Source organism: Hemibagrus wyckioides, unplaced genomic scaffold (assembly GCF_019097595.1).
Source record: "Hemibagrus wyckioides isolate EC202008001 unplaced genomic scaffold, SWU_Hwy_1.0 Contig2, whole genome shotgun sequence".
NCBI classification, from domain to species: Eukaryota; Metazoa; Chordata; class Actinopteri; order Siluriformes; family Bagridae; genus Hemibagrus; species Hemibagrus wyckioides.
Window position 1 is genome coordinate 631,498 of NW_026690780.1, and position 72,089 is coordinate 703,586.

General features: G+C 38.3%; 11 non-coding genes across 11 annotated transcripts; 8 read left to right on the plus strand and 3 right to left on the minus strand.

Moving 5' to 3' along the window:
- Positions 1-12,227: 12,227 nt before the first annotated feature.
- On the minus strand, positions 12,228-12,299 carry trnac-gca (transfer RNA cysteine (anticodon GCA)). Its single transcript has one exon. It is a non-coding gene; the product is annotated as a tRNA-Cys (tRNA).
- Positions 12,300-27,836: 15,537 nt separating this feature from the next.
- trnal-caa (transfer RNA leucine (anticodon CAA)) lies at positions 27,837-27,950 on the plus strand. The gene is made up of 2 exons: positions 27,837-27,874; positions 27,905-27,950. It is a non-coding gene; the product is annotated as a tRNA-Leu (tRNA).
- Positions 27,951-29,743: 1,793 nt separating this feature from the next.
- On the minus strand, positions 29,744-29,815 carry trnag-ucc (transfer RNA glycine (anticodon UCC)). Its single transcript has one exon. It is a non-coding gene; the product is annotated as a tRNA-Gly (tRNA).
- A 121-nt stretch (positions 29,816-29,936) lies between these two features.
- On the plus strand, positions 29,937-30,009 carry trnav-cac (transfer RNA valine (anticodon CAC)). Its single transcript has one exon. It is a non-coding gene; the product is annotated as a tRNA-Val (tRNA).
- Positions 30,010-30,263: 254 nt separating this feature from the next.
- Positions 30,264-30,336, plus strand: trnav-aac (transfer RNA valine (anticodon AAC)). The gene has a single exon. It is a non-coding gene; the product is annotated as a tRNA-Val (tRNA).
- Positions 30,337-31,471: 1,135 nt separating this feature from the next.
- On the plus strand, positions 31,472-31,544 carry trnav-aac (transfer RNA valine (anticodon AAC)). The gene has a single exon. It is a non-coding gene; the product is annotated as a tRNA-Val (tRNA).
- Positions 31,545-60,081: 28,537 nt separating this feature from the next.
- Positions 60,082-60,195, plus strand: trnal-caa (transfer RNA leucine (anticodon CAA)). The gene is made up of 2 exons: positions 60,082-60,119; positions 60,150-60,195. It is a non-coding gene; the product is annotated as a tRNA-Leu (tRNA).
- A 740-nt stretch (positions 60,196-60,935) lies between these two features.
- Positions 60,936-61,008, plus strand: trnav-aac (transfer RNA valine (anticodon AAC)). Its single transcript has one exon. It is a non-coding gene; the product is annotated as a tRNA-Val (tRNA).
- A 480-nt stretch (positions 61,009-61,488) lies between these two features.
- On the minus strand, positions 61,489-61,560 carry trnar-ucu (transfer RNA arginine (anticodon UCU)). Its single transcript has one exon. It is a non-coding gene; the product is annotated as a tRNA-Arg (tRNA).
- A 121-nt stretch (positions 61,561-61,681) lies between these two features.
- Positions 61,682-61,754, plus strand: trnav-cac (transfer RNA valine (anticodon CAC)). The gene has a single exon. It is a non-coding gene; the product is annotated as a tRNA-Val (tRNA).
- Positions 61,755-62,008: 254 nt separating this feature from the next.
- On the plus strand, positions 62,009-62,081 carry trnav-aac (transfer RNA valine (anticodon AAC)). The gene has a single exon. It is a non-coding gene; the product is annotated as a tRNA-Val (tRNA).
- The last annotated feature ends 10,008 nt before the right edge of the window (positions 62,082-72,089 follow it).

Genomic DNA, 72,089 nt, shown 5'->3' on the forward strand with positions numbered 1-72,089 from the left:
AGTCACATAAAGTTACCAGGTTACGTCTGCAACCTGATAGCAGGCAGTTGGCTAAGTTCTGAATCATCTACTTTTTTTGTTAAAATTTGCATTAGATAGTGCACACACTAGTGAGCTACGGCAGCTAAGTAGTCAAGTTGGTAAGTAGCACCTTGACATAGCTTCAGCATCCCTGCTTTGATTCTGAGCCACAAGGTTTTGCATGTTCTTTCCATGGCCACAAGACATGCCAGTAGCTGATAATTTAGCTGTTTGGCTAAATTGCTCCTAGGTGTGAATGTGTGTTCTAGCATGTTGTCCTGTAAGAGGCTTCAATCCAAGGACCCAATGTACGCCCAGTATTCCTGGGATAGGCTCAAGATTGGGGCTCTGATTTTCAGAGGTTATATGGTGAAATACACTGTGGGATTTTACCATCCTTGGAACTGTGGGATTTTACCATCCCAGGATTGTAGCTTCTTTGCTGCTGTGAAAACTCAAGTGGTTGCTATAGTATAGCTTGGTGAATGTTATGAGGTTCCAAGTGGTTTCTGTGATGTTTACTATAAGTTTCAAAATGATTCCAGGTAGTAAAAAAAAATGAATTAGCTGGTTGCTAAAGAAACTCAGGTGGCTGGTAGCTGTTATAAGGTCTCATTTATTTGGTTGGGTGACACTAGGAAGCTGTAATGGAGTCCCATGTGGTTGCTATGGTTTTTCAAAAAATATTTTAGTATGATTTAAGTTGTTTACAGGGTTGTAGTTTGTTGGCTGCTAATGGATCTAAGCTGGTTACTAGATATTGCTTGTTGGCTGTTATGGGGTTCCAGGCGGTTTCTATTGTGTTTTTAGGAGATTTAACATGATTCCTGTTGGTTACAAGGTGGTAACTAGTAGGAACTGCTAAGGAAACTCAGCTACTTAATCCTGGTATTAGAAACAGTATTTGGGTTCTATGTTTTTTTTTTTAATGAGGTTTTATTATGATTATTCCTGGTTGCAGGGGTTTCAGGCTTGTTAGTTGCTAGGGAACTCATATGGTTACTGGTATTGCATGATGGCCATTATTATGGGGGTTTTGTGGTGTGTATTGTTGTTGCTAATTGATTACTTAAGATTGTCCAGGAAACTATTTTGGTGTCCCAAATGATTGCTATTGCAAGGAGTTTCAGTATGGATTAAGATGCTTAAAGAATTGTATTTTGTTGGTTGCTAATGAAAATCAGGTGGTTGCTAGAGTCTGATTTGACTGGTCTATTTTAGTGTTTCTATGAGGTTTCAATATGACCTATGCTGGTAGGAAGGTTGGAGCATGTAGGTTAACAGTAAGGCTCAGCTGTTAGTTGCATGTTGTTAGGTGCTGTTTTGTGGTCCCAGGTGGTTGCTATGGTGTTTTTAAGCAGATTTGATTCCGATTCTTTCTGGTTGCAAAACTTTAGTTTAGCTAGTTGATAAAAGTTTAGCTGGTTGTTTGGATACTGATTGATGGCTTTTATGGGGTTCTAGGTGGTTGCTTTGGTGTTTTGTATGAGGTTTCAACATGATGTTCAAAGGTCCAAGATGGTTGTTATGGTGTTTATAGAAGGCTTTATTTTGATTCTTCCTTTCTGATTCTTCCTAGTTGCAGAATTTTAGTGTGCTAGTTGCTAACAGAACTCAGCTAGATTTTGTCACAAAGTTCCCCGTGGTTGGTATAGTGTTTATATGAGGTTTCAATGTGTGCCTAGTTGAAAACTTGGGCCTGGGCTCCACACTAGTAGTTAGCCAGTTACTCATGAAATTCAGCTGATTCCTTGGTTGTTTAAATGGTTGCTATCATGGTTCAGGTACTTGCTGGGGTGTTGTTAGGTGGCATTTATGGTGCACCAACTGGTCTCGCTGTATCACAGTGTTGTTAGGATGTTTCTATGTGACTCCAGTTGGCTGCTAGTTTATTGCAGGCAGGTTTCTATGATATTCCAGGTTGTTTCTAGCAGGTTGCTATAATAATCTGCATGTTGCTAGAGTTTGAATGACCTAAACCAGCCTCAATGCTTCCCTATGACCCAATTTTCAGCTTTGCTATTTTTTTAAAATAAAACAATAAGCATAACATAAAGAAATACAAAAAAACAAAGAAATATAAACCTAAAATGTTTTCAATAAAAAGTGGCATTTGAAATAGAGTTTAAATTAAAGAACTCAACATTAAATGAAACTAAACAAATTCGAATAAATTCAAAAAAGAAAAAAATAAATCAAGAAACTTAAATAAAATTTAAATTTAAATTGAAAATGAAAATGTGTCAATTTTAACTACAAAAGAAATGATCTGTCAATAAAAGAAGTCAAGTTTAAATAAAACAAATGTAAAGAAGCAGCTTCAGATCAAAAGTAAATTTTATAATAAAATAAACAGCTTAACAATACTGTGTATGAACTAAACTGTCTAAATGAAGACACAGCAGGACAAATAACATTTATCTGGGTTCTTAGAAATCTGTTGGGCTGGTTGTCAGCTACTGCATTGCTGATTTTACAGTTATTTAAATTAGTAATATTTAACATGTAGTAATATTATTTTCAAGGACAATCAGGATTTTATTAAATAATTTAACCATAAATAGGCAAGTAAGAACAATTATTTGTCAAAATATTGGACAATAAGTCCTTTACTAACTTTATCTGTCGAAAATGTTGATGTTCTTAATAGTTTTTAACTGTAGAATATAGAAAAAAATCAAATGATCCATGGGCAGTTTCTGGTAGGTCATCTTTGTATCTGAGAACAGTTGTTTCTTGTATCGAGTTTTTTTTTTTTAAATTTATTTAATTATGTGAAGGTTGGACATCTGATTTTAAGATACTTAAATCCCGAAAACTGTTCATCAGGGAAATAGTTGATCATCAGACTACTTTAAGTGCACCACTCTCATAACTTTTGCTATAATATTAAATTAACATTAAAATTTGCATTTAAGTTGTAAATCATTGATTATGCTACATTATACTGAAGCTTTATTAAAGCATTATTTATTCCTCTTGCTTTATAGATATATGATTAATTTACAAATAAAACTTGGAAACATTTTTTGTGATAAAGCAGCATTAATATAGTTGCTATTAAAGTAAATAAGCTTTCTATACTAGGCTATTACTAAAGAAAATATATAATTTCATCATAAATTTTATGTTTCAAATTAAGAATCAATGAAGGCATGGACTTTACAAGATGTTGCAAACATTCTGAGATTCTGTGTCATTCAAATGATGATTGGTATTAACAGGCCAAAGAAATACTGTAGGTCTGGCACCAACAATCATTCCACCTCCACTCTTGTAAGTCACTCTGTGCTCCTCCCTCTTCTGAAAATAAGTGGTAACCACAGCCATGTCCATCCTCTTAGCAAAGTCCACTACCATCTGCCCTTCAAGGTTCCTATCCTTAACTCCAAACTTGCCCATCACCTCCTTATCTTACCTTAACTTGTGTTCCCCTCACCAATTAAAATCTGCTCCTATCACCACTCTCTCACCTGTGGGAATACTCTCTGTCACCTCATCTAATTCACTCCAGAATCTCTCTTTCTCCTCTAACTCACAACCTACCTGTGGGGCATAACCACTAACAACATTCAACATCACCCCTTCAACCTCTAACTTCAGACTCATCACCCTGTCTGACACTCTCTTCACCTCCAGATCATTCCTCACAAACTCCTCCTTCAGGACCACACCTACCCCATTTCTCTTACTATCCACACCATAATAAAACAGCTTGAATCCTGCTCCTATACTACGAGCCTTGCTACCCTTCCACCTGGTCTCCTGTACACACAGTATATCCACCTTCCTTCTCTCCATCATATCAGCCAGCTCTCTACATTTCCCTGTCATAGTACCAACATTCAGAGTTCCTATTCTCAGTCCTACACTCTTACCTTTCCTCTTCTCTCTCTGTCTACACACTCTCCTCCCTCCTCTACTTCTTCGACCAACAGTAGCCCAATTTCCACCAGCGCCCTGTAGGTCAACGGCGCCGATGGCGGTCGTTGTTAACCCGGGCCTCAACCGAGCTGGTATGAAATTCAGAGTACTGACGATTCGCATGATTAAATTTGGCAATGTTTTACGCCGGATCCTTTTCAATGTTTTATCCTGGTCAGAGTTTCAGAGCATCTGGAGCTTCTCCAAGAAACCCTAGGTATGAAGCAGGAAGACAAATGAAAATTGATTACAGTGGGTTGTAGGCTGTTTATTAATGTGATTGCACATTGTATTCACCAGCAACATCTGACACCTGAAACATGTAAGTTTGTGAAATTACCACAAAATTGTGTAGTTGCTGTGTTAATCTCTCAGCATGCTTTTTTCTGTTATCTTTGCAAGATGCAAATGTTATTACAAATGTTTTTTTTTTTTTTCCTGTGGTTAACCACAATGTTGATAAAGTTGAGTCTCTCTGATCTTGTGGTTTCTGATACTTCATATGTACCATTTTACTGTTTTTGTAAAGCCTTTCAGTGACTCTGTGTCACTGTGCCACTCCTTCAAGAGCACAATGATAGAGTGCAGAATCTGAGAGCTTTAGACCTCTGATAGTAAGTTCAGTAGAGTTTCTGCTTGTTTGTGTCTATAATCGATCATCATCAGGAGTGCTCTGGCCAGTACTTGACCTTGCACCTTTAAACAGTAAAAACTGTGGTGCGCTGTTAGGATATTGTTTGTACCAGTAAAGCAAAACAAATTCAATGGTTGTCTCATAGGAACATTTCAGAGTAACTGTGTCTGTTTCTTCCCCAATAATGTTGACATCTTCATCCATTGGACCAATTTTATCTGCAAAACTACCTTTTATATATATAAAAGCAATGAAGTATTAGTGAAGTATTTTCTGTAAACCCAATATAAACTTAAGAAAACAATAAATTACTAGATTAACCCAACATAATTATTAATTAATGCAATTAATTAACTGTTTAAATATAATTGAAAATGAATTACCTGTAACTAGAGTGAGAATCAGTGGTATGTATCTCACTATGTACAGTAAGTTGTATAGTTGATCCATTTCTGAACACAGCTCTGTGAGGATTCTGTATAATAGTGCTGTATGTGCTGAACTTTACACGTCTCTAGAAGGACACACCCAGGAAGTGATGCTGTTGTAGTGTAACTTTGTACAGATCATTACATCACAGTATCAGTGACAGAAAACTATAGCCATTAATTTGGCTGGTGTTGTATTTCAAGATTTATCATCTATACAATACTATATAAGCCTTTACCTGTTTGTGTGGTGTTTTAATTATTTGTACATTTTTAAATAATTATGATATTTTGCAGTGGAACTGCATATGTGATGAATAAGGTCACTGGTCACTACATCAAGCTTTTATATGAAAAATGAATGCAAAATTTCCATAGTGATCATCATAGGAAACTGGATCCAGATTTAAACAAATTCCCTCATGAGTAAATTTGCCGTGTCTATTTCCAAAAGGAATTAAATTCAGTTCAGTTCAGTTTTTATTTTTGAGTTACATTGCTCAGACTCATTTTCTAATTATTCTTAACATCACACAGGCTAATTAATCATTAATGTAACACTTCCTTTCTGAGAAGGTCAATGATAACTTACCTAATGAAAGCCACAGACACATGAATATAACAGTGATCATGATGAATGGTGTTAGTAAAATGACAATATTCTGAGGTCTTTCTGTACTTTATTATATTAACATTTCAGAGGTTCATGAAGCTCCACCCCTCAGCATCATATGACAGTGTCACCAGTTTTACTGACAGATTCTTGACTTACTGCATCCTGACATTACATTCAGTCTCACATGTGGAACATGACATTTATCATTCATCTAATAATTAGGATTTAAATATTATACCAGGGGTCTCTAACTCCTTTTTGGACCATATTAGTCCAATGTCAAGTGGGCTAGACAATGAATCAATCAGTTAATCAAATAATTGTTTGTTTACTTATGTGACCAATAACACAACATTATCTGAAAGCTTTATCTTCAATGTAAAAATGATTTCATTAGGTAAAAAATAAAAATCTACATGATAGATACAAAATCTACAATGCTGAGTTTCTTGAACATTTCCTGAAAGAGACATGGTTACAGAGTGACAGCAGCACGTTTATTAGTGGCTGGGTTTATTGTTTTATTGATTCATTATCTTTTCTTTCTCATTTATGTGTGATTTTGTATCACATGACAGTGTTGATTGTTGATTATTTCAGTAGAATCCAGGATTTACATTCAGCTTCAGTTAAAGGAGCTATATTTATATTTTATGCAAACAAACATGAAGCAGGAAAAATTAATTAAAGGAAATAATTGTAATAATCATTAAATCTTTTAATTAATTCATTTAAATAATCATTTATTTATAAAAATTGAAACCAGTAATTTAACTACACAGTGTATATTTATAGTCAGAGGTGTCTGCATCTTTATCTGGAACCAATATTCCATTTAAATCCAAACTGGTTTCTAAAGTAACCAAACATAACACTAATCCATTCGACATAGTCATGTTGTTTTTCAGATTCTATTTCATCGGTCAGCCCAATTTAAGCTGCAAAAGTTCCTGTTCTAAAGAAGTATGTAAATAAGATAAGTTTCTGTTCTAAAGAAGTTTATAAATAAAAGAAATAAATCTGTCAAGTATTGTGAACAAACTACAGAATATGTTCACTCTATGGACCCTTTCTTACTCTTCAGGTCTAACCATAATAGTAACTGGGTTTTTTTGGCACCTTTCTATGAATATATTGCAGTATATTGAAAATACTTCTCAAACACTACAATTCCAATACAAATCTACAAAGCTCAGTGTGTCTATTTACTTCTGAGCCATTAACCACCACTGTGGAGTGTAACCTGACAAAGAAATTAATTACTGAGTATGGACACTCCAAACAGGTGGAAATCCCATTTCATGCTGGTGATTATTGTTTATTGACCAGTTAATTAACTAACAAAGATTAGCAGTCCAATTTCTCCTAACATCTTATATTTGAATGTTATCTAGAATGACTACAACACTTGATTTATCAGTATTAACAAATAAAACAGTTGAGTATTGGAATAGTGTAGTTTAGTTTCTGTGGTACTACAAAACCTATACAGAATCCTGCACTTCAACAGAGGACCTGTCAAGCTGATTAGATGTTTAATTGCTTTTAGTTCAGATAATTAGCTTGACAATCTATAAACTTTTAGTGTGTCAGGATGGCCAAGTGGTCTCCCCTAGAGAGGTAACTCTCATGAGGTAACTCAACCACATGTTCAGTCCCTGAGCAAGGCTTTTAAGACCCTCACTGCTCCAGGAGTGCTGTATCATTGTTGACTTGGTGCTCTGACCACAATCTCCAAAGTTGCAGTGTGTGCAGAAAGAATTTCACTTTGCTGTAATGTTTAAGTGACAAATAAAGGCTTCTTCTGTATATATGAATGAATACAGATGTGAGCAATGTGCTGTTTTATTTTAAAGTTCATGTGGTGAGGTAAGAAGGTAAAGGGTGCTGTTGTCGGCGGTGTGCTCTGTGGCTGTGAATTCCAGATGGTGCTGAGCAGAGACAAGGCCGGACGCAGGGAACTTGGGGAAATAGAAATAGCCTTTATTTGTCAGATATACATTACATCATAATGAAATTTTTTCTTCACATATCCCATCCTTGGAGGTTAGGGTTAAAGCACAGGGTCAGCCATGATACTGCACCCCTGGAGCAGAGGGGTTTAGCCAACAGTGGCAACTTGGCTTGATCCCCTGATCTTCTGGTCAATGAGCCAGAGCCTTAACCACTTGAACCACCACTGCCCTATATGTGGGGTACAGCAGGATTGGGGAACATCATCCTCACTTAGGTAGATGGAAGCAATCATTATCACAGTCCACCAAACTCCATTATCCTTCTCTGTCATAATCACACATATACACTATATTGCCAAAAGTATTCGCTCACCCATCCAAATAATCAGAATCAGGTGTTCCAATCACTTCCATGGCCAGAAGGTGTATAAAATCAAGCACCTAGGCATGCAGACTGTTTTTACAAACATTTGTGAAAGAATGGGTCGCTCTCAGGAGCTCAGTGAATTCCAGCGTGGAACTGTGATAAGATGCCACCTGTGCAACAAATCCAGTCGTGAAATTTCCTCGCTCCTAAATATTCCACAGTCAACTGTCAGCTGTATTATAAGAACGTGGAAGTGTTTGGGAATGACAGCAACTCAGCCATGAAGTGGTAGGCCACGTAAACTGACGGAGCGGGGTCAGCGGATGCTGAGGCGCATAGTGCGAAGAGGTCGCCAACTTTCTGCATAGTCAATCGCTACAGACCTCCAAACTTCATGTGGCCTTCAGATTAGCTCAAGAACAGTGCACAGAGAGCTTCATGGAATGGGTTTCCATGGCCGAGCAGCTGCATCCAAGCCATACATCACCAAGTGCAATGCAAAGCGTCGGATGCAGTGGTGTAAAGCACGCCGCCACTGGACTCTAGAGCAGTGGAGACGCGTTCTCTGGATTGACGAATCGCGCTTCTCCATCTGGCAATCTGATGGACGAGTCTGGGTTTGGCAGTTGCCAGGAGAACGGTACTTGTCTGACTGCATTGTGCCAAGTGTAAAGTTTGGTGGAGGGGGGATTATGGTGTGGGGTTGTTTTTCAGGAGCTGGGCTTGGCCCCTTAGTTCCAGTGAAAGGAACTCTGAATGCTTCAGCATACCAAGACATTTTGGACAATTCCATGCTCCCAGCTTTGTGGGAACAGTTTGGAGCTGGCCCCTTCCTCTTCCAACATGACTGTGCACCAGTGCACAAAGCAAGGTCCATAAAGACATGGATGGCAGAGTCTGGTGTGGTGAACTTGACTGGCCTGCACAGAGTCCTGACCTCAACCCGATAGAACACCTTTGGGATGAATTAGAGCGGAGACTGAGAGCCAGGCCTTCTCGTCCAACATCAGTGTGTGACCTCACAAATGTGCTTCTGGAAGAATGGTCAAAAATTCCCATATACACACTCCTAAACCTTGTGGACAGCCTTCCCAGAAGAGTTGAAGCTGTTATAGCTGCAAAGGGTGGACCGACGTCATATTGAGCCCTATGGATTAGGAATGGGATGTTTATATGAGTCAAGGCAGGTGAGCGAATACTTTTGGCAATATAGTGTAGGTGTTGTGATATATTTTTGTACATTATAGTATATTAAAGTTTATATTAGTTTAAAATTTAAAAAAATAATCTTAAGCTCTCTCTCAAACATTCAAGTCAGAGTCAATGTAAGATAAGGACTGTTGTGGCATTCTCTCACTTAAGCTCAAGGATTTCTGTTTTTCTCAACTTATTTATCCATTTTAACAAAGATATTTCCACTTTATTGACAGACTATGTTCCTCGTTTTTTTTTTTTTTCATTTTATTTACGTCAGAACCATGGATTGCAGATGTGTCAGAAAGTTCAGGAATAATTCTTAATGGCCTAACAATGCACCAACTAATTTATTATGACTGTAACAAATGTTTATTCATCTATTCAGACATTCATTATGCATGTACACACAACTGCATGTTACTTTGCTGCATGTGAGCTAAGGCAATGTCCTTTTATAAAACATTGAACTTTTATAAAACAATGAACCAACTGGTTCCTTACATGATTATACATTTAATAAACTACCCAAAATTTACCTGTTTCTATGTCTGCAGAAGTACCATACTACCTTTTGTACCATCGACCATACTGGTCCTCTCTCCTATAGCTAACACTAGTTAGCTATAGGAGTGTGTTAAGTGTGTAGTCTGTTTTGGAACATGTGATTGTGTTCACACTACAGTGTTATACGTACTATCAGCGTAAATTTTTACTGTGTGTATAAGCCTTTAAAAGGGTCTACAAATAGTCTATAGGGCTTGGACTCCATTCTCCCTAGTCATTTGCCAACAAGGCTTTTTATGTGTCTCTCTAGTGCCCCTCCATTACGCTGCTAACTTTACTAAATCCATTTCATCAATGGTATCATCCAATTCAGACTTCAGCTTAATCTCTTGTGTCATTTGTACATACTGTCCAAATAGCCAATGTGTCATACGTTGCACGAAGCAAAGGAATTAAGCAACATGACAAAAATATGAATATCAGTAGTACTATTCCTACAATGGTCCCTAGTCTAAACAAAACAGCCTTCCAGTTTGAAGAGAATAACTAAAAAAACCAATCATCTGATGGTTTATAAGTGTTTTCTATGTGCTCATCTCTGAGGTCTTTCAACTGTCTTAGTACCTTACTCAGATTACCTTCTGGGCCCGTATGCATAGGGATGTAGGTGAATGAACTCTCAGTAGCTTTTCAATTCCTTCAATCGGGTGGGGCCTTAGGAAAATGAAACTGAGTGTAGGAGACAAACAAATGGGCACAAGTGGTGTAGATTGTGCACAGCGCTGTCACAGTTCTCTGGTCCCCTCGTTGGCATGAGACTGGGAGCTCGAGATGTTCTATCGTGGCATTTTTCCTGTGTATGCTGTAGGTGTCGCCAGGATGACCTTTAATGATCCGACCTTCTGGGCTCGTTCCACTTTCGCTTGAAGACCTTGACCTACACCCAGTCCCCTGGTTGCACAGTTCTCAGCTCTTCATCGATTTCACTCATTCTTCCTTCAGTGGCACCTTTCACCTGTTGGAATATAGCTCGATGTATTTCAGTTAGATGCTTTACATAATTACCAAGTTCATTTTTGAGCTGCTCAAGCGGAGGACCTTTATAAGGTCCTCATAAGTATGTTACAGGCATTGGTCGTCCAGTAAGCTTTTCATGCGGGGTTAGATGCGTCATTCGGTTAGTTTGCATTCTCATACTCATCAATGCTAATGGCAAAGCTTGTACCCAATTCATCTTTCCAGCCTCACAAATCTTAGCTGGTTTAGCCTTCAATGTTCTATTAGCTCTATCCACCATTCTCTGTGACTGCGGATGATAGACACAACCCAATCTGTGCTTTATCCTTAAATACTGGAACACTTTTCGAATCACTTTGTTCACAAAATGAGTACCATTATCTGAGCTAATTTTGTCAGGGATCCCAAACCTTGGAATAAGCTCTCTGCACAGAACCTTAAGGCCTGGTCACACTACAAGACTTTAACCGTCGGCAGATCGCTTTGCTGTTCAGACTACATGACTTCACTCTATGTCTTTTTGTCCTTGTGGTGTTCACACTACGCAACGCTTTGTAAATGATCCACAAGAGGGGGTCGCACACCACATGATCTGACAACAACTCTTGTCACTCAACGCCGTCCCCAAACCACGTTTTGTCACGAAAACACATGCAACAGGTGGATCCGGAAATGACACGAGACTTTCGGTAATAAATGTTGTGTCCACACTATTTTTGAAGCCATGTTGCTGCTGTTGCTTTTCTTCCGGTGACCTCAACTCAGTTGACTTGCTCTCTTATTGGCTGGAGGTCGTAGCTACAATTGACACCATGTGATGTCGAGTCGGCTGACCGTCCCAGATATTTAACATGCCAGATATCTGGATTTTGTCTGAGAGGTGTCAGCGACGCGTCAGTGAGCCTCTTTGATGCGTCATTGAGGAGTCCTGGGGAAACCTGGTGTCACCTGAGCCAGGTGTCAATAGGTCTTACATATTCATGAATAGTCATTGATTATTCAGTGAAACAGAGGCTCTGTTGAAAAAAGTTAGGCACATCAGTCATTCATTCATTCATTTATTGTCTATACCCACTTATTCCTAGGACTCCTAGGGTCACCGGGGTCTGCTGAAGCCTATCCCAGCACACATAGGGCGAAAGGCAGGGGTACGCACATCAGTCACTTTACCCCAAATAAAAGGTCTTTCTGAGTTTTATAATTTAGCTGTTTTTCTATGGGCCCACACCCAAGACTTTCCTGAACTCAGTCCTGTGTTCAAAACAATCTGCAAGGTTTGTTTATTCTCCATTTTCACTGTTTTTCTGCTAGAGTTCAAAATTCTATTTTCGTGTATGTGTATTTTGACATAAGCTTAAAAGTCACACATGAATCTAACATACTTACATCAGCCATATTATGAAAGCCCAGTTTGTGCTCTATGTAAATAAGTTGAAATGTATTAGCTACTACACTGGTAAAGATTTGAAATTTACACAAATTTAAGAAGAGCCCAGATTCACTGCAGATCTTCAAAAAGGCCTCAGACCCCAGAGGGTTAAAGGTATCCCAAAGTAAGCACAGCAGGGGGCACCTGGATTTGAACCAGGGACCTCTTGATCTGCAGTCAAATGCTCTACCACTGAGCTATACCCCCACAGGTAAGGGCTATCAACTGACAACAGGTGTATTCTAAATGGATGCACTTTCAAAGTGTTTTAAACCTGTCATTTTAATATTGGACCAAGGGTTCATAGATTAAAAGTCAATCCGCAGTTTCCTCCTGCCATGGGATTATCTACACATGACATCATTTGTAGGTTTGGTCATTTCCAGACGACTTTTAATGTTGTAAACTGTTAACCAGTTAAGGATACCTGAACCAGCGGAGTCAGGCAGGGGTACGCGGATTCGTCCAGGGGGCCTTCTGATCCGCAATAAAATTCTCTAACACGCACTCTGCTTGGTCCCAATGAAAAGAGTGTCAACTGGTCTAGGTGGTCTACTGGTGTGGGAATTATTTGTTACAATGAAAACAGTCCCTGCTGGTAGACGTGGCATAATGATCAGGGCAATATATTACTGTGAAGACAGTCCTTGTTGGTGCAGGGTGTGTGGAATTTGTTCATAGCAGATGCTGGGCAACTTAACACAAATCAATCTCCACTTGAAAGCCAAAGCCTATTTGAGCATCTTTGCTATCCAAGAGCATCCCTTCAAGGCGACAATTTACCCATCTTTGTAAATTCACCATGTTGTGTAATCCATTCCATGGATAAGTTAGGGTGTCGGAGGACGAAGGTAGGTCTTACCCTGGATAAAATACCAGCCCAAAATTCATACTATGATAACTAATACATTAACAAACCGAAAACCCAAAACAAATGGGTTAGTGCAAAGGGCACTATTTACACACACACACACACACACACACACACACTGACAGACCCGCAGCACAGGCGATCTCACCCAGTGTCCAGCTCTTCAAGTCCTGCAGAAATCCGTGGAAGTTTTGATAATTTTATGATCATTCCTAAATATTATACATTACATTAGTAATATTGACTGTCAGATACTGAGCCAGGAAGTGGTCACGTGATGAACGAACGAACGAATCAGACCCAAAGACGGTACTGACTGCAGAGCCGTAGCCTATGAGGCTGTCACGCCAAGTTTCCCCGCACAGACCCAGATAGGATCTTGCGCATGCGCGGTCAATACAAAATGAACGAATCTCTCCCAAGTCATATTCAAAATGAACGAATCTTTCATGAACGACACATCACTATCAAACACAGTGATTCATAAAAGCATTGTTAAACATGTATAAACAAAAAGTGCGTGTGTGTGTTTATCATGAATTAAAGTTTAAACCTATTTTTCTCTACTAAGAAAAAAAGGCAGAAATCCCTTAGATTAACCTGAAGAAACCCGAAAACATTTGGTGAATTCCTCCAGAAAACATTTAAAAGCGTCGCCATATAGCACAAATCAAATCAAAAACTGAAACTATTATGCTATTCCAAGTAAACAAATGCACTAATATGTGTAAAATGGTGTTTGATCCTTTACAGTTAGAATTTCAGACTATGATCCTGACAGGTTGGGTCTTGAAGGCTATCTGTATTTTGTTATTTTGACATTTTCATTTCACACTGTAGTGAATGATTCAAAGTTTCTGATACTCTTTAAAAGGTATTTGTAAATAAGTGAGAAACAAAACTGTGTGAAAGTTTTTGTACAGTGCAGCTGGATTTCCTGTCACTGTGGGCCTCAGAGCACAGTAGTATTGTGCAGAGTCTGATACAGCAGCAGAGGAGATGATCAGATCCACTTTCTTATTCGTTTTATCTTGCTCTTTTTTAAGTTGTACAGACAATCGTGGATGAGGTGGTTGAGCCTTTGTGACAGTTTCACTGGCTTCATGAATCAGCAGCAGAAACTCAGGTATTGATCCAGGTTTTTGTCGATACCAGTGGAGACTGTTAACTGATCCAGTATATGTGCAGGACAGTGAGATGTTGCTGCCTTCCATTGAAAATACATTGGTTTGATCTGGTTTAATGTTATTGTCAGCAGCCTCTGCTATAAAAACATTACAACAATATTGTGATATTTTAATCATAAATGACACATTTCACATGGAATATTGTGTCTTCTTAATTAGAAAAAATAATATTTTGTGTGCAGTGTATATGACTTACCAACATCAGCAAGAGTGAAAAACACCACGAAGAGGAACAACATTGTTTTCCTGAGTGTTTAGTTCAAACCTCTAGCTTTAGAAATGAATGTCAGTGTTACTATTTGATGTACATCTCCACCTCTAGCTCCACCTACTTGTATTCATGCATATTCATGATAACTGTTCTATACTGTATACTGTTTATATAAATCTGTAGAAATGTTTTTGTATTAATAAACAATGTGGTCCTAAGCCATGGATTCACTCGTACCATTTACTCAATTTTCCTGTGATATTTTGACATTGTTAGTTACATCACTTCTTTTTGCGTCTCTCTCTCTCTCTCTCTCATTAATAAAATAAGAATCTTTTAATGGATGGACATTCAGGAATTGTTATAATATGTAATGAAGTCCTTTCTTTAGTAGTTGGTGTTTGTGACTGCACTGTGTGACACTGGTTTTGTTGGTGTGTAAACTAAACCCATCACTGGAGTCCCACGGTTATCACAGTGTCTTTTGCATAGTGCTACTTTCCATTTGTAATTTTACAGATTGTTCTATTGCCTAATTGTTCTGTGAAATTCTATCTAAGACAGTTTTACTGGATTAAATGTCCTTAGCAGTGGTATTTATTGGTTTTGTGTACAGAAATCTGTTTTGTTTATTTACCTTCCTCTGTGTGTCATTTGTGCAGCAGAAGGTGGCTTATTGTTAGAACCATTAAAAGAATAAGGTTTATTTGAGAATACAGAAGAAATATTCATACAAAAGTATGTCTTCATAACCCCATATATTTCTCTTTAAATACTGCTGAATTTGTCATTTTCATGTTTGAAAGCAGCTATAAAACTCAACTCCACTGAATTGGCCATTAAGAAAGTCCTGTCCTACATCTTGTCCTAACAGGGAAGTAAAGACACAAAATTACCTTAAATTTACTTAAATACTTGATTATTAATCACAAGATAATATTTGAAACCAAAATACAATTAAGAAATAATTCTTAGTTGTTTTTTTTTTTTATCTTTCCTACACTGAACACTGTGTAAAACAGTAGAAAAAAGCAGTTATTTATAAAGGATTTTTTCTCTGTAATACTGTAATACATTATGTGTTAGTTTTTGCCTCTTCAAGGCAGTGGTGGTGAACTTGCTGTTGTTCACTGCAACAAACTCAAAAGATTCAGTGCTGCCTTCCATGATATAGTGTTGGTATATTGTATATTGTAAAATTCTGCTGCGATGATATGTTCACTGTGTGGTGCTCTAGATCTTAACCCACAATAAGAGAAGTGACTGCGCCATCTTGTGTTCACTGAAGAGAAAAACCTTAACACACTAATAAATAAAGCCGTGCAAAAAGGTCATACAGCCACACATATATTGGATTTTTAATTTTTATTAGACCTTATATTTAAATTGTATTTACAGTTTGGGGTATCATCCATTTCTCTCTTAAATACTGCTGGGTTTGTCACTGTATCTTTGTTTTTTTTATTTTCTTTACGTTACTTAATACAAAGCAGAAAAAATAAATAATAAGGGAAAACTAAAAGGAAACAGATGTTGAACACGGTTGTAAAACTCAACAACTAAACTAAATTGGCCACTGAGAAATGCTTTATATTCACATGATATACTTTCTGTCCTATCAGGGGATTAAACACACACAACTGCCTTTAGATAAATTTACTTAGATGCTTGATTATGAATCTCAACATAATATTTTAAACCAACATACTTTTATGAAATGATTCTTAGTCTTTTCTTCAAATGTTCTCACACTGAATACAAAAACAAACCAATGCAGTAATGAATGATCCAGTTCTAGTCAACTGTAGTGTTTATAAAATCTGATGACACTGATAATGCATGATGACAGGATAATGCTAGGTGAAGTGCAGGCCAGTTGGTGGGTGCATGTGTAAAAGTTTAGGATTTAAAATAAACACCGTATAAAATAAATAACAAAACTTTACATCAGACGCACTTCAGCAGTTCATTATTTTCTGTGATTTTGTGCACCTTAGTTTATTAGCTTTTTTTATACCATGAATGGTCTTAGCTGAACGGAAATATTCTTTCTGTACTCTAATATGTTCATTTTATGAAGCTCCACCCACAGCATCACATGACAGTGTCACCAATGTTGCTGACAGATTGTTGATTCTTACAGATAAATCCAGGATTTACATTCAACTTTAGTTAAAGGACCTATATATATTTTAAGCAAACCCAAAGCTGGAACTATTTGTAATATACAGATAATAGCAACAATATAATTAAACAAATGTAATTATTCTAATGATAATTATACAATTGTTAAGCCATAATATAAAAATTAAACAAGTTTTAAATTAATTACACATTATATGTTTACAATCAGGCGGCTTAGTGGTTAGCACGTTCGCCTCACACTTCCACGCGTCCATCTCCATGTGTCCTGGGTTCAAGTCTTGCTCCTGCTCACTGTGTGTGTGTGTGTGTTTGTGTAGAGTTTGCATGTTGCTTGGTGGGTTTCCTGCGGGTGCTACAGTTTCCTCCCAAAGACATGCTTCTAGGCTGATTGGAGTTCTGTAGTGTGTAAATGAGTGTGTGTGTGCACCCTGCGATGAATTGGCACTCTGTCCAGGGTGTATCCTGCCTTGATGCCCGATGATGCCTGAGATAGGCACAGGCTCCCTTTGACCTGAGAATAGATCAGATAAGTGGTACAGAAATAAAATGTTAAAAAGTAATCAGTGGTGTCTGCATCTACATCTGGAATATTCCAATCCAAAATAGTTTCTAAAGTATCTAAACCAGTGGTGGGCCATCAGTGCCAGCAAGGCCTTCTCTGCTGGCCTAAACAGCAGTGATCTGAATCACTGATTTGCATTTTAATATATTTTTCCATGCGTGTGTATTAAATTATTCCCAATAGTCTATTCTCTACATTTCCTAGCTTTGCTCTTGGTTGCACTGCTTCCAGTAATGATAAGAATATTTATCTAATCATATTTCAGCCAGTGTCTGACATCATGTGTTGCCAGAGTGAAAGAAATCTGTCTTAAGGCCTTCAGAATGAATAGTGCAGGCGCCCGTAGCTTATTATAAGTGGCAATTAAAATTGTTACATTAACCAATCAGATTTCGAGTTGGCGTCATTGGCGCCATCTAGCAGGCATACGATTACGTCAGCAATTTCCCGTCCTTTGATTGGACAACTGGAGTAGTCAGAGGCAGAGAACCACACAAACTAAATAAAATTATTTTAACTCACAATGACTGACAGAGGAGAAGAAATCGATTTGGTGGCAGACATCCTTACACATGCATTTTCAAGGCAGACTGTAATAAAATTGACTATTCCTTGTGAGGTGTGAAATACTCTAGCCTAATTTCTATTTTACTTTGCTATTAAACGGTTGAGGACACCAGTGAAGACCGCAGGACGCGGTAACCATAGTAACCAGTGATTTCCGGATTGGACCTAAGATTTCCAGCCCAGCTACAGCTTAAAACCCGTCCATTTAAAAATAAAATAAAATAAAATAGCAGCCCCAAATGCATACTGTGATAACTAATACATTAACAAACAGAAAACCCAAAACAAATGGGTAAGTGCAAAGGGCACTATATAGACACACACACACACACACACACACACACACACACTGACAGACCCACAGCACAGGCGATCTCACCCAGTGTCCAGCTCTTCAAGTCCTGCAGAAATCCGCGGAAGTTTTGATAATTTTATGATCATTCCTAAATATCATTCAACATTACATTAGTAATATTGACTGTCAGATACTGAGCCAAAAGTGGTCACGTGATGAACGAACGAACGAATCAGACCCGAAGACGGTACTGACTGCAGAGCCGAAGTCTATGAGGCTGTCACGTGACGAGCAAGTTTCCCCGCACAGAACCAGATAGGATCTTGCGCACTTATGGTGTTCTAGATGGCTACTTAATTTACACCTTAACACGAAGCAGGATGTAAGCCTAAACATGTCCTGTTCTCCAAAAAAGATGATGTACTGTACATTTCCTCCCGCCGCCCCATCATAAGTGCTAGCTCAACTCAGGAATGGTTTACCATGGGGGAAAAAATCACATCATAGCAATGATTTTACTATTACTGCATCAGGCGATTTTTTAGTGATTGGATTTTAGGTTTGAGTGACTTGTGGCCAAGAGACAAAATCACTCTCTGTATGAAATCAAATGTACTCTTCAGAGCTGCAGGATACTCTAAGTTTAGATCATAAATCAGTCCAAAGAGCAGACACATTGCTTGTGGAAGATTTTCCACATCATCCACAACCATGGTACCTTCCAAAATGATAGCTGTTGTTTTGGCATCAAGATGCAGGGAGTAGGGTAGTGTTGCAGTTGCAGAGTGCTCGGGAATCACCAGTCAAAATTCCAATTGCAATTTCGGACATTTCTTCATTGTCATCACAGTCCTAAAAACAGGGCATATAGCAAAAATAAGGTCAAAGTAAGACACAAAACATCTTTTAAGAGCATATACTCACAGTAAAATGTGAAACAAAATTAATAACACTACAATATGTCTAAATGTACAGGCCTTTTCAATCAGGACACAGCAGTGGATGCAGGAACGAATACAGACATTCAAACCACTGCATGAAAAGACAATAAATCAAACGGAAGGCCAGCTATATAAATTAAAACCTATTCTAAAACTCACAATTTGATATTTGAAAAGTTATCAAAATACATAATTATGGAGGAGAATTGACTGAATTTTTAAAAAAATTTTCTTTCTTTCAATCTAATCTCCTTTCTGTATTTTATATTTATTTTACTGTACTTTCTTACCTCTTTTACTGACTTCATCTCTTTATTCTTCCTACCTGTCTAAATTTCCAACCTCCTGTTTATTGTCCTTCTTACTATTGTTTTTCTTTCTTTTCTTTATGTATTATAAAATGTCTTCTTACTGTCTTTTTTTCTTAATTTATCTTTACTTTCTTTTCTCTACCCCAGGTGTAGGCAAGTTCGGTCCTAGAGAGCAGTCCTGCAGATTTCAGCTCCAACCCTGAAAAAAAGATTTGCTTGCCTGTAGCCTTAGTAATCCTGAAAACCTTGATTAGCTTGTTCAGATGTGTTTGATTAGGGTTGGAGCTGAACTCTGCAGGATTGCGGCTCTCTAGGACCTACCCCTGCTCTACCCCTTCTGTGTTTCAGTTTCCGTACTGTTTAGATCTCAAAACTGTTTAAAGAGCAGTTTGCCTGTCGAAACTACTTACAAAACAGGTCTTGTAAAAATCGGTGGGGTCCTCTCCAAGAAGGAATGGTAATCCATAGAGAACGGCTGTTCGTCTCACGTTGATGTTGGATTTCTGCAAAGTTATGAAAATTATTATTTAATAGCGCTCATGGCACTAACACAACACAAAGCAAAGAACAACAGCAAAAGCAACAGTTGTTTTAATATAAAAAAAAATTGTGATGTGTGTGAGGAGCTTACATCATTTTTAATCTGGTGCAAAATCTTCTTAAGTTTGGATAAAATTCTGTCATCATTCACTTGCCCTCTGGTTTTTCCAAACCTGTATAAATGTCTTTGTCCAGCCGAACGCAAAGGAAGATGTTTGTGAGAATGTCAGTAACCAAACAGATCTCATCCCCCATTTACTACCGTAATAGGAAAAATAAATACTATGGAAGTAAATGGGGGATGAGATCTGTTTGGTTACTGAAATTCTTACAAATACGTTCTTTTGTGTTCAGCAGAACTAAAACATTTATACAGGTTTGAAACTATCTGAGTAAATGACAGTTTTAATTTTGGGTGAACTATTTCTTTAATGATCCATAAAACCAAGAATATTTATTCACCTGACTCTGTGTGAAAAGGGCTGGCCACCTTTCCACTGTATTCTTCACTGCAGGTTCCTTCTCTATCAGTTCCTTTCTACACAAGGCAAATGTAGAATTCATGTTCTGGGCTAGTGCAGAATTAACATGACGTTTCTTCATGTCTTCCACCATCTCCTTCCTTTTAGACTCCATGCTGGCTTCATCTTCACCATCAGGGAAGTTCGGTAGAAAGTTGATTTCAAACCTCTTGGGACTTGTGATGTTTCTCTGAGGCTGCTGTCCCCTTCTTTTCCAACCATTTATGGATATCTCCAAACATCCAGCTTGATGCAGTTTTGAGTGGTAGTTACCCATTTTCCATCTGAGGCTATCATACCACCTATTCCGCCCCTTAGATGAGCTCTCCTGACACTTGTAGATATGTTTTATCTCGCATGTATTGTAGATTTCCCTGATGTAATCTGTATTCAACGTCAACAGGAAAAGTAGGGATCTCAAAATATTCTGGCCATGCAGTCCATAGACTATGAGATGAATGATCATCAGAAGCCACAGACAGGACTTCAGTGTCAGCTGTGTTAGGGGTTGTTGTCATCACTGTTCCATGTGGGCTTATCTGGCAAGTCAGCAATGTAGGTAAGATTCACAAGGGAATTGCTGAATTCTGGATCTTCATACTGAAGCTTTTCTTCAAGTTGCTCCATCAGGGAGTCAACTGTCTGTGGTTTCGCAGGAAGTATGATTTTTCTGATGTCATTTTCACAAACTATAACTCAGAGTACAGTCCTTGTCTCCATATTTATTCTCTCTACAAAGGTTAAAGAATTGGGTTGGTTTTCTTAAATTAAAGTAATAGCTTCAACAGAAAAACAGTTGTCCAATTGCATAATTCTAAACCCATCCTTTGAAAAAAATGATTTGAAAAGTTTCACTCATCCTTGTTTAAATGTACTTTAAAAAGTACACAAAATAATTAATAATTTAATGTGACATCTGCCATACAGTCCAAGCATTTAAGGCAAATAAATTGGTTTGCTGAGAAATCAACTTCAATATATAATCCATTTCACTGGATCAACCCTTCACATAGAATAGCATTTAACTGCTGCTCTCTCAGGAGTGCATGCAGGATATGACCATTTAAAGAAAATGAATTACATTTCAGTTTGTTTCTTAATAAACCCATTGATACTATTCAAACACTTGAAGTTGAATGAAATTATATGATGCTTTTGTGTCCTCCTGAAGTTTGAGAAGCAATGCTTGCTATCTTCTTACATAGTAGTCAGACATCAGCAATCAGAAATCATTTCAAAAATAAGCCTTTTTGTCTTCCAAGTAAGAATGAGAGTAAACAATTTTTCAATAATTTCAAGTCTCTTTAAGCCTGAATTATCATTCATTCAGCATATGATATAATGTTGGAGTGTAACACAGGTCCTTCCCCGAAGTTTATAAGAGTTTGGTGATTGTCAGTGATAGCACATGACAGCAAAGTTCAAAAGAACGCAGGTGCTGAATGTACCAACATGTCAGATCTTTACACACAAACAGAACAGCACTGTTGATGACAAGAATTTTGAAAAAACTGTCTGAAATCAGACAGGCCTGGAAAAGTACCAACAGATACAACCATATCTGGATTATACTTGATTCCATCAATGCTCACAGATGATGCTGTGAGGACAGGATATCAAGGGCCACCATGAGGGGCAGAAGTCTAATAAATGCCCAATTCTCATGGGCATTACCCCCAGTGGTACCTTATGAGGCAAATGTGCCTGGGATGATCTGAGGCTGATAAACTTTGTCTGAGAATTTGTAAGGTAACTGCTTGATAGCTTGAGTCAGGGATTCAAGAGATATTAATTTCCTTGATACCAAATCATTAATGCACAAGGACATTTCAATAGGGATGACACCCTCCATAAGGTTGTGCATTATGTCAGGTGGAAAACCACCAACTGTGTGAAAATGTTCCAACCTTTCACTTAACACACAGCCACCTTTCACACCATGTTCCCGACCAGACCTCCTTCTCCTGGATTTCACTCCTCTTTGCAAAGCAGAACCGACATGGGTGCTCAACACTGAAACTCTCCTGTAGTCCTGCAAAAGAATGTGCACCCAGATTATCAGATGAAACAAAAAGCAAACTTCCTTTCAAACAGTCTCCTAACTGTTCAAAATATACACCATGCTTTTCAAGAGTTTCAAGGTCCCTAACAAGTGGGTGCAAGATGTCTTTGTAACCATGATGTTAAATTGCACTAGCTCTGCATAAAAATGCTAGCTGAATTGACTGAAGTGATGAAAGATCTTTTGAGGAAAGGTTGGCTAGAACCCAATAGAGAGCAAATATTTTATGTTTCTTTTGAGAAGTGCCAAGGGGATTGGCAAGCTCAAATTCATCAAAAATAAAGACCTAGGACAATCCTGAAGGTCTCAGTGTTGAAAAAGTCATTTTCTTGATACTGAGAGAATCCATGGCCACTTCCAGAACAGCGGAGACTCCCGGCACATGTGGCAGGGCATCCAGGCGATCACCAACTACAGAACATCACCACCTGCCTGTGACAGTGACGACTCCCTTCCAGATGCGCTGAACGACTTCTACGCTCGGTTTGAGGCACAGAACAACACAACAGCGAGGAAGACCATCCCTCCTCCAAACGTCCAGGTGCTCTGTCTCACCACAGCTGATGTGAAGAGAACTCTATGCAGAGTTAACCCACGGAAGTCTGCTGGACCAGACAACATTCCTGGCAGAGTGCTGAGGGAGTGTGAGGAGCAGCTGGCATATGTCTTCACTGACATCTTCAACATCTTGCTGAGCAGCTCCATCATCCCAATGTGCCTCAAGACAATGACCATCGTCCCTGTGCTTAAGAAGTCTACGGTTTCCTGCCTCAATGACTATCAACCCGTCGCACTCACACCAATTGTGATGAAATGCTTCGAGAGGCTCGTCCTGAGGCACATCAAGTCACAGCTTCCACCCTCACTGGACCCCTTGCAGTTTGCGTATCGTCCTAACCGCTCCACGGATGACACCATCACCACAACCCTCCATCTTGCCCTCACACACCTGGACTGTAAAGACTCCTACGTTCGAATGCTGTTCATAGATTTCAGTTCAGCATTCAACACAATCATCCCTCAGTGGCTGATTGAGAAGCTGAGCCTGCTGGGCCTGAACACCTCTCTCTGCAACTGGATCCTGGATTTCCTGACTGGGAGACCTCAGTCTGTCCGGATCAGGAACAGAATCTCCAGCACTACCACACTGAGCACTGGAGCTCCTCAGGTCTGTGTGCTCAGTCCACTGCTGTTCACTCTGCTGACTCACGACTGTGCAGCAATGCACAGATCCAACCACACTGTCAAGTTCGCCGATGACACAACTGTGGTGGGTCTCATCAGTAAGAGCAATGAGTCAGCTTACAGAGAGGAGCTGCAACATCTAACAGCCTGGTGCAGAGCCAATAACCTCTCCCTGAACGTTGACAAGACTAAAGAGATGGTGGTTGACTTCAGGAGAGCACAGAGTGACCATTCTTCGCTGTTCATCGATGGATCCTCGGTGGAGATCGTCAAGAGCACCAAATTCCTTGGTGTTCATCTGGCAGAGAACTTCACCTGGTCACTCAACACCAGCTCCATCACCAAGAAAGCCCAGCGGCGCCTCTACTTCCTGAGGAGGCTGAGGAAAGCCCATCTCCCTCCCCTCATCCTGACTGTGTTCTACAGAGGGACCATCGAGAGCGTCCTGAGCAGCTGCATCACTGCCTGGTTTGGGAACTGCACCGTCTCGGATCGCAATCATCGGATCATCGGAATCTCTCTCCCCTCTATCACGGACATTTACACCACACGCTGCATCTGCAAAGCTAACAGCATTGTGGCTGACCCCACACACCCCTCACACACACTCTTCACCCTCCTGCCATCTGGAAAGAGGTACCGGAGCATTCGGGCCCTCACAACCAGACTGTTGAACATTTTCTTTCCTCAAGCCATCAGCCTCCTCAACACCCAGGACTGAACTGTAGAACAACTCTCTCTCACACACACACATAAACACACACACACACTCAAGACTGAACTGTACAAAACTCTCTGTCTGTCTCACACACATACACACACACTCTCTCTCTCTCTCTCTCTCTCTCTCTCTCACCTGGATGGATACACTCACACACACACATACACACACACATAATTTAAATTGTTCATTACTTGTGGCACTACCACTACCTGTCATACGCTGCTATAGTTATACTTATGTTTATTTCTATTTGCACTACCTCAACTGCTGCTGTTGAATTTTTTTTTGCACAATATTTTTTACATCATTTCTTTTTATCTTATTTTATTTCACTTATATTCCATTACACATGTTCTTTTCTTTCTTTTCGGCACTAAGTGTCCTGTGTTTTTGTGTTGCCTTTTGTTTGTATTTATTATTTTTGCACTGTCTTGTCTTCGATCTGTTTGCACCTAGCTGCACACTGTGCACTTTATGTGGCTAAGACAAACTTCTGTCCTAGCTCTGTGTTGTTATTTTTACTCTATGTTGTTGTATGTTTATGTAGCAGCAGGTCCTGGTGAAACGTTATTTCATTTCACTATGTACTGCGTCAGCTATATGTGGTTGAAATGACAATAAAGCTTCTTGAATCTTGAATCTTGAGTGCCATCTCTGTAAGTCTTAAATTCATTAACTAATCGATCATTGCAAAGAACCCTATATAGAATGTCAGCCCAGTTTAGCATTTTCTGCAACATTTGCAGAACTGGCACATAAGAGACTGACTCTGAATCAAGCTTGTATTCAACTGGCATGGCAATCAGAAATTCACTCTGAAAATATGATGCTCCTCTGCTTATTGTGGAAAGAGGCTCACCATCTTTGGTCATTGTCAAGATGAAAGAAGTAAAATTTGATTTATATGTTGAATTATTTCCTGTGCAGCCAAATCAGAAACATGCAAAATCACCTGCATTTTGAGAGAGTGAGGCTATAATTTGAGAAAGAGTGAGGCTCCAACTGAGGACGCAATTCATCAAAGTTTTCAATCTCTATATCATTTATCTCCAAAAGTTCATCTACAGGATCAGCGCTCAAGGGCTGTTCTTGTTTCACATTATCTACACTGTGTGTAGCAACATACAAGAGAATGTCAGATTTTAACTGCCTCTGATCAAATGCTCCATGCTCTCTACATTTATGGGAATTAAATGTAGAGTAGATATTGCTCTCAAAATTGCAATTGTTGTAGGGAAACTGCACAGTTCTATGATTTTTGAGATGCTGCCGCAAATGAGAAAAAAAATAGACTCTGTGCAGGGCGCCTCAAAACTGCAAAGTGGGCAGTGAAATATCAAAGGGATGTTATCACATGGACTGGATAGGCTACCATGTGCCTGATGTGAAAGATGTTTTGTTAAGTGTACACTTATTGCATTAAATGATTTGAATGAGCACAGACAATCTGTGTAGAGACATGGAATTTGAGTACTTCTAGTGTAGCTTCCATGTTTTATTCTGTAGTGTTTCAACAGCTGAGCCCACTTTTCACACGAAAACAAGCAAAACCTACACTTCCACTGCATGAATTTAAGTCCCCAAAATAAGCACACACTAAATAAAAAACACAAAATATGGTACATGCTTGTTAATTAAGCTATCTTAATTCAGGCATCATGTTGTTCATTTCCATGTGAACCACACGTGCGGATCAAACTTTCTAGAAAGAATGTTCATAAAGGCCGCACAGGTTTTTACATATCATTAATGATAAACCATGAACTTACAACCGATTAAAATAGCTTAGAAATGTAATAAAACAAGTGTTCAGTAAAAGTTGATTTTTGCAACGTAGCACTGGTCGCATTTGACATAAAACTACTTCAGTGTGCCTTTTTATGTCTTTTCCTCTTTCCACACAACTAGCAAATAAAATTGTATTTAAGTTGTAAGAGACACTGATGTTTATAAACAGATCATTGTGAGCATACCTAGTCATTCTACTACATCCCTAAAACGTGCTGTTCTTTGAGTTCTTCTTCGTCAATGTCTTCTCCAAACACCTGTGTTCTGTCACATTGCGCATGCATGAGACAAAAGCGTGTTTAAGAAATTAGAAGAGTAATTCTAATTGTGATAGTAATAATAATTGTAATAGTAATTGTTTCGTCCTATGCTGAAACTTAACCAAAGGCCAGTAAATATATCAAGCTCTGTTCATACAAATATGGTGGATTGTGATGTAGCAGCAGCTGATTGGCAATAAGCTTAAATCTTACTGGTTTCCAGGTTATTTTATAGCGCAAAGGGGAAAAAGACCCAGAACCTATAAATAAATAAATAAATACTCTTAAGTACTCTTAAGTTTAGTTCACACTACACAGTCTAATCAATTTAAATCAACAAATTTTCTAAAGTCAGTTAAATTTACAAGTTTTTCTTGAGTAGATTCAACAATTACTTTTTACAGTGCATGTGTTTGACTGGTCTATACCACAAAAAGAAAATACTGTATATTACTGTTAAATTCTATGGTAACCTGCTTAAGATTTTACAAGTATGTTACTGTATCGTACTGTTTGGAAAAACAGTATGTTGCTGTTAGAATTTAATTTTACAGTCTGTCACTGCTCGAAGTCCATGTTCATAGCTTGATATTGGCTAATATGGCCCACAAAAATGAATTTTGTTATAAATCATGATCATTTCTGAAAGTAATTGAATGAAAACATTCAGGGGGAAAAACACTATCTTATCTCTATTATCCCAATAGGTGGCAAAATAAGTCAACAAACATGATTTAATATACAGTATTATATATATAATCATGATATACTGTGTAATCCCAGTTAAGTTCATTTCAGGTCCAGGTTGTAACAGTACAAAATGTGAAAAAAATATATAAGCACTTAAAAATGTATATTTCTTTGCAGTATGTCTTTCAATAGATTATGCAGTATGTTGGCGATATATCCATGTGTACAATCAGAATATAGTATGTAGATGCTGATAAATGAACGGATTCAAGAGGAAATGTGTTTTTGGTCACTAATCTAGTTTTATTTCTGGCCCACTTGTTCATTTCTTTGGCATGTCCCATGTTATCTTTTCTTGGTGAAACTAGTTTCTCTGTTGTCCTGGTTTCATGGTTGTTAAATTTTTTTAGCTACTTATTTGGGTAAACAGGTTCATTAAATAATTATAGATACTTTAATGTAATGAACGTGAACAGAGTCAGAAACTTTAATTTAATGAAATACTTTGCAATTGTAGATTTAAATCAATCATGAGTAACCGAAAGGGAACAGTTACATGGAGGAAACCTTTGAGATGACATGAGGAAGAAACTTTATGACTTTAACTCATTAGAGAATACAGGTTGTAGCTACTCAGGCAGTGAGGGCTTAACAGACATACATGAGACAGCGAAGGTTAAAATTCACAGTGTATTTATTTGGTGCACATAGGGAAAAAAAGAATCTTTGAGTACAAAATTCAGTGAAAATAGAAAAAGGAGCAAAATAGGGAAAACATGGTTACACAGCCATGGTTGATGGTTGATGGCTGAAAGGGGCTGAAAGGGGTCCAGGTACGGTGGAGCAGTGACGAGTGCAATGGCTTAGGGATGTGTTCCCTAAGTGTCAGGATGGCCGAGCGGTCTAAGGCGCCAGACTCAAGGTTCAAACCTTCCCCCTGATGTAAGGAGGATTCTGGTCTCTGAATGGAGGTGTGGGTTCGAATCCCACTTCTGACATGATCCTTTAGGGGCAGTGGTGGCTCAGGTGGTTAAGATCAGGGGTTCAAGCACCAGCACTGCCAAGTTGCCACTGTTGGGCCCTTGAGCAAGGCCCTTAACCCTCTCTGCTCCAGGGGCACCCTGCCCTCTGACCCCAACCTCCAAGGATGGGATATGCGAAGAAAGAATTTCACTGTAATGTATATGTGAAAAATAAAGGCTGTTTCATTTCATTCATTTTCATTTCATTTCTTCGGTCTCCAACAGCTTTGCCATGCTTCACTCGCTCCACACCGCAGCCATGTGCTCCTCTGCTATCCAAAACATTGATGGTGCTGAACCAGCACAGTCTGTTCAGGTTTTTTATCAAGAAGAAAAACCTTAAAACATGTATCTTCAATTCAGTAAAACTTTCAATATAACAGAACTGTCAAAATTTTTGTACAGTGCAGCTGGATTTCCTGTCACTGTGGGTTAGGGTTAGAGCAGAGTAGCATAGTGCAGAGTCTGATACAGTTGCAGAGGAGATGAACAAATCCCCCTTTCTTCTCCATGGACTTTAATGTTGAATCAGAAAAAAAACACTTTAGTCTAAAGTGAACAGTTGTTTTATATGTCTGAAATTAGTTTAGCTCCTGAGATTAACAATGGCAAGGGTTAAATATTTGTGCAGTATGAATGATAGAAGAACAGGCAGAGCCTATATTACAGAAGGTGCTCTTGTACTTGTCAGACCATAAGATCGCCATCTTGTGTTCATCAAGAAACATATCTTTCTTTTCCTCTATTTATGCTATTTATATTCTTGAGTCTACAAAACTTTCCCTAGGTTCTACCTAGCTTTAACCTTGCCATTTTAAAAAACATGTCCCCACCAAGAGATGTCAGAGTGACCATTTTAGCAATTATAAAGGAAACCCAGCAAATCTGTACACTCTATAGATTACACTGAGCACCTGCTTAGATACAGAACTGCTCTGAACAGCAGCTGATCAGCGTATTTCTCTAATATCAATAATGCCAGCTGTAATAATTGATTTATTTTGAAGATGAGAGCCCGAGCTGCTTCTTTATATTTTCTGTAGTGTAGTGGTTATCACGTTTGCCTAACACGCGAAAGGCCCCCCTGTTCAAAACCGGGCAGAAACAACCCAAGGCTTTTGAGCTTTGCTTCAGTATGCGTCCACTCGTCCTAATCGGCACCCTGAAGGCGACTGGAGCAGTTTCTCCACAATGTGATGCCTAGTTTGAAATGCGCTTTAGTGCTTAGAAAATGAACAAGTGTCTACTTCAAATCAAGCAGCGCGTAGGGGCTTTTGCTGCAGGCTGCAAGCCATCACTTACACCGCAATTGTAAATCGGAAAGAGCTCTCACCAAAGAACTCTGGCCAAAGCCTGTCAAATGCAACTGGTGGACTTTGCCGTTCCGTTTTGACTTTCGAGAACGGGCAGAAACAAGCCTTGAGCTTTGCTCCAGTAAGAGCCCACTTGTCCTAATCAGGACAAGACTAGAGCAGTTTCTCCACTATGTGGTGCCTAGCTTCAAATGGGCTTTAGTGCATGAACAAGTGTTTGCTTGTTCGAGTCGAGCAACAAGTAGGGCTGTTTTTTTTTTTGGCCTCAGGCAGCAAGCAACCACTTAGAACACAAGTGGAAATCACTTGTGGAAAGACCTCTCACAAGCAGAGAAGCCTTCGACACACTCTTGCCAAAGCCCGCTAAACGCAGCTGGCGGACTGTCCTGTTCCGTTTGCCTTTTCAAGGGCAGCCCTCGTACTTTTGCCACGCTCCAACACGCGGCTTAAAGGTCGTGCGTTGGCCGGGAATCGAACCCGGGTCAACTGCTTGGAAGGCAGCTAGGCTCACCACTATACCACCAACGCCTGAGGCCGCATACTCATTACTCGGTTGAAGGAACGCTTAAGCCTTTGCGTTGATCGAGTATTTATTTATTTACTTACTTTGCGGTTCCCCCGCTGAAAGGAAACGCTTTCCTTCGCTTCTGTTTCTGTAGTGTAGTGGTTATCACGTTCGCCTCACACGCGAAAGGTCCCCGGTTCGAAACCGGGCAGAAACTTCTTTTGGTGGTCAGGGGCTTGTGCTTTGCGTCGAATAAGACTCGAGTATTGCGCTCTGTAGCACCCGTGCCTTGGGAACAAGCAGAAACTGAGATCCGGCCCCACTCCCACATAGTTTCTGTAGCGTGACTGTTTTCACGTTTTCTGCTCATTTGCACTGGCGAACAAAAGTCTTGATATTGTCTTTTTTTTGTTTTCTATTTTGGTTTAATTGATTTATTTTGAAGATGAGAGCCCGAACAGCTTCTTTGTAGTTTCTGTAGTGTATTGGTTATCACGTTCGCCTAACACGCGAAAGGCCCCCGGTTCGAAACCGGGCAGAAACAACCCAAGGCTTTTGAGCTTTGCTTCAGTATGCGTCCACTCGTCCTAATCGGCACCCTGAAGGCGACTGGAGCAGTTTCTCCACAATGTGATGCCTAGTTTGAAATGCGCTTTAGTGCATAGAAAATGAACAAGTGTATACTTCAAATCAAGCAGGGCTTAGGAGCTTTTGCTGCAGGCCGCAAACCATCACTTACACCGCAATTGTAAATCGGAAAGAGCTCTCACCAAAGAACTCTGGCCAAAGCCTGTCAAATGCAACTGGTGCACTTTGCCGTTCCGTTTTGACTTTCGAGACCGGGCAGAAACAAGCCTTGAGCTTTGCTCCAGTAAGAGCCCACTTGTCCTAATCAGGACCCTGAAGGTGACTAGAGCAGTTTCTCCACTATGTGGTGCCTAGCTTCAAATGGGCTTTAGTGCATGAACAAGTGTTTGCTTGTTCGAGTCGAGCAACAAGTAGGGCTTTTTTTTTTTGGCCTCAGGCAGCAAGCAACCACTTAGAACACAAGTGGAAATCACTTGTGGAAAGACCTCTCACAAGCAGAGAAGCCTTCGTCACACTCTTGCCAAAGCCTGCTAAACGCAGCTGGCGGACTTTTCTGTTCCGTTTGCCTTTTCAAGGGCGGTCCTCGTACATTTGCCACGCTCCAACATGCGGCTTAAAGGTCGTGTGTTGGCCGGGAATCGAACCAACGCCTGGGGCCGTGCACTCATTACTCGGTTGAAGGAACGCTTAAGCCTTTGCATTGATCGATTATTTATTTATTTACTTACTTTGCGGTTCCCCCGCTGAAAGGAAACGCTTTCCTTCGCTTCTGTTTCTGTAGTTTAGTGGTTATCACGTTCGCCTCACACGCGAAAGTTCCCCGGGCAGAAACATCTTTTGGTGGTCAGGGGCTTGTGCTTTGCGTCGAATAAGACTCGAGTTTTGCGCTCTGTAGGACCCGTGCCTTTGGGAACAAGCTGAAACTGAGGTCCGGCCCCACTCCAACATAGTTTCTGTAGCGTGACTGTTTTCACGTTTTCTGCTCATTTGCACTGGCGAACAAAGGTCTTGATATTGTCTTTTTTTTTCTGTTTTCTTTTTTGGTTTAATTGATTTATTTTGAAGATGAGAGCCCGAACAGCTTCTTTGTAGTTTCTGTAGTGTAGTGGTTATCACATTCTCCTAACCCGCGAAAGGCCCCCGGTTCGAAACCGGGCAGAAACAACCCAAGGCTTTTGAGCTTTGCTTCAGTATGCGTCCACTCGTCCTAATCGGCACCCTGAAGGCGACTGGAGCAGTTTCTCCACAATGTGATGCCTAGTTTGAAATGCGCTTTAGTGCATAGAAAATGAACAAGTGTCTACTTCAAATCAAGCAGCGCGTAGGGGCTTTTGCTGCAGGCCGCAAGCCATCACTTACACCGCAATTGGAAATCGGAAAGAGCTCTCACCAAAGAACTCTGGCCAAAGCCTGTCAAATGCAACTGGTGGACATTGCTGTTCCGTTTAGACTTTCGAGACCGGGCAGAAACAAGCCTTGAGCTTTGCTCCAGTAAGAGCCCACTTGTCCTAATCAGGACCCTGAAGGTGACATACTCACAATTTGCTACTTTTTAAAAAACATGTGTTCATTCATATCTAAGAATATTGTATTTTGCAATAATAAAAATGTTTACTCACCCAGTGAAAGCCACAGATACATGAATATAACAGTGAACATGATGACTGGTCTCAGCTGATTGAAAATATGCTTTCTTTACTCTGATATGTTAACATCATAAAGGTTCATGAAGCTCCACCCCAAAGCATCACATGACAGTGTCAGTGATGTTAGTGTTGATTCTTATTGAAACATCCTGGCTTTACATTCATTTGGAACCTGTCCTGAACATGCAGTAAACAAACAATAACAGAATGAAAGATTTTTAATAAGGAGAAATATTTATTCCATTTCATAACATTAATCAATAATTGAATTAGAAAATACTTTGTTGTGTGGATTATAAATAGTGCATCTACTTTGGGATATTTTGGGTTATTTGTTTATTTTGAAGCCTGTTTGTTAAATAGGATTACAAACATTTTGGGGAGTATTTCACTGAGGTGAGGAACAAACCAGCCTCTTTTCTTTCTTGTGTCTATTATTTTTTAATCAATCTCATTTGATTTCTTATTAATATCATTATTCTGCTTAAAAAATCACCGTCCCAAAAATCAATCATCCCATAACCTTGTACTCCAGTACATGTTAATTCTGAACTAATGCATGTACTAATCTCAAACTAATAAAGAGCTAACCTTAACTATGCTGTGAGTTTTATAAATTCATGTGGGAATAATACCACCTCACATACATTTCACACACACACACACACACATATATATCATGGATATTTCCTTGCTAGACCACCAGAGGGCAGCACTGAACAATAGAGTTGAATTCTATTTTGGTTCTATGTTTATTTCCCCTGTTCAGTTGGTTCACCTGTTTAGTGTTATGTGAGTAGTGACACAGGAATTAGCTTCCCGAGTTAAGCTCCTTTGCTGTACCTTGTAATTGCCTAGCTTCTGTTTGACGCACGTTTGTTTGCCTAGCCTAACCTAGCCTAGCCTAGCCTAAACTAGCTTAGCATAGCCTAGCCTAGTTTATTTCCGAATCAGGTTTTGGTTTGCTTTATTTTACTGCAGTTTCTACTTCTATGTAGTAGTTTATTCAGCAGAATAAAAGACAAATTCAAAGTTATAAAAATGAAATGTTTTAAAATGTCTGTGTATTGATAAATCCTTTATTATAAGAAGAGGAATTGTGGGATCTTTTGATTCTGTTCGCCAAAAAGATTCGCTTAAATTCATTTACTGATGTTCTCAGTGACTCTTCATAAGTTACATCATTACACCAGTTGGTGTTTCAGTCTGTCAATACATTCATTTAAAAAAAAAAGGTTTCAGGAGACAAGTCTTAGTATTATAATTGATTCGAATTGGCATGTCGACTTTTAAGAGGTCTGATAAAGTTATTTTCAAGAAAGCCATTTCAGGCAGTGAGAGAGGATCAAGCGATACAAATGTAATTTGGAAAAAAATACACATTTTTATGTTAGTGTATTAAATAGTTTTAATACAATAATTTAGCCATCTAGCCAATGTAGCCATCAGTCATTTCAGAGTAACAGTCTCTGTTTCTTTCTTGACAATGTTGGCATCTTCATCCTTTGGTCCAATTTTATCTGCAAAACTGCCTGGTGTAAGAAGAACATAAAGAAATATATCAGTGAAGTATTTTTTGCAAATCATATAATAAAAAATAAAAAAATGACTAGATTAATACAAATGGTAATTAATCAATATAATTTATAAACAGATTAAATATCATTGTAATAATTATTATAACAGATGAAAAATAAATGACCTGTAACTAGAGTGAGAATCAGTGGTATGTATCTCACTATGTACAGTAAGTTGTATAGTTGATCCATTTCTGAAGACAGCTCTGTGAGGATTCTGTATAATAGTGCTGTATGTGCTGAACTTTACACGTCTCTAGAAGGACACACCCAGGAAGTGATGTTGTATTTTTCAGATTCCATCTAAAATAATCCAAATAAATCAAATATAGCATTAATATTCGAACTTTAATGGTACAAGAATGTCCAGAACAGAGCATTTACTGGGTTTCTGATCCACAGTGTCCACTGGTTCCATGCAATAATAACCAGTTACACAACAAACTAGCTGTTTGGTTAAATGATGGTTAATGATACAGGTTGATGATGAAGTGAATGTAAAAGTGTAAATATCTCCATCTTGTGAGAAAAGCAGGGCTCTTAAGTTGGTGAAAGGAAAAGAAGAGTAAAGCTCAGTGTAATCACTGCTTGACTCGTATGAACATTTTAGAATAACAGTGTCTGTTTCTTTTCTGACAATGTTGGCATCTTCATCGGTCAGCCCAATTTAATCTGCTAAACTGCCCATTATAAAGAAGAATATAAATAAACTATTTAGTAGAATAACAAGTAAACTCTATGTCACAATTGTTTACTGTGAAAAGTAGCAACATCATCTCAGAGAATGTGAGCAGGTTGTGTGGTGCTCTAGTTCTAGACCCACAATAAGATAAGTGACTGCGCCATCTTGTGTTCACTGAAGAGAAAAACCTTAACACACTAATAAATAGTTTTATAATTTAGCAATTTAAAATTTCTCTCTCTCTCTCTCTCTCTCTCTCTCTCTCACACATACACACACACACACACACACACATTTTCATGAAAAAAAGGGATTTAAAGGTCAGACACACATCAGCAGGTAAAAGATAGTGTAGTGTGTGAACATTATCTGTGAGTGAGCATGTAGTGAACACACCCCTATTACACCAATAAACTTATCACATGCAATTACAATTGTGTAGTATGAAAGGTTCAGTGACAACAGCCTATGCAGGATTATAAAGTAAATAAAAGATTTAAACATTGCTTGGTGAAATATATTTATGGCTTGTTAAAGTTGGGCTGTCAAAATACATAATACTTAAAATAAGTAATTGTTCTTTATTATAACAATGACACAACACCACACTACAAGAAAACACTTTAAGCAGAAGGATTTTAACAGTGTGATAGCACAGTGACACAGCAGGTAGTGTTGCTGCATCACAGCTTCAGGATCCCCAGTTTGATGATGAGTTCAGGTGACTGTCAGTTTGTGTACAGTTTTGCATCACCTCCAAAAAACATGACAGTAATAAATTTACTAATAAATTCACTATGTGTAAATAAGTATGTGAAAGGGTTTGTGTATGGAGCTCTGCAAAGGACTGACATCCCATTCAGGGTGTTTCCTACCTCATGTGTGGGACAAACTCCATATCAACCATGACCCTGATCAGTAGAGAGAAAGAGAGAATCCCCCAAAAGGACATGTAACTTTCTCTAAAGCACTGGCAAAACTTCTTTCAATATAACAGAACTGTGTGAAAGTTTTTGTACAGTGCAGCTGGATTTCCTGTCACTGTGGGCCTCAGAGCACAGTAGTATAGAGCAGAGTCTGATACAGCAGCAGAGGAGATGATCAGATACACTTTATTACTCGTTTTATCTGGTTTTATGGACAATCGTGGATGAGGTGGTTGAGCCTCAGTGACATAACTACCACTTTCATCAGTTAGCAGCAGAAACTCAGGTCTTGATCCAGGTTTTTGTTGATACCAGTGGAGTCTGTCAACTGATCCAGTATATGTGCAGGACAGTGAGATGTTGCTGCCTTCCATTGAAAATACATTGGTTTGATCTGGTTTAATGTTATTGTCAGCAGCTTCTGCTATAAAAACATTACAACAATATTGTGATATTTTAATCATAAATGACACATTTCACATGGAAAATTGTGTCTTCTTAATTAGAAAAAATAATATTTTGTGTGCAGTGTATATGACTTACCAACATCAGCAAGAGTGAAAAACACCACGAAGAGGAACAACATTGTTCATCTCTCTTTCTCATTAATAAAATAAGAATATTTTAATGGAGATTGCCACAGATTGCCTTGTTTTTTTTTTTCCCACAAGGATGTTGAAAGCAGTCATAAAACTCAACTCTACTGAATTGGTCATAAAGAAAGTCCTACATTGTGTCCTATCAGGGGAGTAAACACACAATATGACCTTGAATTTACTTAAATACTTGATTATTAATCACAAGATAATATTTGAAACCAAAATACTTTTATAAAATGATTCTATGACAAAACAGTAAAAAAAATCAGTGCATTAATGAATGAGTTCTAGTCAACCTTGAATGAGGAACCTGTCCTAAGCACACAGTAAACAAATACTGACAGCATATCATTTTTAATAATGAAAACAATCAATCTATTCTATAAACATTAAATCATCATTAAATTACTATATATTGTGGTTGAAAAAAATAATATACACACATTGGGGCATTGTTTGTGTGCTTATTTGTTTGTTGTGATTATAAATAGGACAGTTTGGAGGGTATTTCACTGAGGTGATGAACAAACCAGCCTCTTTTCTGTCTTTGTCTATTTTACTTTGTCATGACCCATTTGATTTTAATATAATTGATAAAGCCATCTGCTTAATAAAGCCACTGTGAAAACATTAGGCATCATCAAAAACACTTTGCAGTTCACAAATTAGTATTGATTCACCCCTAATTATTAACAGTAGTACAGATTTATTATCAAATATAATTAGGATCATCTGTGACTTGGGGCCTGAAACAAAAATCTCACTGAGAAGTTTCCTAAACAATCTTGCTTTCTTTTACAGGTTCCACAGATGCAGGGTCTCAGAGGGTAACAGACATATTCCCAAAACCCACAGCAATTAAGTGCTGAAGTATTCAATCAATGTCAAAAACACACTGGGAAATCAAACTAGTGGACATTCTTATTATTCAAGACTCAAGACCAAAGTAAACCTGCACAGAAACATATGTTAAACACGTCAGATCTCAAGCACAATAAACACAGAAATAACTGTTCATCAAAGAATTAGCATTTATTATCATTATACCTGTAATAGTATAGCATTTTGGAGTATTTCTAACATGTAAACTTTACACTGTCATTTACTAAGCTAGCTAAAGTCAGTGGGCTAAAAGCTGCCACCACTGGCTATGGGAACTGCACTTAGTGCTGTGGAGACTGAGTGAACATGTGGCAGCACAGTGAGAGTCTGGAGTGGAGCAACCATTTCCATTTCAACTAGAACTTGTGATTTCAAGTGCTATTTTATAATCTGCCAAATAATGAAGAGTGAAGTATTTAGTTCAGTGTTAAATGAAAAATCAGCATAAAATTATTTATTATTTCTAAATTATTTAAATACATATTGTTATTGAACTTTGTGTTACATTTTAATTACATCAGGGGAATAACAAATTCATTTTTTTGATTAAAGATTAACATTTATTTTTAAAGGATTTCTTCTCTGATTGTTCAACCAATAAGCATTACCAACATATGTAAGAGGATCATTGTTGAAATTCAAAGCAAATCAACACCAGAATCTGAGAATTAAGAAAGAAAAGTGTATTTGAATGAAACAGGTAAACATCTCCCCCTGCTGAGAAAAACATGCAGCTTGACTTTTTGTACAGTGTGTTTGAGTTTTGTGTCACTGTGGGCTCCATGGTGCAGTAGTACAGTGCAGAGTCTGATACTGCAGCAGGAAAGATCTCCAGATCTACTTTCTTTTTATTTTTACGAACTTTGGTGGATAGTCTTGGGTCATGTTCAGCTTTAGTGACACTATCTGAGGATTTAGGAATTAGCAGCAGAAACTCTGGTTCTGATTGAGGTTTTTGTCGATACCAGTGGAGATTTCTAGCTGAATCATCATATGTGCAGGTCAGTGTGATGTTGCTGCCTTCACTTGAAGATATGATGGTTTGTTCTGGTGTAATGCTGCTGTCAACAGCACCTGCTGTAAAACATTACAACAACATAAACATTTCTACTTTCATTGTGTAAGTTAATTAATCATGTTTAGGTATCAGCTCATTTCCAGCATTCATCTAAAGTTTGTGTATAATATAAATGACTTACCGATGTTTTTAACAACTATGAAAATAAAGAAGAGTAACATGACTGTTGTGTCTCTCTTGCAGTAGGTATAAATGGCAGGATCTCTGTGAAACTTTCTAAACTGTATCTTACCACATCTAGCTCCACCCACTTTTACTTAGTAATAATATTTTGTCAGTTCTGGCATTATATATGCTAAATCCATTGTTTAAACAACAAGCAGTGAATGTTCATAATATATTTTATTGCTTGTTTAAGTCTGTTAAGGCTAAATTTTGATAGATTTGGTGATAATATTAAGCAGTTCACTAGAATGAGAATCTCTTTACTAATTGTTTCCATATTGTTTCTGTAGTATAGTAACTGCATTCAATCATATATTCAGATTAATTTTAATTCACTAGTGAACCTTTGCTTACTTGCTACACGTTCTAATTTTTTTTTTTACAGTGAATCATTTTTGGCATACATTTATGCTGGTGTTTTTTATTATGTGCACATTTTAGAGGCATACAATACGACAATTCACTGCAGACTTTGGTCCAAGTAAAAGCATGTCTCTTTTGTCCAGTTTGATGAAGGTCCTGCTGTGCTGTTTAGCTGTGAGATGAAGTCATGTGAAGTCACCAGATTACGTCTACAACCCGATAGCAAGCAGTTGGCTAAGTTCTGAATCATCTATATTTTCTTATAATTTGCATAAAATAATACACACACTAGTGAGCTACAGCAGCTAGTTAGTCAAGTAGATAAGTAGCACCTTGACATATCTTCAGCATCCCTGCTTTGATTCTGAGCCACAGATTACTCACTATGTGGAGTTTTGGATGCTCTCTCCATGGCCACAAGACATGCCAATAGCTGATTTATCTAGATTGCCCCTAGGTGTGAATGAGTGTTTTAGCATGGTGTCCTGTAAGAGGCTTCAATCCAAGGACCCACCCTACTCCCAGCATTCCTGGGATAGGCTCACGGTTGGAGCTTTGATTTTCAGAGGTGATTTGGTGAAATACACCATGGGATTTGCACCTCCTTGGACCTCTCAAGAAACAAGCTTCCAAATGAGAACCAAGCAGCCGGCACTCCAAGTTTCCATTAGTTTTGTCCCACTCAGTCTATTCCATGTAACATTTTAACAATATAGGAAGGGCTCATCTGGGATCTCTCACACCCATAGCGAGAATCATAACTCTAGACCAATGAGCCAGATTGCCCTGGACAGGGAAGTTGTGCACTGATGCAATTTCATTGTACCCTGCAAATGTACATCTTCCTGTTCTATGGGCTCATGATAAACTTTTCAGTTGACGACTATTGTAATAATTTCACTAACTCCATTTTGTTGGAAAGGAGACATCAACAAGCAGTGTTCTTGGGGATGTGCCCAAAGAACAGAAAGGAATGAAAGGAAGCCAATATTAAGTGGCAGGAACTTGGTTCATTTCGTGAAAATAGTCAACATTAACTAAATACAAATTAATTTCTTTTCATTAAGTAGCACTGGTTTCAGTAGAAATAAAAATACTTACACAAATTGTGACAATGTGCAAAGCTTCACGTACATGTACAATCTCAGTACTTTTTCCACACCTGTGATATGGTATATTCCAGTGGTGGGCTGTGCATTTCACACCTAGGCCTTCACTGGTGTCCTTCCTGAATTAATCCACCTCTATACCATCATTATGACGCCACGGCAATAGATACTAATCAACCGTTAAATAGCAAAGTATATATTCTCTGATTATCCAATCAAAGGACGGGAAATTGCTGACATAATCGTATGCCTGCTAGATGGACCCAATGACGCCAACTCGAAATCTGATTGGTTAATTTAACAGTTTCATTGCCATTTATTTTAAGCTATGGGCGCCTGCACTATTTATTCTTAAGGCCTTAAGGCAGATTTCTTTCACCCTGGCAACACATGATGTCAGCCACTGGCTGAAATATGATTGGATAAATACTCTTATCATAAATATACACTACTGGAAGCAGCGCAACCAAGAGAAAAGCTATGAAGTTTAGAGAATAGACAACTGTGAATAATTTAATACACATTCATGGAAAAATATATTAAATATATTAAAATGCAAGTCAGTGATTCAGATCACTGCTGTTTAGGCCAGCAGAGAAGGCCTTGCTGGCACTGATGACCCACCACTGGTGTATTCCCTCCTTATGCCTAGTGTGTCCATGATTCTGGAGCCTTTATTTAGGAAGATCAGTGAATGAACCCATTGTGGATTTCATGTAATGATACACATGAAAATACATATTGTAATTAGTCATATTAACATGTTTGTGTTACAGCCTGGGAATTTTGTTCTGTTGGCAAAATTTCCCATCTTCTGATTAGGTCAGTAAAACATTTTAAAACTTTATCTACTGCCATCTGTACAGAGTGTGTAAGCTCTTCTCTCTGGCAATACAGGTCCATCACAGACATAATTAAACTGATCAAAGTGTGACATTTATTGAATGAGAAACGCAGCATAACCAGTTTTTAGACATCTTTAGGCAGACTGACTGCATTTACTGTCATGGACTGCTGGACATTTCCCTGTCAGGACACCAGAGGGCGGTCTGGCAGGGTTTAATTATGTTCCCATGTGTTTTTGTTAACGTTGTATGCACCCTACCGCCCCACCGCTGCACACCTGTTCCTTACTTTTCAATGACTTTATCAGTACCTACTGCTTCTGATTCAGTATCTTCTGCTCGGCCACTGATACAGTACCCATTGATCAGTATAAGTGTGTAGTATAAATACAATATTGATATTCTTCATCTGTCATGTTGACATGGTGACCTGCAACTGCAAATCTGTAACAGTCTGCCAGTTAGAGCACCTGAACTTATTTTAATGATATTTATGGCTTTTGTCTGCATTTTGATGACATTTGGAAGTCCAAGACAATGGAGGCACCAGACAAGGGCTTTTTTTAAATCAAAATACATAAGTATCATAATCATCAAGCACACTGCATAAAATTTACCTCAGGTTTGATTCCCTGACTCCCCTGTCCTCCACAAAACCTTTAAGAGAACAATGGGGAAAATGCCATTGGGATATTTTCTGCAAGGTTGACAATGTTACTTTGGGACACCTTTGAAAATATTATTCTCCTTCCCTAGATTATACTACACCTCTTAAATTAGACACTTCTGAATGTTGTGAATCCCCAAACAAGTTGTACAATATTGTGCCTCTTAGAATACATGACAAATCCTAATTTGTGTTTGTACATATACATGAATGAAAATTCATTCGAATTAATCATGGGGAAAAACTGCAGCAAAGTACAATGAATTAAATTTTAAACAGTACACACCAGCAACAAGTGACACAGTGCATCTTTATTTTATTCTCTTTCTTCAGCTGCATATGTTACCACAAATGTCTTTTGTGTCTGTGGTTAACTGATAAGTTGCTAAAGGAAGTATCTTTGATATTAAACGTTGAACTTCAAATGAATTATTTCATAGGTTTTTGTACAGTCTCTCAGTGACTCTGTATCACTGTGCTACTACTGTAAGAGCACAGTGATAGAGTGCAGAATCTGAGATCTGCAGATGTTTGATAGTGAGTTCAGTAGAGTCTGGGGATGTTTCTGTATTGAATCGAGAGCCAGAGGGGTTGTGCTGAGCTGAACTTGCTGACTTTGCACCTTTATACAGTAAAAACTGTGGTGCGCTGTTAGGATATTGTCTGTACCAGTAAAGCAGAATGCTACCACTGCTTGATTCATATGAACATCTCAGAGTAACACTGTCCGTTTCCTTCCCCACAATGTTGACATCTTTGTCCTTCAGCCAAATTTTATCAGCAGAACTGCCTGTTGTATTGAAAAATGATTAATAAAAATATAATACAAATATCGAAATTAATTAATGAATTAATTAATATTGAATTAATTCTATGAATATTAGTTAATTCCATTAATTAATTGATGAACTGATGAAAATTACCTGTAACTAGAGTGAGAATCAGTGGTATGTATCTCACTATGTACAGTAAGTTGTATAGTTGATCCATTTCTGAACACAGCTCTGTGAGGATTCTGTATAATAGTGCTGTATGTGCTGAACTTTACACGTCTCTAGAAGGACACACCCAGGAAGTGATGCAGTTGTAGTGTAGAGTCATTAATATGGCTGTGTTGTATTTTAAGATTCATCATCTATACCATACTATAAGCCTTTATCTGTTTGTGTGTTTTTTTAATTATTTGTACATTTATAAATAATTATGATAATTTCCTATGATAAAAATCATAGGAAACTGGATCCAATCTCTCATAAGTAAATTTGCTGTGTCTGTTCCCAAAAGGTAATTAAATTCAGTTCACTTCATTTTCATTCATATCACTTTTAACAATAGACACTGTCTCAATGCAGCTTTACCGAAATACAGAAATTCAGAATAGAAATTACAAAGTTGAAAATTAACTTTACCCCTAATGAGCAACTCTGAGGCAACAGCGGCAAGAAAAAACTCTGTGAGACGATATGAGGAAGACTCAAATGTGAACCCATCCTCATCTGGGTGATACCAGAGAGTGTGATTATGAATAAATTACCTTCTAATTGTATATTATCAAACATTAAAAGCAGCCGAGGAGATGATCAGATCCACTTGTTTAGTTTTATCATCAACTTTAGCAGACAGACGTGGTGGCATAGGGATTTACCTTTTACCCTCCTTTCTGAAAAGGTCAATGTTAACTTACCTAATGAAAGCCACAGACACATGAATATAACAGTGAACATGATGAATGGTGTTAGTAAAATGACAATATTCTGAGGTCTTTCTGTACTCTATTATATTAATATTTCAGAGGTTCATGTCTCCACAAAGTGTGACATTCTCCATCCCGCTCCCTGTATTCCAGAGATAGGCTCCAGGTTGGAGCTTTAATTTTCAGAGGTAATTACAGTGGGATTTGAACCTTCTTGGACCTCTGGAGAAACAAGCTTCCAAGGGAGAACCAAGCCAGCAGTGCAAGTTTCCATTAGTTTTATCCCAACCACTCTATTCCATTTAAAACCAGGGCTCGTCTGGGATTTGAACCCGGGACCTCTCGCACCCAAAGCGAGAAGCATACCCCTAGACCAACGAGCCAGGTCCTCCCAGTCAGCTTGATGTGCGCCAATGAAGGTTCACTGTACTCTGTAACTGGATGACCTTCTTGTTCATATGGACTGGGGTCCGAGTAAAAGGAACTCGGTTACACAAAGTCAAGTTAACAATAAATCGAGGCTCCTGTGGGATTCAAACCTTTTTGGAATCCAGACGCTAAGTGTGAACCAAGTAAGCAGCTCTTGCCATTGGGCCAAATTATGTCATTTACAGGGTTGTTACTGTAGTCTTAGATTTCTGTTCTTGGTGAACAGGAATGAAACCCGATGTGGTCTTTAGCTGTTGTAGCTCATCTACCTCAAGAATTGATTATGGAGCACTATTTCAGTAGAGCTTATTTATTTCCTGATTGTGTGATGGAAACTGTGTTTTTATTTTCCACAATTCTTATTCTTAGTTATACATACTTTCAGGTATCCTGTAATTCTCAAAAATATATTAAACACCCTGCAAAGACACACATGATGAACACATTAAATAGCATGCTCAGTAAAATAAACAAACAAACATAAAATAAAATAAAAATAAATCAGATCAGCTGCTTGTCAAAAGAGTTGTACAATATGCACATTTTTATTCCTAGAACAGAATCAAATTCCAGCATGTGATCTTTACACTGTCATTAAGTAAATAAACCATCAAACCTGCCACTATTGTTTATGAGAACTGCACTTAATACTGCAGAGGGAGTGAACATGTGGCTTCTTCAAACACACACCTAACTTTTCTATCTGTATTTGGATTCACTTAGAATGTTTTGTCTATTCAATTCAAATAAAGTATTCATATATGGTTATATACATACATTTCTATTGGATCAATAATCAGAATGCTGATGTTATGCATAGCTTCCAGTCTTTTCTTCTTATTGTGATTCTTTAACACTTTCATGTTTGAGGTCTCTGTAGGTTTTTGGACAGTGAAGTTGACTTTCCTGTCACTGTGGGCTGCAAGGCACAGTAGTACAGTGCAGAGTCTGATACTGAAGCACGCGAGATCTCCAAATCCACACGCTTCAGACTCTTATGAACTTTAGCAGACAAATGAGGATGAGGAGTATCACCTGTCTGATTCCCTCCCGATTCCGTCAATAGAACGAGGAATTCTGGTGCTGCATTGGAATATTGTCCATACCACTGTAGATTGTTCATAGAAACAGTGTATTTATAATCACAGGAGAGTGTAACTGCTTGCTCCTCTTTACCATAGACAGCAGAAGATGTTGGAGTAATGCTGTCCTGTGTGCTCTCACCTGAAGAGGACATTTATTTCAGAATATTATCATTTTATATTATACAGTATACATACAGTACATGCTTACAATCTAAAACACTCACACATGGAAACATTTCTTTACTAGTTATAAAACATTTAAACATGATATATGGGGATAAATAAAATATAAGCTTACCTATGAACATGGTAAAAAACAGAAACACAGAAAACCTGTGTTTGAGAGCATGTGCACAAATACATAAGCATCTTGTATTAAGCTCAAGATTCTGCAGTAATTCAAGTGTTTCAGTCGGACTGCACTCCACACACCATGTATCTGTGCTGAAGCTTTGTTCAGGTTTAATGTTCATGGCTACTTTAACACTCCACATGGTTCTGTTGTGTCCAGGTCCAATCAGGTTCAGTTCTAGAGTATTTTCATGTCATGTTCTGCCATCTGCAGGAGCTGAATTTAAATAGACATATACTTTATTTACATCAAGAACCAGCAATATATTTTAAACAAAAGTATTGCTCACCACGCTGGGAATAGTTCACAGTTTCAATTCACAGATTCATTTGGAATCATTACAGCATTTCAGCATATCAGAACACAAGAATAATCCGTCTTTTTCTTTTTTATCTGTATTTCTGACATTACCCTAGACAAAAACAAGTCCTCAGATTCAGCATCCTTAAAGAGACAAATTTGCTGGTGTGCTTGTGATTATTGTCCTTTAATATGACCCAGTTTCAGCACAACATAAGCTCATGGACAGTCTTACATTTGTCTCAAGAATATTCTAATATAAAGTGGAGATCATCAATGTCCAAATGATTAAAAGTTTTCTAGAGCCTGTGGCTGCAAAACAACCGAATCCTCACCCCTCCACCACCATGACACTTGGTATGAGGTGTTTGTTGTGATAAACTCTGTTTGACCTTCACCAAACATGAAACTATGAATAATGATTAACCATCAGTCCAAAAAAATATTGTTCCCGAATTTGTTAAGATGCTGCCATGTTTTTTTGGAGAGAAAGGGCTTCTTCCTCTCACCTCCTCCATGAAAGCCATATGTGGAGGCAGGACTGAGGTGGAGCACAGGTTTGTGAATGGAAGGTGGTGCAGGGAAGAGTAAGTGCTGTTTCCACAGGTCAGGGTCATAACACTTAAGACCTGGGAAATGCAACTGTGAATGGATTTTTGCTGATCCATTTAAAATTTGGCAGACATTGTACATCCATTTAACTGAAAATACAAATGTTAATACACAATTTCCATTTTCATTTCATTTTCACTCAATCTTGATGAATTTCATTATGATCAATAAAAGGAAAGCAAATTTGACTAACACTTTCCTTATTCATCCATTTTAACTTCTTGTAACTATACAATGGAATTATGGTCTGGAGTGCTCACATTTTGTTCTGGATCTTAGTTCACATTTGGTAAAGTAACATACATTTATACACACAGGTATAATAAACACATGAAAGAATAAATAAATGTATGAATGGAAAAAAATTACAGGATATATAATTATAGGATATTGTTTGTACCAATAAAGCAGAATGTTGTCTCTGCTTCACTTATAAGAACATTTCAGAGTAACAGAGAACTGAATAAACAAAAAGTAACCATGTGCCTTTATCATGAATTAAAGTTTAAACCTAATGTCATGTATTGGAGTTGAGTTGAAAATCAACATTTTATATATATACACATATCTTGATGTATAGAAATGATCTGACCGAGGCTGTAATAGATGCAAATGAAATACTTTATTAGAGTTAGGATAGGAGGATGATGAGAGGAGGGTTAATATTGTTTGAAATGATATTAGATGAAAGACAAACACAGATAATTCATTAACACTAAACCTGGAAATGTAACGAGAAAGCAATTATTTCTAGTGAGAATGATAAAATGCTACACAGGCTACAACTGACTGTGCAATTCTGGTCCTAAAGTCCTGGGATCGTTGTGCAGACCTGTCAAGGGGAAAAAGAAGAGAGATATTTTAAAATGTGACAATTGAAATGTTACAAAATCAATTTATACTCATCTGTGGAGCGCTTGAGCAATGTAGGGACAAAATATGAACTGTAACAAAGTATGGAATGGGAACTTGTGCAATAAATTGTGTGTTTGTGTGTGTGTGTTGTGTTGGTGGGTACTGGGAAGGTGTAGAAGTAAGGGAAGGACATTGCCAAGAGCCTCTCCAAAGTCTTCACCATCTTCTTCTCGACATGCTGCCCGAGGAGATGCCTAACCGTGCTGGCTAAAGCTGGCGGGTCGGTGTAGAGCTCCAGGGGCTGAGAGAACAGTACCACAAAAAGGTCTGTAAGCTGATCCTATCAACAAATTACACAAACACAAATCCAGTGTAATGTCACTGTCTTAGAGATACAATGCTGACCATTTGTGTATCGTGGCATCAGAAGATATTTGAACACTTACAATAAGCACTGTGAAGTAGATCTTTGCTCCAGGCTCCCGAACGTCTACATCCCACTTGATGAGCGCCAGCAGGCGCTCCGAGAGTCCTCCCTGAAGCTTTAGGAAAGGGAGACGACAAGCTCTGTTAATTCCAGGGTTTAAAATATGGGAAAACAAAATGAAATAAAATAGATCCTGTTCTCAAACTACATTCAAGCATCGCTTTTAAATCTCCCGATAAGACGCTTACTGGCTGAGGCGTTAAGCCCTTCGTGAAGTATCCGCAGAGAAGCAGCTCGTAAAACACGTCCACAAGGTTGTAGTGGTAGGCCTGCAGAGAGCAGAAAAGTTACAAAAAGAAATTAACTTTACATAATGGAGTCCTAATGGAGTTCTCTATTATCAAAGTCTTTCAGATTTAAACAGCTGTCATGTTACACAGGCATTCATAAGCTTACACAGGACCCGGAGAGCTCTGCTTTGATGGAGTCCCGATGAGAAGGAGTCCTCAGGAACCGAATCGGAGCCACGGAGGCCAGCTGTACGCCAACTGCATCCTGTTAAAACGTAAAAAACAAAAAAATCTCTGTAATTCATTTATGGTGTTCTAGATGGCTACTTAATTTACACCTTAACACGAAGCAGGATGTAAGTCTAAACATGTCCTGTTCTCCAAAAAAGATGATGTACTGTACATTTCCTCCTGCCGCCCCATCATAAGTGCTTCTTCTCATCACAGTTTCATAATAACACATCTAACATTCTGTCACGTTCCTTACAGTAAAAACAGCTTGAGTAAAATAAAGGAAAGGTTTGTTTACCGGTTAAAAGGTTTGCATTACTCATTACGATATTTATCTTAAACGTCAGAGAGATGTTTCTAGTGTTTTTTTTGTTCTGCTGTAGGTACTTGTGCTCTGAGACTCTGGGACTCAGAGACTGAGGGAGATGTCTGTTGTTCTGTCTCTGCAGGAAATTGAATCGCTTTTGGGATTTTCTGGCCCAGAAAAGATCCTAGGTGATTTGCACCCCCATACCTGGAAGCTTTCAGTTTAGCCAAGAATGGCATTCAAGCCCAGATTGTCTCCCACTACCTGGACAACTGTGAACTTAACAACACCATGAAATTCGGGGGTATCAACAGTGATGCCATCCCTCTCAAGACACCTGATCTCTTCAACAATAGGGCACAGCACTGCATCAAGACCATAGGTTGAATTGCATTATCTGATTTGAAAACTGCTAGAAGGAAGTGTGACCGTAAACTTGATAGCAGGTCTGGTGGCAAGCTCTTCATGATGAAATATATAAATCCTAACTTGTGAATCCCAGTCTTCGATCCAAGGGGATTGACAGTTTCACAGTCATCACTATACAGCAGTAGCAGAACTGAAACCTCAAGAATAGTGGATACGTTTTACAAAACTCCCCATCAAAGACATCCTGAAGTGCATCACCCTCTCTCTGCTGCCATTCTATCATGGCCTTCAAAATACCAGGAATTTCAAGTAGCTTGACAAGAAGGCACTGTAGTGGAATACGCTGATAGGAATCAGGAACTGCAACTTGTCGGACAGTGCCAGTGGTGGAATCCCATTGCTGTACATAGGAAACCCCAGGCAAAAACTCCTCAACTGGCTGAATAAAGTTTCCTGATTTAGCAAAATACTGCATCTGTTTATAGTCTGTTTCCAGTTCTCTGAAAGGCTCAGCTGCAAGAGCATGAGCTCTTCTACTTTTGGGCTTTGATCAAGACCAAACTGACTAAATAACGACATAGTCTGCAATTGTAGTCTGCTCACAATATCGAAGATTAAACTAGAGGTCTGTTGTACCACAAAGTTTAAGTTAGAAAATGTCTGGGCAGATCTAGACTTCAGATTAGCTAAAAAAAAAAAGGGTCACCCATTCGATAATGTCCTCTTGCTGTAGTTCATCCCATTCATCCTCAACTTCCTGTCCTAACTCCTCTTCGGCATTAAGTTCATCATCAGGCTGGGCCAGCTGTTCGAGAGGCTCATCAAGAATCTGTTCAACTTGGTTTTCATGCTGCTCACTAGGTGTCTTCTCTAAGACCTGATGTAAGAAAAAGTTCTGCCACAACCATTTTCACTACATTGGAAATATGTTGATGAACTGTTTATATGGTGTACTGCTTGTAAATGTTTAAAGATACTCCTGACATCCCCAGGAATTTGCCTTTTACACCAAAAGCAAACATATGCCTTGGGAACGTTTAAAAAATGATCTGCTAAAATAATAGTGCAAAAAGTGGGGAAAATTAAGCCCTTTCCATCTGCAGTGTCTGTAACTACTTACACATTCTCTGAAGTATTTCATGAACTTTAGCCTTGGGCCAATTTTTGGGATTATGCAGTTGATGGTCCCCTCATCTAAAAGCAGAAAGCTTTCTTCATCTATTGCCTGATCTGAAAGACAAAACGACACAGAACACAAAGACATCTTGTCAACATTAAAATCAGGGAAGCTAGTTATAATAATAATAATAATAATAGTTATAATAATATTGTCATAACTCGGGAGAAATGCGGGAGAATTTTGATCACGGAGTAAATGGGGAGAGGGTAACGTTAATAGCTATTGTCAGCTAGAGTCAGCTAAACTATCAAGCTATATAGCTCAGACCAGGCTGAAAGTTCGAGTGTAACGTTAACACGGTAACAGTAATAAATGTTACAAACACAATGATAATTTTTTCTGTCATATGTGACTTAAGTGGGAGAAAATGTGTATACAGACCTTGTATTTAGCGTTATTTTCGCTTAAATGCATGAGGGAGATGAACCGTCAGCGGTGTTGGAGCCCAAAAGAGAAGACACGAAGTTGACACAGCTGTTGAATACACCGCTGAACTTTGGGGGAGGGGCGGTCTTGTCTGTGATGTGTCAGCAGTCACTAGCTAACCCAACCCAAACCCAGCGGCTGGGTTACACAAAAAGTACCCAATTCTCTGTAAATAACCCAGAAAAATGACCCAACAGAGGCAACCCAGCATTTGGGTAGAAAAAATAACCCAGCATTTTTTAATGTATACAGTTAATCATGCTAAAGCTGGTGAATCTGATCAAATCTGTTGCTTCAGGTCTTAGCTAGCCACTGAGCTGAAATTTTCAAATTTTCAAGCATGCAGTTATAGCTTTTTTCATAACCTTATGTTAAATGTTAATTAAAAACAAAGTACCTGCTTCAGTAAATCCAAATACATTTTTTAAATCAGGGATGTCAAAAAACATAAGTTCACATTTATTAAATTACTAAACCTTTTAAACTATCAAAACTCTATCAACTTAACAAAAGAATATAAGTTAGGAGACCTGTGACCTTACTTAGTAAATTGAGTTAAGTCAACTACTTGGGTTAAAAGTTGAGTTAACTCAAAAATGCTGTGCAGCAAGTTGCCTTAAAATTTTAAGTTGAGTCAACGTTGTATTTTTTACAGTGCAGTTGCTTTGGGAGTATAATGGTATAATGTGACCAAACTCTACTTAGCTACTTCCCATAAATTTTCCACTATAAAATCAAACATTTAAAACCAAGATTTTTTACCACAACTCTGCTCAAAACACATATCGGCTGTGATTACCTCCGACCAGATCTCAGGGTGCTGATATAACAGCATTCCCTTTTGTTTTTATATTGTTTAATATCTCACATAGTTAAAACATTTTAGACAATAAAAGCACATACTGCACTCATAAAATAAAGGACAATAAAATTCTTTACAAAGTGGTCAAAAGCAGAGCTTGCAAACACTGAACATTGTCTGTAAGTTTAGTACAGCTTTCCTAATTCAGTTCTCTTTAAAATTGTCTTCTAATAAAACTATTCTAAGACCAATTTAACATTAGGTAAACTTGACATTGTTCAAAACATCCTCATAGATATTTTTCTTTTTCAACAATTGGAAATCACTGAACTATCAATGTAGTACTGAAAAATTTCCTTTAGAGTTCTCTTAAAGACAGCTCTATTTACTCTAGCTCAACTCAGGAATGGTTTACCATGGGGGGAAAAATCACATCATAGCAATGATTTTACTATTACTGCATCAGGCGATTTTTTAGTGATTGGATTTTAGGTTTGAGTGACTTGTGGCCAAGAGACAAAATCACTCTCTGTATGAAATCAAATGTGCTCTTCAGAGCTGCAGGATACTCTAAGTTTAGATCATAAATCAGTCCAAAGAGCAGACACATTGCTTGTGGAAGATTTTCCACATCATCCACAACCATGGTACCTTCCAAAATGATAGCTGTTGTTTTGGCATCAAGATGCAGGGAGTAGGGTAGTGTTGCAGTTGCAGAGTGCTCAGGAATCACCAGTCAAAATTCCAATTGCAATTTCGGACATTTCTTCATTGTCATCACAGTCCTAAAAACAGGGCATATAGCAAAAATAAGGTCACAGTAAGACACAAAACATCTTTTAAGAGCATATACTCACAGTAAAATGTGAAACAAAATTAATAACACTACAATATGTCTAAATGTACAGGCCTTTTCAATCAGGACACAGCAGTGGATGCAGGAACGAATACAGACATTCAAACCACTGCATGAAAAGACAATAAATCAAAAGGAAGGCCAGCTATATAAATTAAAACCTATTCTAAAACTCACAATTTGATATTTGAAAAGTTATCAAAATACATAATTATGGAGGAGAATTGACTGAATTTTTAAAAAAATTTTCTTTCTTTCAATCTAATCTCCTTTCTGTATTTTATATTTATTTTACTGTACTTTCTTACCTCTTTTACTGACTTCATCTCTGTTGCATCTGTCCTTTATTCTTCCTACCTGTCTAAATTTCCAACCTCCTGTTTATTGTCCTTCTTACTATTGTTTTCTTTCTTTTCTTTATGTATTATAAAATGTCTTCTTACTGTCTTTTTTTCTTAATTTATCTTTACTTTCTTTTCTCTACCCCAGGTGTAGGCAAGTTCGGTCCTAGAGAGCAGTCCTGCAGATTTCAGCTCCAACCCTGAAAAAAAGATTTGCTTGCCTGTAGCCTTAGTAATCCTGAAAACCTTGATTAGCTTGTTCAGATGTGTTTGATTAGGGTTGGAGCTGAACTCTGCAGGATTGCGGCTCTCTAGGACCTACCCCTGCTCTACCCCTTCTGTGTTTCAGTTTCCGTACTGTTTAGATCTCAAAACTGTTTAAAGAGCAGTTTGCCTGTCGAAACTACTTACAAAACAGGTCTTGTAAAAATCGGTGGGGTCCTCTCCAAGAAGGAATGGTAATCCATAGAGAACGGCTGTTCGTCTCACGTTGATGTTGGATTTCTGCAAAGTTATGAAAATTATTATTTAATAGCGCTCATGGCACTAACACAACACAAAGCAAAGAACAACAGCAAAAGCAACAGTTGTTTTAATATAAAAAAAAATTGTGATGTGTGTGAGGAGCTTACATCATTTTTAATCTGGTGCAAAATCTTCTTAAGTTTGGATAAAATTCTGTCATCATTCACTTGCCCTCTGGTTTTTCCAAACCTGTATAAATGTCTTTGTCCAGCCGAACGCAAAGGAAGATGTTTGTGAGAATGTCAGTAACCAAACAGATCTCATCCCCCATTTATTACCATAATAGGAAAAATAAATACTATGGAAGTAAATGGGGGATGAGATCTGTTTGGTTACTGAAATTCTTACAAATACATTCTTTTGTGTTCAGCAGAACTAAAAGATTTATACAGGTTTGAAACTATCTGAGTAAATGACAGTTTTAATTTTGGGTGAACTATTTCTTTAATGATCCATAAAACCAAGAATATTTATTCACCTGACTCTGTGTGAAAAGGGCTGGCCACCTTTCCACTGTATTCTTCACTGCAGGTTCCTTCTCTATCAGTTCCTTTCTACACAAGGCAAATGTAGAATTCATGTTCTGGGCTAGTGCAGAATTAACATGACGTTTCTTCATGTCTTCCACCATCTCCTTCCTTTTAGACTCCATGCTGGCTTCATCTTCACCATCAGGGAAGTTCGGTAGAAAGTTGATTTCAAACCTCTTGGGACTTGTGATGTTTCTCTGAGGCTGCTGTCCCCTTCTTTTCCAACCATTTATGGATATCTCCAAACATCCAGCTTGATGCAGTTTTGAGTGGTAGTTACCCATTTTCCATCTGAGGCTATCATACCACCTATTCCGCCCCTTAGATGAGCTCTCCTGACACTTGTAGATATGTTTTATCTCGCATGTATTGTAGATTTCCCTGATGTAATCTGTATTCAACGTCAACAGGAAAAGTAGGGATCTCAAAATATTCTGGCCATGCAGTCCATAGACTATGAGATGAATGATCATCAGAAGCCACAGACAGGACTTCAGTGTCAGCTGTGTTAGGGGTTGGGTGGGCTTATCTGGCAAGTCAGCAATGTAGGTAAGATTCACAAGGGAATTGCTGAATTCTGGATCTTCATACTGAAGCTTTTCTTCAAGTTGCTCCATCAGGGAGTCAACTGTCTGTGGTTTCGCAGGAAGTATGATTTTTCTGATGTCATTTACACAAACTATAACTCAGAGTACAGTCCTTGTCTCCATATTTATTCTCTCTACAAAGGTTAAAGAATTGGGTTGGTTTTCTTAAATTAAAGTAATAGCTTCAACAGAAAAACAGTTGTCCAATTGCATAATTCTAAACCCATCCTTTGAAAAAAATGATTTGAAAAGTTTCACTCATCCTTGTTTAAATGTACTTTAAAAAGTACACAAAATAATTAATAATTTAATGTGACATCTGACATACAGTCCAAGCATTTAAGGCAAATAAATTGGTTTGCTGAGAAATCAACTTCAATATATAATCCATTTCACTGGATCAACCCTTCACATAGAATAGCATTTAACTGCTGCTCTCTCAGGAGTGCATGCAGGATATGACCATTTAAAGAAAATGAATTACATTTCAGTTTGTTTCTTAATAAACCCATTGATACTATTCAAACACTTGAAGCTGAATGAAATTATATGATGCTTTTGTGTCCTCCTGAAGTTTGAGAAGCAATGCTTGCTATCTTCTTACATAGTAGTCAGACATCAGCAATCAGAAATCATTTCAAAAATAAGCCTTTTTGTCTTCCAAGTAAGAATGAGAGTAAATAATTTTTCAATAATTTCAAGTCTCTTTAAGCCTGAATTATCATTCATTCAGCATATGATATAATGTTGGAGTGTAACACAGGTCCTTCCCCGAAGTTTATAAGAGTTCTGAGAGTTTGGTGATTGTCAGTGATAGCACATGACAGCAAAGTTCAAAAGAACGCAGGTGCTGAATGTACCAACATGTCAGATCTTTACACACAAACAGAACAGCACTGTTGATGACAAGAATTTTGAAAAAACTGTCTGAAATCAGACAGGCCTGGAAAAGTACCAACAGATACAACCATATCTGGATTATACTTGATTCCATCAATGCTCACAGATGATGCTGTGAGGACAGGATATCAAGGGCCACCATGAGGGGCAGAAGTCTAATAAATGCCCAATTCTCATGGGCATTACCCCCAGTGGTACCTTATGAGGCAAATGTGCCTGGGATGATCTGAGGCTGATAAACTTTGTCTGAGAATTTGTAAGGTAACTGCTTGATAGCTTGAGTCAGGGATTCAAGAGATATTAATTTCCTTGATACCAAATCATTAATGCACAAGGACATTTCAATAGGGATGACACCCTCCATAAGGTTGTGCATTATGTCAGGTGGAAAACCACCAACTGTGTGAAAATGTTCCAACCTTTCACTTAACACACAGCCACCTTTCACACCATGTTCCCGACCAGACCTCCTTCTCCTGGATTTCACTCCTCTTTGCAAAGCAGAACCGACATGGGTGCTCAACACTGAAACTCTCCTGTAGTCCTGCAAAAGAATGTGCACCCAGATTATCAGATGAAACAAAAAGCAAACTTCCTTTCAAACAGTCTCCTAACTGTTCAATATATACACCATGCTTTTCAAGAGTTTCAAGGTCCCTAACAAGTGGGTGCAAGATGTCTTTGTAACCATGATGTTAAATTGCACTAGCTCTGCATAAAAATGCTAGCTGAGTTGACTGAAGTGATGAAAGATCTTTTGAGGAAAGGTTGGCTAGAACCCAATAGAGAGCAAATATTTTATGTTTCTTTTGAGAAGTGCCAAGGGGATTGGCAAGCTCAAATTCATCAAAATAAAGACCTAGGACAATCCTGAAGGTCTCAGTGTTGAAAAAGTCATTTTCTTGATACTGAGAGAATCCATGGCCACTTCCAGAACAGCGGAGTCTCCCGGCACATGTGGCAGGGCATCCAGGCGATCACCAACTACAGAACATCACCACCTGCCTGTGACAGTGACGACTCCCTTCCAGATGCGCTGAACGACTTCTACGCACGGTTTGAGGCACAGAACAACACAACAGCGAGGAAGACCATCCCTCCTCCAAACGACCAGGTGCTCTGTCTCACCACAGCTGATGTGAAGAGAACTCTAAGCAGAGTTAACCCACGGAAGTCTGCTGGACCAGACAACATTCCTGGCAGAGTGCTGAGGGAGTGTGAGGAGCTCCATCATCCCAATGTGCCTCAAGACAATGACCATCGTCCCTGTGCCTAAGAAGTCTATGGTTTCCTGCCTCAATGACTATCATCCCGTCGCACTCACACCAATTGTGATGAAATGCTTCGAGAGGTTCGTCCTGAGGCACATCAAGTCACAGCTACCACCCTCACTGGACCCCTTGCAGTTTGCGTATCGTCCTAACCGCTCCACGGATGACACCATCACCACAACCCTCCATCTTGCCCTCACACACCTGGACTGTAAAGACTCCTACGTTCGAATGCTGTTCATAGATTTCAGTTCAGCATTCAACACAATCATCCCTCAGTGGCTGATTGAGAAGCTGAGCCTGCTGGGCCTGAACACCTCTCTCTGCAACTGGATCCTGGATTTCCTGACTGGGAGACCTCAGTCTGTCCGGATCAGGAACAGCATCTCCAGCACCACCACACTGAGCACTGGAGCTCCTCAGGTCTGTGTGCTCAGTCCACTGCTGTTCACTCTGCTGACTCACGACTGTGCAGCAATGCACAGATCCAACCACACTGTCAAGTTCGCCGATGACACAACTGTGGTGGGTCTCATCAGTAAGAGCAATGAGTCAGCTTACAGAGAGGAGGTGCAACATCTAACAGCCTGGTGCAGAGCCAATAACCTCTCCCTGAACGTTGACAAGACTAAAGAGATGGTGGTTGACTTCAGGAGAGCACAGAGTGACCATTCTTCGCTGTTCATCGATGGATCCTCGGTGGAGATCGTCAAGAGCACCAAATTCCTTGGTGTTCATCTGGCAGAGAACTTCACCTGGTCACTCAACACCAGCTCCATCACCAAGAAAGCCCAGCAGCGCCTCTACTTCCTGAGGAGGCTGAGGAAAGCCCATCTCCCTCCCCTCATCCTGACTGTGTTCTACAGAGGGACCATCGAGAGCGTCCTGAGCAGCTGCATCACTGCCTGGTTTGGGAACTGCACCGTCTCGGATCGCAAGACCCTTCAGCGGATAGTAAGGACAGCTGAGAAGATCATCGGAATCTCTCTCCCCTCTATCACGGACATTTACACCACACGCTGCATCTGCAAAGCTAACTGCATTGTGGATGACCCCACACACCCCTCACACACACTCTTCACCCTCCTGCCATCTGGAAAGAGGTACCGGAGCATTCGGGCCCTCACAACCAGACTGTTGAACAGTTTCTTTCCTCAAGCCATCAGCCTCCTCAACACCCAGGACTGAACTGTAGAACAACTCTCTCTCACACACACACATAAACACACACACACACTCAAGACTGAACTGTACAAAACTCTCTGTCTCTCTCACACACATACACACACACACACTCTCTCTCTCTCTCACCTGGATGGATACACTCACACACACACATACACACACACATAATTTAAATTGTTCATTACTTGTGGCACTACCACTACCTGTCATACGCTGCTATAGTTGTACTTATGTTTATTTCTATTTGCACTACCTCAACTGCTGCTGTTGAATTTATTTTGCACAATATTTTTTACATCATTTCTTTTTATCTTATTTTATTTCACTTATATTCCATTACACATGTTCTTTTCTTTCTTTTCGGCACTAAGTGTCCTGTGTTTTTGTGTTGCCTTTTGTTTGTATTTATTATTTTTGCACTGTCTTGTCTTCGATCTGTTTGCACCTAGCTGCACACTGTGCACTTTATGTGCTAAGACAAACTTCTGTCCTAGCTCTGTGTTTTTTTTGTGTTTGATCTTTATGTTGTATGTTTCTGTAGCACCAGGTCCTGGTGAAACGTTATTTCATTTCACTATGTACTGCGTCAGCTATATGTGGTTGAAATGACAATAAAGCTTCTTGAATCTTGAATCTTGAGTGCCATCTCTGTAAGTCTTAAATTCATTAACTAATCGATCATTGCAAAGAACCCTATATAGAATGTCAGCCCAGTTTAGCATTTTCTGCAACATTTGCAGAACTGGCACATAAGAGACTGACTCTGAATCAAGCTTGTATTCAACTGGCATGGCAATCAGAAATTCACTCTGAAAATATGATGCTCCTCTGCTTATTGTGGAAAGAGGCTCACCATCTTTGGTCATTGTCAAGATGAAAGAAGTAAAATTTGATTTATATGTTGAATTATTTCCTGTGCAGCCAAATCAGAAACATGCAAAATCACCTGCATTTTGAGAGAGTGAGGCTATAATTTGAGAAAGAGTGAGGCTCCAACTGAGGACGCAATTCATCAAAGTTTTCAATCTCTATATCATTTATCTCCAAAAGTTCATCTACAGGATCAGCGCTCAAGGGCTATTCTTGTTGCACATTATCTACACTGTGTGTAGCAACATACAAGAGAACGTCAGATTTTAACTGCCTCTGATCAAATGCTCCATGCTCTCTACATTTATGGGAATTAAATGTAGAGTAGATATTGCTCTCAAAATTGCAATTGTTGTAGGGAAACTGCACAGTTCTATGATTTTTGAGATGCTGCTGCAAATGAGAAAAAAAATAGACTCTGTGCAGGGCTCCTCAAAACTGCAAAGTGGGCAGTGAAATATCAAAGGGATGTTATCACATGGACTGGATAGGCTACCATGTGCCTGATGTGAATGATGTTTTGTTAAGTGTACACTTATTGCATTAAATGATTTGAATGAGCACAGACAATCTGTGTAGAGACATGGAATTGGAGTACTTCTAGTGTAGCTTCCATGTTTTATTCTGTAGTGTTTCAACAGCTGAGCCCACTTTTCACACGAAAACAAGCAAAACCTACACTTCCACTGCATGAATTTAAGTCCCCAAAATAAGCATACACTAAATAAAAAACACAAAATATGGTACATGCTTGTTAATTAAGCTATCTTAATTCAGGCATCATGTTGTTCATTTCCATGTGAACCACACGTGCGGATCAAACGTTCTAGAAAGAATGTTCATAAAGGCCGCACAGGTTTTTACATATCATTAATGATAAACCATGAACTTACAACCGATTAAAATAGCTTAGAAATGTAATAAAACAAGTGTTCAGTAAAAGTCGATTTTTGCAACGTAGCACTGGTCGCATTTGACATAAAACTACTTCAGTGTGCCTTTTTATGTCTTTTCCTCTTTCCACACAACTAGCAAATAAAATTGTATTTAAGTTGTAAGAGACACTGATGTTTATAAACAGATCATTGTGAGCATACCTAGTCATTCTACTACATCCCTAAAACGTGCTGTTCTTTGAGTTCTTCTTCGTCAATGTCTTCTCCAAACACCTGTGTTCTGTCACATTGCGCATGCATGAGACAAAAGCGTGTTTAAGAAATTAGAAGAGTAATTCTAATTGTGATAGTAATAATAATTGTAATAGTAATTGTTTCATCCTATGCTGAAACTTAACCAAAGGCCAGTAAATATATCAAGCTCTGTTCATACAAATATGGTGGATTGTAATGTAGCAGCAGCTGATTGGCAATAAGCTTAAATCTTACTGGTTTCCAGGTTATTTTATAGCGCAAAGGGGAAAAAGACCCAGAACCTATAAATAAATAAATAAATACTCTTAAGTACTCTTAAGTTTAGTTCACACTACACAGTCTAATCAATTTAAATCAACAAATTTTCTAAAGTCAGTTAAATTTACAAGTTTTTCTTGAGTAGATTCAACAATTACTTTTTACAGTGCATGTGTTTGACTGGTCTATACCACAAAAAGAAAATACTGTATATTACTGTTAAATTCTATGGTAACCTGCTTAAGATTTTACAAGTATGTTACTGTATCGTACTGTTTGGAAAAACAGTATGTTGCTGTTAGAATTTGGATGTAATTTTACAGTCTGTCACTGCTCGAAGTCCATGTTCATAGCTTGATACTGGCTAATATGGCCCACAAAAATGAATTTTGTTATAAATCATGATCATTTCTGAAAGTAATTGAATGAAAACATTCAGGGGGAAAAACACTATCTTATCTCTATTATCCCAATAGGTGGCAAAATAAGTCAACAAACATGATTTAATATACAGTATTATATATATAATCATGATATACTGTGTAATCCCAGTTAAGTTCATTTCAGGTCCAGGTTGTAACAGTACAAAATGTGAAAAAAATATATAAGCACTTAAAAATGTATATTTCTTTGCAGTATGTATTTCAATAGATTATGCAGTATGTTGGCGATATATCCATGTGTACAATCAGAATATAGTATGTAGATGCTGATAAATGAACGGATTCAAGAGGAAATGTGTTTTTTGGTCTGGTTTTATTTCTGGCCCACTTGTTCATTTCTTTGGCATGTCCCATGTTATCTTTTCTTGGTGAAACTAGTTTCTCTGTTGTCCTGGTTTCATGGTTGTTAATTTTTTTTAGCTACTTATTTGGGTAAACAGGTTCATTACATAATTATAGATACTTTAATGTAATGAATGTGAACAGAGTCAGAAACTTTAATTTAATGAAATACTTTGCAATTGTAGATTTAAATCAATCATGAGTAACCGAAAGGAAACAGTTACATGGAGGAAACCTTTGAGATGACATGAGGAAGAAACTTTATGACTTTAACTCATTAGAGAATACAGGTTGTAGCTACTCAGGCAGTGAGGGCTTAACAGACATACATGAGACAGCGAAGGTTAAAATTCACAGTGTATTTATTTGGTGCACATAGGGAAAAAAAGAATCTTTGAGTACAAAATTCAGTGAAAATAGAAAAAGGAGCAAAATAGGGAAAACATGGTTACACAGCCATGGTTGATGGCTGAAAGGGGCTGAAAGGGGTCCAGGTATGGTGGAGCAGTGACGAGTGCAATGGCTTAGGGATGTCTTGCCTAAGTGTCAGGATGGCCGAGTGGTCTAAGGCGCCAGACTCAAGGTTCAAACCTTCCCCCTGATGTAAGGAGGATTCTGGTCTCCGAATGGAGGCGTGGGTTCGAATCCCACTTCTGACATGATCCTTTAGGGGCAGTGGTGGCTCAGGTGGTTAAGATCAGGGGTTCAAGCACCAGCACTGCCAAGTTGCCACTGTTGGGCCCTTGAGCAAGGCCCTCTCTGCTCCAGGGGTGCCCTGTGCTCTGACCCCAGCCTCCAAGGATGGGAAATGTGAAAAAAGAATTTCACTGTGCTGTAATGTATATGTGACAAATAAAGGCATTTTCATTTCATTTCTTCGGTCTCCAACAGCTTTGCCATGCTTCACTCCTTCACACCGCTTCACTCCTTCACATGGCTGCTCCACACCGCAGCCATGTGCTCCTCTGCTATCCAAAACATTGATGGTGCTGAACCAGCACAGTCTGTTCAGGTTTTTTATCAAGAAGAAAAACCTTAAAACATGTATCTTCAATTCAGTAAAACTTTCAATATAACAGAACTGTCAAAATTTTTGTACAGTGCAGCTGGATTTATGCTTTTTATATTCTTGAGTCTACTAAACTTTCCCTAGGTTCTACCTAGCTATAACCTTGCCATTTTAAAAAACATGTCCCCACCAAGAGATGTCAGAGTGACCATTTTAGCAATTATAAAGGAAACCCAGCAAATCTGTACACTCTATAGATTACACTGAGCACCTGCTTAGATACAGAACTGCTCTGAACAGCAGCTGATCAGCGTATTTCTCTAATATCAATAATGCCAGCTGTAATAATTGATTTATTTTGAAGATGAGAGCCCGAGCTGCTTCTTTATATTTTCTGTAGTGTAGTGGTTATCACGTTTGCCTAACACGCGAAAGGCCCCCGGTTCAAAACCGGGCAGAAACAACCCAAGGCTTTTGAGCTTTGCTTCAGTATGCGTCCACTCGTCCTAATCGGCACCCTGAAGGTGACTGGAGCAGTTTCTCCACAATGTGATGCCTAGTTTGAAATGCGCTTTAGTGCTTAGAAAATGAACAAGTGTCTACTTCAAATCAAGCAGCGCGTAGGGGCTTTTGCTGCAGGCAGCAAGCAACCACTTAGAACACAAGTGGAAATCACTTGTGGAAAGACCTCTCACAAGCAGAAAATGAACAAGTGTCTACTTCAAATCAAGCAGCGCGTAGGGGCTTTTGCTGCAGGCAGCAAGCAACCACTTAGAACACAAGTGGAAATCACTTGTGGAAAGACCTCTCACAAGCAGAGAAGCCTTCGTCACACTCTTGCCAAAGCCTGCTAAACACAGCTGGAGGACTGTCCTGTTCCGTTTGCCTTTTCAAGGGCGGCCCTCGTACATTTGCCACGCTCCAACATGCGGTTTAAAGGTCGTGCGTTGGCCGGGAATCGAACCCGGGTCAACTGCTTAGAAGGCAGCTATGCTCGCCACTATACCACCAACGCCTGTGGTTGCTTACTCATTACTCGGTTGAAGGAACGCTTAAGCCTTTGCGTTGATCGATTATTTATTTATTTACTTACTTTGCGGTTCCCCCGCCGAAAGGAAACGCTTTCCTTCGCTTCTGTTTCTGTAGTGTAGTGGTTATCACGTTCGCCTCACACGCGAAAGGTCCCCGGTTCGAAACCGGGCAGAAACATCTTTTGGTGGTCAGGGGCTTGTGCTTTGCGTCGAATAAGACTCGAGTATTGCGCTCTGTAGCACCCGTGCCTTGGGAACAAGCAGAAACTGAGATCCGGCCCCACTCCCACATAGTTTCTGTAGCGTGACTGTTTTCACGTTTTCTGCTCATTTGCGCTGGCGAACAAAAGTCTTGATATTGTCTTTTTTTTGTTTTCTATTTTGGTTTAATTGATTTATTTTGAAGATGAGAGCCCGAACAGTTTCTTTGTAGTTTCTGTAGTGTAGTGGTTATCACGTTCGCCTAACACGCGAAAGGCCCCCGGTTCGAAACCGGGCAGAAACAACCTAAGGCTTTTGAGCTTTGCTTTAGTATGCGTCCACTCGTCCTAATCGGCACCCTGAAGGCGACTGGAGCAGTTTCTCCACAATGTGATGCCTAGTTTGAAATGCGCTTTAGTGCATAGAAAATGAACAAGTGTATACTTCAAATCAAGCAGGGCTTAGGGGCTTTTGCTGCAGGCCGCAAGCCATCACTTACACCGCAATTGGAAATCGGAAAGAGCTCTCACCAAAGAACTCTGGCCAAAGCCTGTCAAATGCAACTGGTGGACATTGCTGTTCCGTTTAGACTTTCGAGACCGGGCAGAAACAAGCCTTGAGCTTTGCTCCAGTAAGAGCCCACTTGTCCTAATCAGGACCCTGAAGGTGACATACTCACAATTTGCTACTTTTTAAAAAACATGTGTTCATTCATATCTAAGAATATTGTATTTTGCAATAATAAAAATGTTTACTCACCCAGTGAAAGCCACAGATACATGAATATAACAGTGAACATGATGACTGGTCTCAGCTGATTGAAAATATTCTTTCTTTACTCTGATATGTTAACATCATAAAGGTTCATGAAGCTCCACCCCAAAGCATCACATGACAGTGTCAGTGATGTTAGTGTTGATTCTTATTGAAACATCCTGGCTATACATTCATTTGGAACCTGTCCTGAACATGCAGTAAACAAACAATAACAGAATGAAAGATTTTTAATAAGGAGAAATATTTATTCCATTTCATAACATTAATCAATAATTGAATTAGAAAATACTTTGTTGTGTGGATTATAAATAGTGCATCTACTTTGGGACATTTAGGGTTTTTTTTGTTTATTTTGAAGCCTGTTTGTTGTCCTGCATCTTCAATAAACAAGCTACAGTTAGTCCAGAATGCAGCCGCCAGAGTTCTTACCAGATCAAGAAAATATGATCATATAACCCCAATATTATCATCCGTGCACTGGCTACCTGTTAAGTTTAGAATTGACTATAAACTAGCTCTACTCACATACAAGGCTCTAAATGGTTTAGCTCCCACCTATCTATCCAGTCTTCTAACACATTACAATCCACCACGCTCTTTAAGATCACAAAATTCTGGACTTCTAGTAGTTCCCAGAATATCAAAGTCCACAAAAGGGGGTAGAGCGTTTTCGTATTTAGCTCCAAAACTCTGGAATAGTCTTCCGGACTGTGTTCGGGGCTCAGACACAGTCTTCCAGTTTAAATGTAGACTAAAGACTTATCTCTTTAGCCAGGCATACATCTAACACTTCCCATAACCTTGCACTCCAGTACATCTGATTAAATGCACATTCAGCTAGTACTGCTAATATTATGAACAGCAGCTACGCTAATGCTGGTCCATTGTTTCCTTTCTTCTACCCATCCCGAGGCATACAGAGACTGTGCCGGCTCCAGTGGCATCCGGAGATGGACCAGCTCCAGCCGGGTTCTGCTTGTGAGGATTGGGATATTCAAGCAGCGCCATGGACAACAACCTCCTTATTGATTCACATAACACTATACACATGCTGTATCTACATCACACAATTGTCACCCAAATGAGGATGGGTTCCCTTTTGAGTCTGGTTCCTCTCAAGGTTTCTTCCTCATACCATCTAAGGGAGTTTTTCCTTGCCACAGTCGCCTCAGTCACCTCAGGCTTGCTCACTTGGGATAACATCTAGGACTGTTTGTCTGTTTGTCTGTTCATATGTTTGTTGTTTTCTTATGTGGTTTCTCATGTAAAGCTGCTTTGAGACAATGCTCTTTGTTAAAAGCGCTATACAAATAAAATTGAATTGAATTGAATTGATTGCAACAGACTGGGATGCAAGTTCATATCAGCAAACCTTGTCAACAAGAGCCTAAGCCTTTCAAACCTTTCCTGGGTTTGGATCTTGAATCACGTCTGGTAATGGAAGCATGCGTTTTACAACCATTGCGACCGCCTGCCAGAGTGCCTCTCTTTCCCGACCTGGCAGGCCTCCCTTGACCACAGCCCCACAACCCTCCAAGTGCATGGGTAGTGTCGCCAAAAAACATGGTTATTAATTAATGTAATTAATTAACTGATTAAATATGATTGTGATAGTTAAAACTATTGATAAACTGATGAAAATGAATTACCTGTAACTAGAGTGAGAATCAGTGGTATGTATCTCACTATGTACAGTAAGTTGTATAGTTGATCCATTTCTGAACACAGCTCTGTGAGGATTCTGTATAATAGTGCTGTATGTGCTGAACTTTACACGTCTCTAGAAGGACACACCCAGGAAGTGATGCAGTTTTAGTGTTATTTTGTACAGATCACTTCACACAGTGTCAGTGACAGAAATCTAGAGTCATTAATATGTCTGTGTTGTATTTCAAGATTCATCATCTATACAATACTATAAGCCTTTATCTGTTTGTGTGGTTTTTAAATTATTTGTACATTTATAAATAATTATGATAATTTGCTGTGGAAAATCATAGGAAACTGATCCAGATTTAAACAAAATCTCTCATAAGTAAATTTGCTGTGTCTATAACCAAAAGGTAATTAAATTCAGTTCAATTCAATTCAGTTCACTTCAATTTTATTTGTACAGCACTTTTAACAATGGACATTGTCTCAATGCAGCTTTACAGAAATACAGAAATTCAGAATAGAAATTACAAAGCTGAAAATTAACTTTACCCCTAATGAGCAACTCTGAGGCAACAGCAGCAAGAAAAAACTCTGTGAGACGATATGAGGAAGACTCAAATGTGAACCCATCCTCATCTGGGTGATACCAGAGAGTGTGATTATGAATAAATTACCTTCTAATTGTATATTATCAAACATTAAAAGCAGCAGAGGAGATGATCAGATCCACTTGTTTAGTTTTATCATCAACTTTAGCAGACAGACGTGGTGGCATAGGGATTTACCTCCACATGGAGTGATGAAAAAAAGGAACTCAGGTTTAGATTTTGGATGTTGTTTGTACCATTGTAGGCTGTTTACTGAACCACTGTCTTTGTTGCTGCAGGACAGAGTAACATCATCACCTTCATCTACAACCTTATGAGTGAAAAGTGGTTCTAATAAATCTGCCATGGAGTCACCTGTTATAGAGAAGAGAACATAATAATATTTTAGTTTTGAGTTATATAACTCATATTCTATATTTTCTTAACATCACACAGGCTAATTAATCATTAATTTATTATCTCCTTTCTGAAAAGATCAATGATAACTTACCTAATGAAAGCCACAGACACATGAATATAACAGTGAACATGATGAATGGTGTTAGTACAATGACAATATTCTGAGGTCTTTCTGTACTTTATTATATTAATATTTCAGAGGTTCATGTCTCCACAAAGTGTGACATTCTCCATCCCGCTCCCTGTATTCCAGAGTTAGGCTCCGGGTTGGAGCTTTAATTTTCAGAGGTAATTAACAGTTCTTGTTCATATGGACTGGGGTCCAAGTAAAAGGAACTCAGTTACACAAAGTCAAGTTAACAATAAAGCGAGGCTCCTGTGGGATTCAAACCTTTTTGGAATCAAGACGCTAAGTGTGAACCAAGCAAGCAGCTCTTGCCATTGGGCCAAATATATCATTAATCTCGGTGGACATGAAGATCAAAATCAATTCTTGTAGAACAAGCTTGCTTTAGTATCAGGTGGAGGTTTCAGTATAGGTCAAGTTTACAGGATTGTAGCTTCTTTGCTGGAAACTGTACTGTTGCTCCAGTATAGCTTGGTGAATATTATGAGGCTTCAAGTAGTTTCTGTGATATTTGCAGTAAGTTTAAAAATAATTCCAGTTGGTAATAAAATTGAATTAGCTGGTTGCTAAAGAAACTCAGGTGGCTGGTGGGGTATGGTTTGGTAACTGTTACAAGGTCTCATCTGTTTGATAGGGTGACACTAGGAAGCTGTAATGGAGTCCCATGTGGTTGCTATGGATTTTAAAAAATATTTTAGTATGATTTATGTCATTTACAGGGTTGTTACTGTAGTCTTAGATTTCTGTTCTTGGTGAACAGGAATGAAACCCGATGTGGTCTTTAGCTGTTGTAGCTCATCTACCTCAAGAATTGATTATGGGGCACTATTTCAGTGGAGCTTATTTATTTCCTGATTGTGTGATGGAGACTGTGTTTTTATTTTCCACAGTTCTTATTCTTAGTTATACATACTTTCAGGTATCCTGTAATTCCCAAAAATATATTAAAGATCCTGCAAAGACACACATGATGAACACATTAAATCTCATGCTGAGAAACAAACAAACAAACAAACATAAAATAAAATAAAAATAAATCAGATCAGCTGCTTGTCAAAAGAGTTTACAATATCCACATTTTTATTCCTAGAACATAATCAAATTCCAGCATGTGATCTTTACACTGTCATTAAGTAAATAAACCATCAAACCTGCCACTATTGTTTATGAGAACTGCACTTAATACTGCAGAGGGAGTGAACATGTGGCTTCTTCAAACACACACCTAACTTTTCTATCTGTATTTGGATTCACTTAGAATGTTTTGTCTATTCAGTTCAAATAAAGTATTCATATATGGTTATATACATACATTTCTATTGGATCAATAATCAGAATGCTGATGTTATGCATAGCTTCCAGTCTTTTCTTCTTATTGTGATTCTTTAACACTTTCATGTTTGAGGTCTCTGTAGGTTTTTGGACAGTGAAGTTGACTTTCCTGTCACTGTGGGCTGTAAGGTGCAGTAGTACAGTGCAGAGTCTGATACTGAAGCAGGCGAGATCTCCAAATCCACATGCTTCAGACTCTTATGAACTTTAGCAGACAAATGAGGATGAGGAGTATCACCTGTCTGATTCCCTCCCGATTCCGTCAACAGAACGAGGAATTCTGGTGCTGCATTGGAATATTGTCGATACCACTGTAGATTGTTCATAGAAACAGTGTATTTATAATCACAGGAGAGTGTAACTGCTTGCTCCTCTTTACCATAGACAGCAGAAGATGTTGGAGTAATGCTGTCCTGTGTGCTCTCACCTGAAGAGGACATTTATTTCAGAATATTATCATTTTATATTATACAGTATACATACAGTACATGCTTACAATCTAAAACACTCACACATGGAAACATTTCTTTACTAGTTATAAAACATTTAAACATGATATATGGGGATATATAAAATATAAGCTTACCTATGAACATGGTAAAAAACAGAAACATACAGAAAACCATCATGTTTTAATTTCCTCTGTTCTTCTGAAAGTTTCCTTTTTATGTTATTGTAAATGTCAAGTTTCCTTCTACTCTGTCTTCAGTGAAGCATCTAAGCATTTCTTGTGTACAAAGCCTCAACTGTAGCTTCCCTCTGTTTTAACCAATCAGAGTGCAGGATTTGCCGCATTATGTAAAATACACACACATGTTCTAAAAGAAATTAATGAGCAAAAGATTCATATATTTAGTTCCTGTATTTCCTATTTCTATGAACTTAAACCTTTTCTAATCTACAAAATATATTGTTGCAATTACAAACAATTCTTATTGTGAAATTAAATTCTTCAGCAGATTTATAGTACACCCTTAAAGTCTAAACAAAACATCAGAGGTACTGTAGTGACTGATAGGATTTTAAAAAATTCCCCATAAAATTATAACAATATAAAACCCCTAACAAGGTGGTGTTTGAGAGCATGTGCCCAAATACATAAGCATCTTGTATTAAGCTCAAGATTCTGCAGTAATTCAAGTGTTTCAGTCGGACTGCACTCCACACACCATGTATCTGTGCTGAAGCTTTGTTCAGGTTTAATGTTCATGGCTACTTTAACACTCCACATGGTTCTGTTGTGTCCAGGTCCAATCAGGTTCAGTTCTAGAGTATTTTCATGTCATGTACTGCCATCTGCAGGAGCTGAATTTAAATAGACATATACATTGTTTACATCAAGAACCATCAATATATTTAAAACAAAAGTATTGCTCACCACGCTGGGAATAGTTCACAGTTTCAATTCACAGATTCATTTGGAATCATTACAGCATTTCAGCATATCAGAACACAAGAATAACCCGTCTTTTTCTTTTTTATCTGTATTTCTGACATTAACCTAGACAAAAACAAGTCCTCAGATTCAGCATCCTTAAAGAGACAAATTTGCTGGTGTGCTTGTGATTATTGTCCTTTAATATGACCCAGTTTCAGCACAACATAAGCTCATGGACAGTCTTACATTTGTCTCAAGAATATTCTAATATAAAGTGGAGATCATCAATGTCCAAATGATTAAAAGTTTTCTAGAGCCTGTGGCTGCAAAACAACCGAATCCTCACCCCTCCACCAACATGACACTTGGTATGAGGTGTTTGTTGTGATAAACTCTGTTTGACCTTCACCAAACATGAAACTATGAATAATGATTAACCATCAGGCCAAAAAAATATTGTTCCCAAATTTGTTAAGATGCTCCCATGTTTTTTTGGAGAGAAAGGGCTTCTTCCTCTCACCTCCTCCATGAAAGCCATATGTGGAGGCAGGACTGAGGTGGAGCACAGGTTTGTGAATGGAAGGTGGTGCAGGGAAGAGTAAGTGCTGTTTCCACAGGTCAGGGTCGTAACACTTAAGACCTGGGAAATGCAACTGTGAATGGATTTTTGCTGATCCATTTAAAATTTGGCAGACATTGTACATCCATTTAACTGAAAATACAAATGTTAATACACAATTTCCATTTTCATTTCATTTTCACTCAATCTTGATGAATTTCATTATTTCAACCCACTTGATGAGCGCAAGCAGGTGCTCCGAGAGTCCTCCCTGAAGTTTTAGGAAAGGGAGACGACAAGCTCCGTTAATGCCAGGGTTTAAAATATGGGAAAACAAAATGAAATAAAATAGATCCTGTTCTCAAACTACATTCAAGCATCGCTTTTAAATCTCCCGATAAGACGCTTACTGGCTGAGGCGTTAAGCCCTTCGTGAAGTATCCGCATTCTAATGGGAACCACTGGTATTAATTTTGTTTTGCCTCTTTGTTTTTTTTGTTTGTATGTCTTGATTGTCCTTGAAGATGACATGGTGATGTCTCCAAAATCCTGGGTCAGTGCTCTGATGCTGCTTTTTGGGCTGCTTTATGCCCTTCATATCAGCTACCCCAAGAAGCTGACAGGTTTTTTTTAGTTCCTGCAAAAGGTACTGCTGAATCTTGGTGACGGCACGGCTAGGCTAAAGTTGCTGGCACTTAAAAATGAACTGCTGAATTAGTGTCATAGAATTCGTACTGTTTTGAGTACCATTAAGAGGGAAGAAGGTTCTATTTTCAAGTTGAAATTTTAGGATTTTAAAACCTTTGTGCTGTTTGTGCAGTGTTAAACTTTCTATATGTGACTCAAATTAGTGTTTTATTTCAATAAATTCTATTTCTTAAAATACTTGCTGATTCTGTCATTATTGATTTATACATGTTAGATTTTGCTTAGTCTTTAAATCTGTTTGTGTTCAGGTAACAGATGTAATTAAGTCCAAATCACTTTTTAGCTACACAAATGGTTTGAGGAAACCGATTGCCTTAAATGGTTTGAGTTGACTGAACTCAAATTAATCAAGACTAACTTTATTAGTTTGTGTTCCGTCAACTCAAACCATTTAAGGCCATCGATTTCCTCAAACCATTTAAGTAACTATATAGTTATTCGAACTTAATTATATCCATTAACTGAACACAAACAGATCTGTTTTTTGAACTTAAAATGTTTAAGTTGCCAATACTCTAAATGACTGACTATACCAACACTAAAATAAAATTGCATATGACTCAATACATATAAGTTTACAGCTCTTATATTTATTAGTTTCAAAACTTAAATGGTTTAAGGCAATCGGTTTCCTCAAATGGTTTGAGTTAACCTAACTTATCAGGTTTTACAGTGTAGCATAAGAAAATATAATATGCTTTTATTCATAACTGTGTGAATGTTAGCAGAAATGACTAAACAAACATTGTCTAAATAATGTATAAATTATAAATGTATAAATTATTATTAATTACAGTGAATCATGGACAAAACTGGTAAGAAAAGGTTAATAAGCTAAATTATCATATGCACCTACAACACCAAACACAATGAATCTGTTAGTATCTGTAAAATGCTTTTTGATTATAAAATTGTAGATTCTTTACTTTACTTTGATTAATATGTAGTTTAACTCATTAAATATGATTGTAAGAATTAAAACTTTTGGTAAACTGATTAAAATGAATTACCTGTAACTAGAGTGAGAATCAGTGCATCTGACTTCACCTCTTAAACATATCTTTTGGAGTTAGAGGTCAGGGCTGTGTCTCAAAAGACACAATAACTTACAATACTTTAACCTTTCATACTAACTTTTTAAACTTTTTAACCATGAAGTTATGACATTGAAAACTCACAGCTGAAAATGTTAAATATGAATTCCACACGTTTACTTTCTTTGTTGCTTGTTTTAATCTGCTTCTGAGAGAAATTCCGTGGCCAAGCACGTCATTTAATGTGTTTGACTTCATGCAACAGTATTAAACTCATGCAATATACTGTAGGGATTAAGTTATAATGTTTTATTTATAAGGCCATATACATCAACGTGTTTGGAGTAATGTTCGAAGCAGATAAGTTATACCTACCTTATTATTAGAACAGATGGATGTGCATGCAATGAGTAAAGTTTAATTTTTATGCACTTTTATGCATATGCATAAGTCGTTTTATTCATACCTTAATTTCACTATACACAAATAGGCCATTATTCTCAAAATATCACGAATTTAATCCCGTATTGCTACGAATCTCGTGATTTTTACGTTATTCTCATAGTGTTAACTTTATTCGCGAAATATTACTACTTTGTCACAATTTTATTTAGTTTGACTTTTTTTCTGGAATAACTACCAGTTAAATTTTGCATTATAATGACTTTAATCTGAAGAGGTTTTCCATTTTAATTTTTATCTTTGCACAGGCATCTTTAAAGTTGAACAAAAACAAGTTATGTGCAAATGGCAGGACAACACCAGCGCAATTAAGTATTTACAAAGCACATAAAATACTTCGCAGCTTTACACTCACACAGTCACGGGTAAATTTATATATATTCATTTAAAATGTAAATATTATTATATATGTATTAAAGTATTAAAATATATACTTTAGAAACTGTGTTTATGTCTTTCAGAATGTATTGTGGATGTTTTCTCACAATCACTACATTACATGTGCAGTTAACAAATTTACTGGACACTTTTTAATGTAACGTGATAAATTACAAGCGTATTTAACAAGAGTATGAAGACTACATAGCAAACTTTGAGTGATTATACTGTATAATGTGCTCAGGCCAGAGGTGTACCATGTGCCACCTGGTGGACATTCTGTGAAGTACAACACATGTATTTAAATACCAAAGCGCCGACATCTGTATACATCAATTTAATTCAATTTTCAATTCAATTTTATTTATAAAGCACATTTCAATTCAACCTTAGTTTGCCAAAGTGCTGTACAAAAATAATGGGAATAAAAATAAAAAGGATGAAAGCAGGAAAACACATACACATTTACAAACAATTAACAGCAGAAGAAAAGAGATGCGTTTTTAACATCGATTTGAATTCAGCTAACGTGGAAGCAGTTCTAATGGGTGATGGCAGGCTGTTCCACAGCTTAGGACCAGCTACTGCGAAGGCTCTGTCTCCCCTGCGTTACAGGCGAGACCATGGTATTCACAAAAGATGACCATCTTGGGATCTAAGTGACCGAGCAGGATTGTAAGTGGTGAGTAAATCGGAGAGATATCTTGGAGCTAAGTTGTTAAGAGCTTTATAGACAAATAACAGAATTTTGTAATCAATTCGATATCAGACTGGCAGCCAGTGCAGGGAGCGTAACATTGGTGTGATATGGTCTCGTTTGCAGCTACCCGTGTTTGCAGACACCAGAGCATGCAATGCATACCAGTTACTCTGATTTGGAATAAATTAGCCTGC